Here is a 72,089-nt window from a genome sequence, read left to right as displayed (position 1 = left end):
GAACTGAGTGTTGTAAACTAAAAACAAAAAATCTTAATTAAGAAAAAGGAGGCAGAAAAGCAAAAAAAAAAAAGAAGAATGAAGGACAAACTATCTATCTCTAAATAGATAGAGGGTAGGCCTTTTAATCAGAAAGACCTATGTTCAAATCTTACCTCTGCTCCCTACCTGAAGTACCATGCAGTTATTTAATCTTTCAGGGCCCCAGGCAATTAAGACACTCCATTACAAATAAGATGCTGATGAATTTCTGTGGGGTGGAGAGACTTTCTATACCAGGAATCCCCCTTTGATAATGAAATCACTGATGAAATCATAGGTCTATACCATCTCTACATTCACCACAAAGAAATTTTCTCAGGGATATTATTTTATCAACAATTTCAATCAATCCACAAGCATTTTAACTGTCTACACTGTGCTGAGTACTGAGGATTCAAACAAAAATGAAATTGTCTGAGAAATTTACATTCCACTAGGCAAATTACACTATACTTTATACACATGTATAATACATTTATTAAGTGCATAATAATTGTATTGAATGTCACTGTGCCTTTCCTGGCACGGGCGTATTTCAAAAAATTTATAATCTCTGAAGTGTGGTATTCCATAAGGGCATATCCTTTCCCATCCAAACCATTTCATTTTGGGCACTGTCTAGATCTTCCTATGAATTCTCCATAAAGAGTACATCCAAAATGCTGGAAACCCTCTTGTAAATCTTTTAATATTGAGGAAGAGAGGTTTATCAATTTAGGCTTTAGGTTGTCTTTCTATTAACCTCCCACTCTCACTAACATAGCCCCAATTTTTTATTATCAAGTTATAGCATTTCATAATATATCACATAGTAAATCACTAAATAATATGAAAAGTCTAAAACATAGTAATAACATCAAGCATCTGTGTTGTTTTTAGACAAGACAAGGTTTCATTTGTACAGTTATCCCTTCCACATCTTGGGAGTTGAGGGCTTGGTGTCCCTGTAATCTGGAAAATCTGTGCATAATTTTTTGGCCCTCCCTTCGTACAAGACAAGAAGTCTGAATTTTATGGTATCATATTACACTACTATGCATATAGTTTATGCATTCCTGAGTCTCTAACTTTTTCTGTGTCATTTGCTGGCCTCTATGTGTTATCTGCAGCTTCTGCAAAATTCCCATTTAATTTCTTATGCTGATCCTGTGACATATTGAAACCACGATGGGGAACATCTCAATGTGGAAGGGATAAGTATACAGGGAAGTCCCAATAAGGAAATTCCATCTACTAATGCTAATTCATGCTAGCTCAGAAACTTAGAGTCTCTTAGAGAATTAGCCTGGAGCCCTAAGAGGCTAAATGACTTTCCTAGGGGTCACAAAACCAGTATTTATTAGACATGGGACTTTAACACAGTCCTTCCTAACTCCAAGGTTTGCTTGATATCCACTAAAGCATGATGCCATTTTGATCTAAAAGACATGCAACAAATTGACTGCACTCATTTGGTCTACCAGAAGACAAAAAGTGATAGGGATTGTAATTAATTTATGGATTCTGTTAGTTTCACACTTGACCATTGACAACCTCTGTTCTCTAAGCTAAGAATAAACAATAGTTAAAAAGAAATTCAAGTTCTGATGCCAACATTAAATAAAATATTACCACAAACACCAATTGCTTTAGTCCAATAATTTTTTCTAACTTCTGCCTGACAGAGTGGTACCATGCATGATGACCGTACCAGTGGACCAGCTCTTTCAATTAATTTTTAATAGGACTTTTATGAGTTTTTTTTCAGTATTAACCACAATGCAGGTGGGGGAGTAGGGGGGAAGAGACAGAGAGACAGACAGAGACAGACAGAGAGAGACAGATGTACAGAAACAGAGATGAGAGAGAGAGAGAGAGAGAGAGAGAGAGAGAGAGAGAGAGAGAGTCAGTCTTTTAGGAATGAAAAATAAATGCAATTTGAGATCAATATTTATGAAGTTGTGATTAATTGACTGATGACCAAATGATTACAAAATGTCTGTCTGAAACATCTACTCAAATTTATTAGCTTTGACCAAAAAATTAAAAACAATCTGAACTCGGTCAATGAAAGAATAATGCATTCCTAATCAATTTTTAATAGCACTTAAGATTTTATATTTTTTAACTTGCTTTTAAATAATTTATCATAAAAATGAATCTGATTTAAACAAGGGGTAAGAGGTGTTCCATGGTTACTCGATAGGTTTTTTAGCAAAGGAATTCAATTAAGACTGACTTTTTATTATAAAACTATTTTATTAATAATAATACATTTTGCACTTACAAGAAGGCTTTGAGCCAACCATATCAAAGTACTTGTCAAGACCCAAGTTCTCACCCAGGCTCTGCCATCAATTAATTCTTTTTTCACATCATTTCTCTGGGCCTTATTTGCTGGATGTGAGAAGTAAAGACGGTAGACTAGGTGATTTCTGAGGTCCCTAAAAAAATCTCAGATTCTAAGTGAATCAGGAATACCTGTTTTCCTCATTCTGTGGCAGAGACCATATAGAAAATGAGCTGTATAATCCTCATGTTTTCCAATGCAAATACCATTTCTTAATTATGATCAGAGTACCTGTTGAGCACTCTTGTGTGCAAAATTCTGTACTTTGATTTTGCAGAAAAGGATACAGGTTGGACTTTTTAGATAGGACTGCTGAGGCCTCTTCCAGCTCCAAATCTCTCTGAATTTGTAATCTGTAAATGGTGATAGTAATATCTGTGCTACTTATCTATAAGGTTGCTTTTGGAAAATTTTATAAATGCCAAATCACTATATGACTAGTTTTAAGTAGCAGAGCCCAAATTTAAACTCATATCCTCTGGTTCCAAATCGATTCATTCATTCATGTAACAACCATTCATTAAGGACCTGCCAAGAACAAAATACTGGTTAGGTACTGGGAGAAATACAGAGACTACATGATCCAGCAGGGATGGAGTTTAAAATCCTGCCATCATACATGAACTATGTAATACCTAATGCAGAATAAAATAGGATGGGATGGGATAAGATGAAATAGAACAGAATAGAATGGAATGGAATAGGATAGGATGGAAGGGATGGGATGGGATGGATGGGATGGGATGGGATGGGATGGGATGGGATGGGATAGAATAGAATAGGAGAATAGGATAGAATAGAATAGAATAGAATAGAATAGAATAGGTGCTATGTGAGATTTGAGGCAGAAGAAATCATATGAGTTGAGAGAAAGGAAAAAGGGAGATTAGTGGATATTCCATGAGGAAAGTTGCTTTGGGGCAGGATTTCAACAGGCAGAGATTTGTATAGGGCCAGCTCTGAGATAGTCCGTAGTGGGAAAGGTACATGCCAGGTTTTCTTTTGAGCCTGAGCCTGCTCTTCTCTGGGCTGTGTACTCAGGATGTGGGCTCTCCATCTCCCTTTTAGCTGCCCCTGAGAACATGCAGAATGGCATGTGGAGATCCAGCTATGTCCTGATTAAGCCTCCTAGGCCTCTGCAAGGCAAGACCGTCAAAAGATAAGAGGAGGCTGCAAGGAACCGCCCTCATAGCTGTTATCCGCATGGGGAAGAACAGTAATGTTTCAATATGGTTAGCATCTATGGAACTAAGTAACAACATGTCCCAGGGCTACATGGGCTACAATGGGCTACGTGAGCTACGTGACAGAATGTTACAGGGCAACAAAGTAAAGTAACAAAGCAATGCAACTCTTGGTCCACTTATCTGATTCCACAGAGTATATAAACTCACCGCCTCTGCTTAATAAACAGAGTTGTACTATACTCTTCTGCCTGGCCTGTATCTTTCTTTCACTCTCTGGAAATCTTTTAGCACAGTGCCACCTCTGCAAGCAGCAGAGATTGGGTAGGAAGGGGGCCACGCAAAGCAAATAGCAGAAATAAAGGTGAGGTGGTAGCAAAGCAATGGGATGTACAAAAGTTAGGGAATGGCATAGTTTGGCTGTGGAAAGGATAATTAATGCAGCTAGGAACGAGTAGTTTGAAATAGGTCTGGGAAGATAGTGAAGGGTTTTGAATACCAGCATAAGAGTGGGGTGGGGTGGGGGGCGGAGAAGAAGAGTTTGAATGTCATTGTAATCTAGGCCAGTGGTGTCAAACTCAAATAGAAATGGGGGTCAATAATCCATACGTAAGGCTCCCTGTAGGCCACAAACTGACTTAATTTTAAAAAGTAATGTTATCTATGTTTTATTATATTTTCATTTATTTTGTTAAATATTTCCCAATTACATTTTAATCATGCAGGAAGCAGCACTCAGGAGTACATGTGGTCCCTTACCCTTTGACACCTCTGATCTAGGCAGGGAGTAAAGAGAACTTGTACTAGGGTAGTAACAAGGAGAATAGAGACAAAAGGGGATTGATACTAGTGATTTTAAGAATGTGGAATCCAGAAGATCCATTTGTCAATACAGTATAGTATAACGCAGAATGGAGAATGTGGCCTGGAACAGATTGCAAAGGGAGAAGAAATCACCTTGCATGATGTACGGAAGATTAACTTGAGAGGCAGAATAGTATAGTGGATTTGGAATGAGGATGAGAGTTCAAATGCCAGCTCTATAATTTCTATAAGGGCCCTTGCCAATACTCTGACTTCTGACATCCACCTTTCACTTCATTGTAAAGGGATGGAAGTCAGCCCTGGAGAAAGACTAGAAATGTTGAGGCAACAAGGGGTAGGTTAACAGTACAGATACACTGGTACTTCTATTTCTAGTTCCTGGGACCCTTCAAGCAGCATGCATTCCAAAGAAGGGCTGCCTTGGATCAGCCAGACTGATCCAAAGCAGAGTCCGTTCCCTGGAGTGGAGCTCCTGTGTCTAAAGTCTGGTGCAGTCTCCTGGATCCAGGGAGGCTTCATCTGCCCTTCTGGGATTACTCTGAAGGTCTTGGAGTCTCTTCACTACTACCTTTGGTTTGGGGCCTCACTGGCTCTATTTCCTTCCCTGTTCCCACTTAAGGGCCAGTAATTAGCACCTCAGTACAATTTAACCATCTATTGTCAATTAGCTTGTATAAAAGGATATTTACTTTGAAGATATAGCAAGAATAATGCACAAACATTTCCCTCAGTATCTCCCCTTAATCTCTTTAGGGAAGAGGCTCAAAACTTAGCTCAGTTCCTACATGGCATTAGTTCCACTAAGTTCATGGCCCAAAGTGGTATCTCTGCCAGATTAGTCCTTGTCTCGGGTTTCTGAAAGTCACTCCCAAAGGTCACCCCTTGCTCCTTGGGGCATTGATGTCTTGCTTGCCAAGGAAGTAAAAAGAATAGAGAAACTTTTAACAACTATCAATATTTTCAACTGTTAGAGAAAAGCACTTGTTTTGTCTACTGTAATTCATATAGAGTTGATGTTCAACTAGGCTTTCTTTATTTGGTAAAATGTAAAAAGGTTTTTTAATTTTTCCATTTCAGTATTCTGGACCATATTAAAATTTTCAAACTTTTATGAAACATTAAAAAAGATTCCAAAGATCCCACTGACAGTAGAATATAGTTATATTATCTATGTTTTATATATATCTACATAATTATATAATAATATATTAGATATTACCATATAATATAATAATATCTAATATATTATTATATAATTACATGATACATATATTTATATTATTCATTTATTTTGTTAAATATTTCCCAATTACATTTTAATCTGGTCCAGGCAATACTCAGGAGTGCATGTGGTCCCGTCCAGTTTGACACCTCTGATGTAAGCAGGGAGTAAAGAGAACCTGTACTGGGGTAGTAACAAGGAGAATAGGGACAAAAAGGGATTGATACTAGTGATTTTAAGGATGTGAAATCTAGAAGATCCATTTGTCAATACCTTTTGAACTCACAAGGTCAGAAGATCCAATCTCCTTCACCTAAAAGGGAAGAGAACAAATGCAGAAGCCAACTTCTGAGGCCTATTCATAGGGTCAAATGGTCTCCCTTCAAAAGGGAGATGGTCCCGTGACTTCTCCTATTATAGCATTGTCTCACTGGAAGTCAAAGAGCAGAGTCACCAAATGAAGCAGAGAAGAGGTGACTGAGGTTACTAAGTCTTTCTGAATGCCCTCTGTCTCCAGTCAAAGAACCTCTTCTTCAGTATGTGGCTAACCAACCAGAACCAGTTACAGAATGTCCATGTGTGCTCCCTAATCTCTCCAAGGTCCTTCCATTCCCCATAGTCATAACTCTCCTGAAGGCAAGCTTCCTAACTTCTTTCACAGGAGAGATATCCTGTGCTCATGCTAGACCCCCATTACGTTTGTCCATGAAGATCACCCGATGCTTCTATACTGTTCTCCAAGACTTGTTTAAGCATGTAGTGATTATCTGCCTGTAGCCTGATTCTGCTTTAAGAGGAAATAGGAGGTCTAGTACAACACACAGTGTTGGAGCTTTCTCTTTTCCAGTCCCACGTGCAGCTAACAGGAACCAGATCCCATACATGAAAGATGTTTTTTTTAATGTTTTTATTATGTTTTTACTAAAACAGCTATTTGCTCAACTATGCCCTGTAATAAACTGACTATTGAAATAAGACTGAGTCTAGAAAGGAAAGGGTCAGAGTCAGTAGGTGGAAGTGGAGCAATATCAGTTAATAGTTCCATGATCAAAGGGGCGGGGGGGGGGGACAACTAGCAGAATACTGTGTGATTGACAGCCACCTGCCTTAGGCTCCTGACTATTAAACAACACTGATACATGTCTAACTTGTGTGACATCAGGCATGATTTCTCTGATTATGTCTTTCTCAGTAGAATATAAGCTACTTGAGGACAGGAACTGTTTGAATGTGTGTATTTGTATGCCCAATAGCTAGTTGGTGAAGCAGATGCAGTGCTGAGCTTGGACCTGAGTACAAATCCAGCCTCCAGCACCTTTTTAGTTGTACAACCCTGAGCAAGAGACTTAAGCTCTCTACCTCAGTCTCCTCAACTGTGAGGGCTGGTCTCAGTGGTGTCAAACTGCAATAGATGTGGGCACTATACATAAGAATCCCTGCAGGCCATATATTGACTTAGTTTTTAAATATAATTTCATCTATGTTTCATTGTATTTTCATCTATTTTGCTAAATATTCCCCAATTACATTTTAATCAAGTTTGGAGAGAATGTTGTGGGTCATATAAGGCCACATGTTGGACACCTCTGGACCAGACGATCTCTGTGATTCCTACGGCACTTGGGCTTCTGTGCCACTCCTCTTTCCTGACTTGGAGACCGGAAGACAAAAGTTGAACTATTGCCTGGGATACTTCCTGGCTTTGTGCCCCTGTCTCTCAGTCTGTTTCCTCATTTGCAAAATGAGGGTCATGATAGCACCTACCTTACAGAGTATTGTGAGGACCAAATGAGATAATCCATGCAAAGTGCTTTACAAACCTTAAAGCAATTTACAAATACCAGCTATTATTATCATTGTTAGTACTTGTCTGATTGTTCATTCTCTGTATCTTTGGTTGGCTCACTGTTTTTCTCCATTCGATTAGTGTGGGTTTCCCCCAAGCCTCTACTGAAGGCCCCTTTTTCCTGTCCTTTTGAACTCTCTTCCTCAGTGAACCGATCTGCTCCCATGTGTCTAATTATCTCTCTCCAGATAACTTTGGGCCCTACGTCCTCTGGCAGGCCCTACCAACCAGAGAGCAGCATGGCATGCTGACTCTGGAGTCAGAGGTCTTGATTCAAATCCTACACCTAGTTAATTGAAGGATCAGGACTATAACCTAGGGCTGGCTCATACTCTTTCTGCTACACCAGCCCCAGGAAAATTCCTTCATTTAGGAGACACACAAACCCTGCAGAAAAGAGAAGCAGAGGGAGGGAATCTCAGAAACCAAAAGGGAATTTGTTGGTGTAAGCATTTCCAGTTGTGATATCACACAAAGCTCCAGTTTTACTATAAGACCTCTTAGAAATGAAGGGCTGAAATTGAGAGATGAAACTGGTCACATCACCAGCATCCTAGGAGTCTATGATGCTGAATATTATGGTGCCAGGCTGGCTACTGGCATGATCCCAAGGGCAGCTGATAAAAGTTCCAGCTTCATTGCTTGAGAGGATTGCCTTGTTCCTGCTTTGTGGAACAACTCTCTCCCATTGGCCACTACAATGGCAAAGCCTGGCAAATATAATTGCTTGGCAGGTGTGACTTTAGTCAAGTTTTTTTTTTTCATTTGGAGCTCCAGAGTTTCCCTCTTGTCAACTGCAGTGAAGTTTTTGACAGAAAAGACTTAAGCATGACTGGTTATTATAGAATCACTGGGTCCATATAACCACACTGTGTAATTCTCCAAATTAAAACATACAAGTGATAAAATAGTCCATGAAATACAAGATCGAGTGTAAACACAGTTGGAATTATAGGTAAAATACTAGAAATGTCACCCAAATGACCCCAAATTGTATTCATATAGCCCAGGCATAAACTTCATACTAAATATATTTTCTTTTTTTTTTTCAACCTGCATTTGCAAGGCTGTTGCACAAACTTGGACGGCTAAATAAAACTGAACAAGGTTCAAAAATCTCATTCCAGTATGTTAAACTTATTGTTTAATAACAGGTGGGCCCTTCCCACCTACTTGGGCTTCCATGCCAGCATGATTCAGTAGCTCACCATAAAAGAAAAACCTCCAGTCCCAAAGTGAACAACCCATGTCAAAGCTACTACGCAACTTCAATACATCCAGGCCGACTGTACTGCTTCTGCTGACCCAATCTGATAGTGCCATTTCACATCTCTGATGGTCATAATACCCCCACTGTATTAGCTCAGCATTTCCCTAAGACTTTGATTGATACATTGGTGCATTTGTCTCCCCCTGCTGTCACCTTGATTTTGGATTATCTTTGGTGAATTGGAGGAAATCAACAAATGGCCATTAAGCCCTGACATCAGGTAGCCTAGGATTTTTAAACTTCATAGATATAGGATGAAGCAATTAACCACGGAATATATGCAAGTGACTAAACTATAAATCATAGAGGGGAGGGAAAAACAAAACAAACAAACAAAACCCAAGAGATTTGAACCCCCTGATTTAAAAAAAAATGTCTTTCCCAGGAATTTTTAGCAGAGTGCCTATTTCCTATTTCCTCTATCTCCACTTATTTCGGAACAAATTGTTAACACCAGCTTATGAACCAATTAATTTCCACAATCCTTGGGGACAACGTTTTCACATCCTGCCTCAAACATTTGACTAAACTTAATTCTAAAACTAAGCTTAATTCGAGGAATGAGTAGTTCAACTTCATTAGAATTGCCCCTTTTTGTACTGGACTCCCAGCTCCACTCCCAAACCCAACTTCTACCACTGGACATATATATTTTCACTATTCTCCACAAATTTTCTCACCTTACTTCTGTGACTGTCTTCTTCTATTATAAAATTAATTTATCATATGTTTTTATCACAGTAACTTCTCAATTCAATTCAACCAGCCTTTATTAAGCTATGATTAAGGTCACTATACTAGACACGTTATACAAAGGCAAAACTTAAATAATGCCTGCCCTCGGGAACCTTGTATTTTATTGAGGAAAATGTAACATTTAAACAGATAAATGAATGCAATATAAATTGAGGAGGGAGTTTTTTAAGTTTTCATGAGCTCTCTGTTTTCTTTCCCTCTGCCTCTTCAATCTGATACACAAAACCATTTCTGAGTAGAAGGTTAAAGTAAACATCTTTAAAGATCTAACTTTCTATTTTCCTGTCCTAACATGACTATTCAGGTCACTTGGTTTTTATTTTTCACTAAATTCCACTTTTGCAGTGTCTAAATTGTCCACAGCCTTTGACTCAGAGATTCCATTGCTAGGCCTAGGAGGTCATTGACAAAAAGAAAAATTCTACCTAAGCCAAAATATTTATAGCAACATTTTTTTTGGTAATAGCAAAGAACTAGAAACAAAAATGTATACTTGTCCATTGGGGAATGGCTAAATAAATCCTGTTATGTGAATGTATTGGAGCATTACAGCACTGTTAAGAAATGACAAATACAGAGAAGAATGGAGAGACATGTGGACTGATGCAAAGCCAAATAAGTTGAACTGGGAAAGTAACATATACAATAACAACACTGTAACTGGAAGAACAACAAAATCAGTGAAACTAAACACTGCAAAAATTACAAACAAGCTTGGCCCCAAAGAAAAAATATATGGAGTTAAAGGAGCGGGTTGTTGATAGGAAACGATGAATATTGTGTTACAAAGACTAAAATAATGCAAAGGAAAAGAATAATATAAGGAAGTTAATACTATAGATGAGGTATAACTGATGAAAAAGTAATATTGTATCCAGGTTCCACAACCTTCTATCAGGCTCACTCATTCATTCAATGATGGTGATATTGATAATATTAATTACAACTCATTTCTATAGTGCTTTAAATGAGGCAGCTAGGTGGTGAAGTGGAACTGGGTTGGAACCAGTCATCTTCATGAGTTCAAATCCAGCCTCAGACACTTATTAGCTGTGTGACTCTGGACAAGTCACTTAACCCTATTTGCCTCATTTTCTTCATCTATAAAACGAGCTGGAGAAGTGAATAGGACACTCCAGTATCTCTGCCAAGAAAATCCCAAATGCGGTCACACAGAGTAGGACATGACTGAAAAAATACTTAACAATATAATGCTTTAAAGTATACAAAGGTGATAGTTACCGAGGGACTTTCTATAAGAGGCCGAGTCCCAGTTAATACAAAGGTGAATAATGCTTTGCCCTTGGCCTCCAGGTGTTTACAATCTAATAACCACATCCCTAGTAACTGCCAAGCGGCCTGAACACTGTTTTTGTTAGTTGTCGTTTCCTTGTTTGCCAAGTGTTGCATCCTATTAACAAATAAACTGATTGTTAACTCTGATACAAAAACTTTCGATTGTTTATTCAACATTAGCATCTGTTCAGGTATTCAGCCGAGTATTTAGTTTTTAAAGCTGATTTAGCTAAATTTCCTTTTCTTTTCACTTTCCTTTAGCCAATGCCCTATTCTTTGCTGTTTTTTTTTTTTCTTAGTCAACTAGTTATATCAGACTCTTCGCTAAGCACTTGGGATACAAAAAATGTTGTTTGTCCTTTGTTTTTTGAAGAGGACCAATGGCAGCAGGGTGATGTTTTGGTTCCTGAGTGAATTGGATTTAAGTGAGGCAGAGTTGCACAAAGTTGTCAGCTTCACTCTCTTCCAGAGTCATTGAAATCCAGTGGCAAGACAAAAGTCATTATGACTGGCAATGGCAGGGGGTGTAGTGAATGACCTTGGCGTATTCAGGGCCTGCACCCTTCAAGGCCCTTGGAATAAAATACTCACATCCACCCATTCTTCGAGGGAAGTCTTTACATGCTTGTGGCAAACATACCCCTATCTCACCCACGGGTTTGAGGCCTGTTGGTTACTCTCAAATTGGTTTAGCCCATCTGCCTAGACTGTTTGCCTCATGCTACAGATTTTTGAATCCACAGGTGGGAACTGAGTGTCAGGTAGACACCAAAGGTAAGCCGTTACACAAGAGGTGTTAGTCCTCTTTGCACACCCCGTACAGAAGAGTCAGACATGACTGAACAACAACATGGCTTTCCTCTATAGACAAAGGGGAAACTACAAACAGTCGCAATCCACAAAGAGCTTACACTCTAATTGGGGGAGATAACACATACTGAAATCTGTTATCTATGATATAAATACAGAGTACATGGAAGATAGTCTTCCTCTTAAAGGAAGTCTGGTATTGTAGAGGGTGGAGATTAAGAGAGTATTCTGGTGGGGGGGGAGCTGTGTGAGGAGGTGCTAGAAAGCCCTCATGGCTTGACAATAATGTGGGTGAATAGAACAGACCCATTTGTTAAACAGAAGGGCTACCCCTTCATCAGGCATCAGAGGGAAGGCAGTAATAGTGGCTGGGTGGGGAAGTGTCCAGAGTGGGTGACGAGGGAGGGGAGAGGAGGAGTGTCAGAAGGATGGGAGATGAAGAGAAGTGAAGGTGATGGAGCTCTTCTCCAAGGTGTTATCAGTGAGAGGGTGGGAGGCTTGAAGAGAAAAGGGATTTGGGACAGTGGTGAGTGAGATAGACAGACAAGCAATTAAGGTTGAATTTGTAGGATTGTCTGTCATGAGGGCCTAGGTGAGATAAGCTAGTATAAATCTATAGTGGATCAAGTCAGCCTAGCTTCATGATTTCCTCCTGTAAATGAAAAATTCTTTCCCCCAAAGCTACTCATGGAATAAATAAAACAAAACAAACAAAAATCCTATATGAAATTAAGGAAAATATAACATAAAAAATTGCTAACGATGATTCATGCAACCATATATGACTGTTTTTTTGCCGACTGATAAAAGGGAAGACCAAGTCCATTGATCTTAACAAGGCAGCACCAATGCTGATCATCATATTTATTGTTTATTTTGCCTATGTAGAATGTTATCTTCTTTTATAGAGCTGAAATCTGTGTGTATATTGTTATTTAGTTCTGCTTTTTTCAGTCTGAATTGCTTTTTATCTCCCCATATTTCTTTGTACTCTTCATATTTGTCAGACCTTATGACTCAATAATATTCCATTAGTTCAGACAACACAAGTAATTTAGCCATTTTCAATATCTAAAAATCTAAATATTAAAAGAAATGACAATCAAAGAATTAGATGAAAATGGAAGGTTATAGTTTTCATAAGTGTGGATGAAGGCAGGGAGAAGCAGCATTTCAACTAGCCACTGTTATCGATGAATTAAGAAAAGGTAAAATTGAAAGCCCTATGTAAATAACAATTAAAAGTTTTCACACAAATAAAAGTGATACATATAGACCAGGAAGGAACAATATAGATTGGAAAAATCTTTCATTAAACAACTCTCATAAAAAGTTGATATCCCAGATCTATAGATAATTGACACACATCAGAACTATTCTCCTTTCCTGAGAGGCAGCTTCTCAGAGTGATGGGAGAGCAGGTCTCTAAGCCATGAAGACCAAGGGACCTCTGACCCCAGGAAAGTCATTTTATTTCTCATTGCTTCAGGCAAGTCTCTAGAACAACTCCCTAAATTGCAAAACAACTGGCAATCTTCTCCGGTAAGTAAGCATTATCTCAGAGGGGGTTCCCTCCACCAGTAAAAATCACAGGTTTCAATCAAATACCACTCTTCCCACCACCCCAAAAAGAACTATTCTGAAACTCAGGCCTTCCCAACTCCAGATCTGGCACTCAAAGTCCACCCTGTTAATTATAATCATACTCATATCACTTGAAGGTTACAAAGCACTTTTACGAATAGTATCTCATTAGATCCCCTAAACAATCCTGAGAGGTAGATTCTCACAGATGAAGAAGTTGAGACTGAGATTAAATGACTTGGCCAGGGTCATGCAGCAAGTAAAATGTTGGAGACCGTATTTGAAATCAGGTCTTTCATATTATCATGGATTGATTTTGGGTAGGCAGGTGCTAGGAAAATCTGAAGTCATTAAAGTTATGATTGACATTTATTGGATCAATTTAACAGTCTGTAGGATTTCTTTCAGATGGGCGTTGGAATCAGAATGTGTAGCTTCACAGATCATCTTGGTAACAGCTCAAAGCACAGAAGAAGTTTTTGATTTTTGCACATTTCTTACAATAATCTCTCCTGCTACTGAGAACAGCATTGACTGGTCATGTAATTGATTTGAGGGTCTGTGAATCTCCCACCCTGACCTCTCACTCACTGCTAATTAATTGCGTTTTCACACTTCGACGTGTATGGAGATGGCATTAAGCATCAGATAGCCCTTAGACTCTGGACGCTACAGGTAGTAAACAGGAGCCATGAGGACAGATGCAAAAACAAAACTAAAAAAAAAAAAAGACAACAACCCTGATCTCCAAGAAACCACGGCTGTAAGAACTCTCTAGATTCCTCTAGATCACCATGCATTAAGCCTTTGGACTTTGGCCACTCCAAGTAGTAACTAGGATCTGCAAAGAACCTCATCTCCAAAGAACGACTCTTGGAAGCGCTCTTAAATCACCATACAAGTGAAGATGCTTACTATTTAAGCTTTGGGGAGGGGGGCGGGGAAGCAAGTTTCAACCTTCTTCTCTCTTGCCCCACTTCAAATCAATTCAATAAACATTTATTAAGTGCCTACTACATGCCAGGCACTCCCAAAGAATGGAGAGGGGGCAGGCATATGAAAGGGCTTGATTCAGATTAAAATAGCAAGATGCGTTTTCTCATCACCTTCTGACCGCTCTCAAGTATTTGGTTCCCGCAGGCAGGACGATGCTAAAGCTCCAGCTTCTTTTTAGGCGGTTAAAATCCCTTCACTCACTTTCTCTATTCACTTCTCTCTTTTGTGCCATCTCCCCCACGTTCCTTACTACCTTAGTCCCCTCCCCTCACTCCCCTGGATCTTTTTAGCCTTTACATTGTCCCGGGGTGGGGGGAAGGGTAGGGCGGGAAATTTCCCTCTCCTCCCTCGTCTTCCCCCCACCCCTCCTCCCGCCGGCTCCACGTTTCAAAAGCGCGTTTCGGTTCCTCGCTAGGAGAAGGCATTGGCCCCGAAGAGCCGCCGTAGCCCGAACCTTCCAGCGCTCGGGAGCCGCGGCGGCCGGAGCTGGCGGCTCGCCGCGGGCGGTGGGACTTCCGTGTTGGCGGGATTCTAAACGCGGCCATGGCTCAGAACGTTCAGAACGTTACATTGTCTCTCACGCTGCCCATCACGTGCCACATTTGCTTGGGGAAGGTAATGGAACGGAGGCTGTGCGGCCCGCGGAGGCGCCGCAGGGGAGGGATCCGTGCCGGCGCCGGCCGAGATGCTCGCGTAGGGCAGCGGAGCCGGGGGTAAATGGGGAGCCGAGCCCATGCCTATCAGCGGCGGATCTTCCGTAAGGGGGGGGTGGTGTTTGGTGGGCGTGAAGAAGAAAAGGGAGTGTGTGTGTTTGGGGGAGGGAGGACTGTGGGGGCTCTGGAATATGGGGGTCCCCGGGATTGCGGGCGCTGATGGAGGGATACAGCGGGGGAGCCGGTGGCGTGGTCTGCATCCTCCCGGCCCGGATCGCGTGGGCGACAGCTCGTGGAGAGCCACCGAGTGCGCGGAGTTGGGGGGAATGCGGGGGGGGGGGAGGGGGCTGCCTCAAGATGTGATTCCCCCTCCCCCCCAGCCATACCCGGCCTGGGCGCACGCCCTGACCTGGATTGGAGCTCTGGTTGCTCAAAATGCTAATGAACGTCCGAGTGCGCGAGATAACAATGGTCAGTTGACTTCCTCCCTGGCCTTTTTTTTTCTCCTGAACTGGAGGCATTGGTTTTTAACTTCTTTTTTTTTTCCATTTTTTTTTTAATTAAGGATGACTTTTGGTTCAAACCGTCCGTCCGAAATAAATAAAATGAACCCCCTAAGTGGTGTACAAATAATGACAAGCCTTCCCTAAAATGTGAGGGAGGCTCTCTCCACCCTAGACTCCGATGTAAAAGGTTCAGTAAATGCACTTGTGAAACAAGGTAGAGAAAAGCAGTTGTGATCGGTAAATTTTAATTTTTTTCCTCAAATAAAAAAGCCATCTCCTTTTCATATTTCTTTTCCCTTCTGTGTTCCCTCTTAAACAATTTAAAGGCCCGTTTAGCCAGATATTTATTGAATGCTTAATATGTGCAAGGCACTACTTCATGTCAGTGATTTGCAAGTCTGTCTTTTCCCCACTCCCCAAAACCAAATACAGACTTTACGAAACTACAGCTTCAACCACAGGCCATGCAAGCTCAGTGTCAAATTTTTAAAGGCCATTTAAGTCATATATTTATCGAGTACTTACTGTGTACCAAGCACCAGTTCACGTCAGTGCTTCGCACATCTGTCTTTTTACCCTACTTCTCACCCCCAAATACAGACTGTGAAACTACAGTTTAAACCAGAAAGTTAGACCATGCAAGCCCATTGTCAAATTTTTAAAGGCCATTTAAGTCATATTTATTGAGTGCTTACTATGTGTAAAGTACCAGTTCATGTCGGTGGTTTGCACATCTCTTTTCCCCTCCCACTCCCATATTCAGTTTTTGAAACTACAGTGTAAACCACAGGCCATGCAAGCTCATTGTCAAATTTTTAAGTGCCATTTAAGCCATATATTTATAGAGTGCTTATTGTGTGTAAGGCACCGGTTCATGTCATCAGTTTTGTAGGTCCCTTGCATATCATTTCAGCCCACCACCTCCTTCCCCCCAGATAGACTTAGTGAAACTTCAGAACTCAAAGTTAGGCCATGCAGGCTCACTGTCAGCCCAGCTTATGGTGCTCCCCTCCTCCCCTAAATCAGTGTTTTGAGAAAATCCGCTTGGGAAGTTCCAACTTCTGGAGTTAAGGATTATCACTCCTCATTAATTATGCTAATTTAGGTCTTTAACTCATTCAGGGAACTATGATGCAAACATGTTTGTAGAGGGCTTTCTGCTTTCACAAAAGTGCATTTATCATCTCATTTGGTCCCTACAAACATCCCTTAAAGTCAGATAGGGCAGATATTTTTATAAACTCATTCTTTAAATGAGGAAACTTTGACCCAGAGAGGTTATATAACTTCCTTAAAGTCACCCAGCTAGTGAGTGAGTGATAGAGCTAAAACTACCACTGACTTGGGTCACCTTGGAATGGGTATGTGAGAAACACATCTAAGGCCTTTGACACTAAAGAGGAAGGCCGCACAACATTTAAAGGTGGTAAAAGTAGTCATGATGCAATTTCCTTACAACGGAAATTCAAGGTTTACTGAAACGGCATGAGAAATACTGTTTCCTTAATTTTGCATCATGTTATATCATTTTTACTCATTAGACTATTTTGCAGATATGCTGAAGAACCTTGCTATGGGTCAGTTAGGCAGGGAACACCAGTGTGGGAGCCAATATGCTAATGATATCTGACTGCTGAAGCCCACACATTGGCTTTTCCATCTTTAGTGAACTCAAAATCCCAGTTACTCTGCTAAGAACCTGTATTTATAGTACAATTTTATATTAGATTCCACTTTCCAAACAATAATAAAGCCATCCCTGGGTCATAGGCATTTTCCTGTTTGTCTTTCTCGAGGAAAGCCAGTCAGTCAATAAGCATTTACTGAGTACCTACTATATGCCAGACACTGTGTTAGGTGCTGGGGATACAAAAAAGGGGCAAAAGACAGTTCTTGCCTTCAAGGAGCTCACAATCTAATGGGGGAAACAAAAAGCTATATGTACAAACATGCTACATGCAAAACAAATTGGAAATAATTAACAGAAGAAGGCACTAGAATTAAGAGGGACTGAGAAAAGCTTTTTGTAGAAGATGGATTTTAGTTGGAAGAAAGCCAGAGAAAAGGCTGGGCAGATGACAAGGTGGTTGGGTTTCCAAGGCAGCACAGCTTAAAACCTAAAAATAGTCCTTCTTCATTCATTGCTCATCTGGACCCTAGTTAATATGTGGGGCTGGACCTACTTTAGTTGAGATCTTGCACTGAAGAGTTGCTTCTGGGTGAATTCACTGGCTTCATTAGAACAGGCAGTCCATCTATCCAGGGTCCTCCTAGCATAGAATCCTGGAGTTGGAAGGTACCTCAAAGGTATTCCAGTCTCATGATAATAATATCGTAATTTATATGAGCACTTGGAGATTTGTGGAAGATTTTACATTATTTTATTTGATTCTCACAGCAGTCTGATGAGGTAGGTGCTTCTATATCCATTTTATAGATGAAGAAACTGAGGCCAAGAGAGGTGACACTGGTCATAAGTAGGAGAGGTGGGATCTGTATCTGAATCTTGATTTCAAAGCCAGCATTCTTTGAAATCAGCATACTATGCTTTAAATAGTTAGGATAGAAGCAACTCCACCCCTTTCTTAATGCTGTGATTTTTCCCACCGTGATTCTACTAATCCGGTGGGTTTTGGACTATGTATCATGGTTTTGCAGCACCAAGCCACTCTGCATTCTACTAATTAATAAACATTTATTAAGTACCAGGTGCTGTGTTAAGCCCTGGAGATACAAAAAGAAGCAAAAGACAGCCCCTAGCATCAGGGAGCTCATGCTCCTGTGATTATCCCATCCCCTTTTTACCTATGTTAAAGTAATCAGGTAAATTGAGGGCCACTCATACAGGCTTGCTCCATGTCAGCAAACTGTGTCCACCACTAGTGACACCCCAGCACTCTTTTTTGAAACATCCCCTGCTATCACATTCTTGATCTATACTTTAAAAGCTGCTATACTGCCTCTGGGTCTCTATTTTTTTTTTAAGGCAAACATTGTTATCTTAAAGGATAGAAATCTAGCATTGTTTCTAGGCCTCTTTTATTACCATAGAACCACTTGTCACTTACAAGGCGCTGACATTGAAAACTTGCCTCTAAAGAGATACCAGATAGGTAATTTCAGTGAAGGAAAAAGAGAAGTCAGAAGCAATTTGTATTGACTTAGCATGTCTTTTGGTTCAAATCTAGAATTTTGTTTGGAAGGCCTGTAAATGCATTTAGACAGTTTATTATGGCGTTGCTATAGTTAGCATTATTAAACATTTAGTAACCATTTTTCATTTTTAAAACACTTGGATGTGTTTGTTACTCTTTTTTGCATAGATGAGGGGAGTATAGCTTCTCAGCCAGATGTTAACTGAAAGAATTCTAATGAATCTCAACCTAGGCTACCAAGGTCAGTGTCTGTTGGTAAAAAATTAGTAACCTCATGGTCCATATTCTGCTGTCAGTGCATTTTCTTCTTTTCCCTTATTGTTACTAGTGCTATTCTACCAAACAGTTGCTAATTACCAGGAATTTTCAGAGTTCTAATGGAGGCAAATGATGTTATCTCTTTGCTTAAGCTTTGGGCTTCCCAAGATAAGAATTAGAGTAGATTTTGAGCTGTGCCCTTTCACTGATTGCTTAAAGTATCAGGATTAGAATCCTAGAGTCTTGTAGATTAGAGTACAATGAAGTGAACACTTCTCCAGATGTGGTCTTACCAGTGAAGAGTACAGTGGGCTGTTATCTCCTTTGACATTACAGTTTTATTAATGCAGTTCACGAATGCATTAATCTTTTGAACATTGTTATTGTTGAAAATAACTTATACTCTTAATTCCAAAAGGTTTGGATAATTTTTATCATGATTATAATCTTGATGATAAAAGGAAGATCACATTAGGAATGTTAGTAAAACAATTAGTAAAACTGGGAAACCGAAACAAAGAAGGCTTAAGTAATTTACTTGATATTACTTGGTTGTGGGTTATATGCCCCCAAGTCTCTGTAACAAGATTCCTACTACTGAATAAAGTGGTTTTTCAAAACAAAAAACATCTCTTATCCAAACTGTACTGGAAGTTTATCTTGAAAAATTAGGCAAATTCATGAGGATAAAGTGTTAGGAACCAGGTAACAGTCATTTTGGAAATGTTGCATCCTTTTTCTTCCTGAAAAGTTCTTCATTTGTCTCTTGGGAAAAGTTAAAATGTAATATTTGATCATAATAAGATGAATATTTTCCAGTGTCAGAGGTCAGCAGAAATACACATAAGAACAGTACATTATAGAATGCAAGAGAGGTACAGTCAAAGTGCTCTGAGAGTTTTGGGAAAGGATCATTTCCAGTGCATAGAAGAGTAAGATAGACAGGGAACCTACATGAAGGAAGTAGCATTTTTAGCCGAGTGCTGAAGGAACAGTAGGGAGGGTATCCTAGGCATAAAAAGAATGACATGAATGGAGTACAGAGATGAGATGGCAAAGGTGAAACTGATTATAGTTTGATGGGAACAGAAAATACCTACTAACAAGATGGGGAGATGTGGGCTAGATGACCATGCAGTTAGTTTCAGAACTGCTTAAACATTCAGACCCAAGGGATAGTTGTTAATGGTTTTCTGTCAGCTGGAAAGGTGGACTTTGGTAGAGTGGCCCAGGGCTCCGAGCTAGTCCTTGTGTTGTTTAACATTTGTTTTTCTTGCCTTGGATAAAGTTATATAGGACATCCTAATCAGATTCGAAGAGGATAAGATGCCAAGGAGGCCTGGCTAATACACTGGATGATTGAGCCAGGATTCAAAAAGATCTTGCCAGGCTAGAACATTGGGCTGAATCTAATAACATGAAATTCAACAGGGATAAATGTAAAGTCTTACAGTTGGGTTTAGATTATTGACTTCATAAATACAAGATGGGGAAAGATAGCAGTTTGCCTAAAAAGAGGAGCAGCTGGGCAGAGTGAATAAGAATGCTAGACTTGGAGTCAGAAAGAACTGAGTTCTGATCCCAGCCCAGGTACTAGTCCTGTGCCCCGGGAGCAAATTACTTAACTTCTCTTATCCTTGGTTTCCCTACCTAAAAGATAGGGATGGTGATAGTAGCACCTACCTCCCAGTCCTTGTGAAGATCAAACTAGATGACGTTTGTAAAGTGCTTTGAAAACCTTAAAGTGCTATATAAATATCAGATGTCGTTATTATTTTTAAAGGGCTGAGATTACAATAGGTTCAGTTTAAGTCACCAGTATTACAGTCAAAAAGTTTAGGTGGTCTTGGGTGACATTAAGAAAGGCATAACTTCTAAGGAAAAAAAAAGTGCAGAGTGCTATTATACTGGGTCTGCTTCATACTACATCTGAGTTCTTAAGCAGTAGAGCTGGAATATTATTATTTTTCATAATAATAATTCTTTAGCAAAACAAATTCCCATAGGCCATTTCTAAAAATGTATGTCTCTGCATTTTAATCAACCCTCTCATTTTACAGATGAAGAACCTGAGGAAGAGTCAGATATGAGCCCAAGTTCCAATTTCTTTATCTCTGATCACCCTAAAGATAATCAGAGCTGTGTATCAGGTACTGCTCTGGAGATTAGATAGGAACCCTGGAAAGGGGTGGGGAGACCAGGCAGGAACTGCTATAGGAGTCTCAGGGAGAGGTAGTAAGGACTTGGGCCTCAGTTTGGTGGGATTCTGAAGAAGGTGACCTATTTGAGAGATTGCAGAGGAATAATAGATTCTGTGGGGGAGAAGTCAAAGATTATCTTGGATGATTAAAAAAATTGTGGCACCATTCAGAGAGACAGGAAAGTCAGAAACAGTAACTGGTTTGAGAGTAAAAATAATTTTGATTAGAGCAGCTAGGTGGCACAGTGAATAGAGCACTGGCTGTGGAGTCAGGAGGACCTGCGTTCAAATGTGACCTCAGACACTTACTAGTTGTCTGATCTTGGGCAAGTCACTTAACCCCAATTGCCTGGCCCTCCTCTAAAAAATAAAAACAAAAGAAAATAATTTTGATTTTGGTGCTGGTGGAATATCAAGGAAGAGATATACAACCGGCAGTTGGAAATTCCCATCCAAAGTTCAGGACTGAAGAAATAAATTCAGGGGTCGGTCGATAAGATTTTGAACCCTTAGGAGTGGATAGCATGCAGACAGTGGCATTGCCTCTCCCTTCAGAATGGCACTGATCTGTGTAAGAGATGATTATGGATTTTTTTTTTTCAGTTTTAGCAGTAGGTGTGCATCATTCCTTCCATCATTCAATATGTAACTATCCCTTCACAACCATAGCAGTTTTTCTGCCTCTCTCTGTGTTATACTGATTTGACAGGCTAAGTGGAGTGACTTAGACTTCATCACTGATTTAGCAGTGCACATATCTTTTTTCAGAGTGCGAATTCTTTTCAGGAAATTATCTCAGGCCTATGCTCAACAGAGGCAGCGAGATTCAGTAGAAAAGAGAATGTGAAATCAAAGAACTTGGGTGCATATCCCAGCACTGCTACTTTGTGACCTTAGTCACTTCCTCTCTCTGGGACTCAGTTTCCTTATCTGTAAAGTAGGGGTATGAGGTTGGGTGGACTAGATGGCCTTTAAGTCCCCTCTCAGAGCACTGAATTTAGAGTCAAAACAAAGCAACCCCTCCAAACCAAAAGCAAAACCAAAACCTATGCTGTATGTATCTTTTTCAAGGGAAATTATCTGTCTGAAGCCATAGAAAAACAGTTCCTTTCTTATCTCATTTTCCCCAGGCCTAGACAATTAGAGGGGCTGCTTTTTTTAGGATTATGATTTTCAGGGGGAAACTCCAGATCTACCATTTGCCAAGTAATTCTCTCTGCTTTCTCTTTCTTTTGTGTTTTATGGACTTGACCAGAACATTGTTACTTGAAGATCAGAACCTCTTAAAGTGGCTGGGCAAAGGGCCCTGAAAGAATTCACATTCCAGTCTTTGGGATGTTTCTCTGCAGTTTGTGTGCCGTCTGTTGGGAGAAAACTTATACCTTTAAGAATGGGTTCACCTGCAAAAGAGCAGGGCATAGCTTTGTGATTTCATTCTAAAATACAGGCGTGTAGCCAAGGGCAGGGTAAATTAATGGAAGCTTCTGATTTTCCTCTGGTGACAAGGAAATGTCCAAAGTGCCAGGTGCTATGGAAAAGAGGAAAGAGGTCTTGTACTTGAAAACTTTGGTCCTGGTCATATAGCTTCCTTTTTTGCTCTTTTCCACTTTCTTTCTTCTACTAATTTCCCATTTATTTAGGTAGTTGTTTTCTTGTTTTCATGAGCTTGCTTTATATATTGTAGATCTGTCTCTCTGTACGTGTATGTAGATCATGAAAATTCTGGGGAAGTTGTTTGTTGAGCAATAATTAAATACTCTGTGTAGGGCACTGTGCTAGGCACTGGGGAGACAAAGACCCAAAAGAAAAAAGAAAAGGAAACCCTGCCCCCTCCCCAGGAGATTTGGGCTGCAGGCCAAACAGAACAAGTCTCAGCCCTTGTCCACAAGACAGCTTTTCAGATACTTGAAGACAGAAATGACCAACCACCTAAGTCTTGTCCTCTCCAAGCTCAATGTGCCTACTTCTTCCAGCTGATCAAATGGGATTCAGATTCAAGTAAAATTCCCCATAGCTTGCAAATCACAGGACTCCTCCTTTTCACTTATCCATTGCATCTTTCTGAGTAAATGAGTTCAGGTGATGGTATTCATGTACTAGAAAGAGCCTCCTGAGGTGATTACTTGTGTGATCATTAATTACCATTACTTCTCTGACTTTGGACAAGTCACTTCCTGGCTGTGGATCTGAATTTCCTCGGCTGTAAAATTAAGACTAGACAGTTTCTAAGGTGCCTTCCTACTCTAGTTCCAAATCCTATGGGCCTATGTTCTTATTAAATCTACGTGTTATAAGAATATAAAGATCACAGGCTTTGGAAGAGACCTTGGAGATCTAGTTTATCACCTCCTTCTTATTCATTTTACAAAATTGAGGCTCAGTTTATTTCCCCAAAGTCATGTAGATAGTAAAAAGCAGAGGTATCAGTCGGTCAATTAGTAAAGATTTATTAAGCACCTATTGTGCACTGAGGATTCAAAGAAAGGCAAAAGACAATCCTTGTTCTCTGGGAACTCACAGGCTAATGGGTGAGATTGCATGCAAACAACTGTATACAAACAAGCTATATAAAGGATATATTGAAAGTAATCAGCAGGAGGAAAGCACTAGTATTTAATGGGGAACCGGAGAAGCGCCTCATGGAAGGTGGATTTTAACTGGGCTTTGAAAGAAACCAGAGAAGTCAGAAGGTAGAGATGAGGCGAGAAAGCATTCCAGGGATGGGGCATCCAGTGAAAATGCCTGCAGTCTGGACATGAGTGCCTTGTTTGAGGAACAAGAAGGAGGCCAGTGACACTGGGTGGAGGAGGATGTGGTGGGGACTGAGGTGTTAGAGGACTAGAATTGGCAAGGCAAGTTAGGAAAGCCTCGGAATTCCTAATAGAAGATTCTCTATTTGATCCTAGAGGCCATGGGAGATCCTAGAGGCAGTGTGTCAGAGAAGGGTGATATAGCTGAAAGATGTTCCGAAGGCAAAATCAACAGGACTTGACTACAGATTGGATATAAGGGGTGAGAGTGAAGAGTTAGGGATGGTGGAGTTGAAGAAGAGTTGAGCTTGTGAGTTTGGGTAACTGGGAAGATTGTGGTGGAAGTTTGGAAAGTGAGGCTTTGGGAAGGAAAGAAAATGAGTTTGGTTTTGGACAGTTTGAGTTGAAGATGTCTATAGAACATCTAGTTTAGAATGTCTAATGGTTAATTTGAAGATGTGAGTCGGGAAGGTTAGGAGAGAGCTTAGGGCTAGTCAAGAAAATGTGAGACTTATCAGCATAGAGTTGGTAATAGAACCATGGGAGCTGATGAGATCACCAAGCAAAATAATATAGACAGGGAAGAGGTATGATTTGAACTCAATTGACACTCAGTCCTAAATTCTTTCCAGTTTATCTCACTAGAGGAGTAAATTGTATCCTTCTAATTTGATCTGTGGCGTTCAAGGTTCAGAGAGGCATTTAATGATTTGGGTATCACTTAGATCATATTAACATTTAGAAAATTGTATTTCTAATTCATATTGTTTCATACTCATTAATTTTGTAGCATATGGTTGGAAATCAGAATTGGAAACAAATTTTACTAAAGAGGAAATGGTTTTAGATAAGTTATTATGTGTCAGTGAACCACGAGCCCCAGGCCTTTAGCCTCAGAACAAAGTTCTACATACTTTTTGCATGGCAGTGATTGCAGGGTATGTATCTGGTGGTTTAAGTCAGTTTCATGTATGTGAAGAACAGCATGGTGGGTAGAAAGAGCTTCTTTATAATTCCTGAGCAGCAGTGGTACCTGCGCTTGGGCAAAAAAAAAATCATTTGAATAGTTCAAAACCAAATGGGGATTTGAACGAATGAATGGAATTTGAATTATGATTGCACGTCTGAACTTAGAAACTAAAGCAATGTAACTTTTTTTTAAAGGTCCGACATCCTGTCATATGCATCAACAATCATGTGTTCTGTTCTATTTGTATCGATGTATGGTTGAAGAACAATAGCCAGTGCCCAGCTTGCCGTGTCCCCATCACCCCTGAAAATCCCTGCAAGGAGATCATTGGTAAGGGCACTAAATACTTGCATATATACACATATACATATACCCATATCTGTGTATGTGCACATGTGTCATTAAATGTTGGTTATATGTATTTTGGCTGGATACTAAAGTGAGTAAATATTTTCTGGATGCTGTCATACCCAAATATGGATCATTTATTCATCATTGTTGAATATCAAATTATCAATAAACATTTGCTGAATATTTCTCACATGTGCTAGGCACTGTGGATGATAATAGGGAATGGATGTGTGACTTTAATAGTATAGGGAACTGCCAGGTGAAGAAACTCCCTCTGCCAATATAGGTCAGCACCTTGTCCGCAACTTACAATGTTAGAGTTGCCTTGAGAACTGAGAAGTTAAGTGACTTTCCCAGAGTCACACAGCAAGTGTGTATCCGAAAGGGGACTTCAATCCAGCTCCTCTGGCTCTGAGGCCAGCTTTCTATTCCCTATACAACATGGCCCTTTATGTGTGATAATAATAGCGAACACTTTAAGGTTTGTAAAGTGTAAAAGATATGTTATCTCATTCGATTCAAAATATTTACAAGACAAAGCCTCTTCCCCCAAGGAGTTTATACTCTGTTGTGGGGAAAAGTGACAAAACTAGTTGTATGTGTTAAGGAAGACCTAAAAAAAGAGCTGTAGCAATTTGATAGGTACAGAAAGTATCTATAGAGGAAGGAGCATTGGGAACTTTTAAAGGTTAGTTAAGATTTTAATATTAATAATTAGCATTTATATGGTGGTTTAAAATTTTCAAAGTGTTTTACAAATATTGTCTCATTTGATCCTCACGACAACTCTGGGAGGTAGGTGCTAATATCCCCATTTTAAAAGATGAGGAAGCCAAGGCAGACAGAGTTAAGTGGTTTGCATGGGGTCACACAGCTAATAAGTGTCTTGAGTCTGAATTTGAACTGGTCTTCGTGACTCCAGGTCCAGTACACCATCCACTCTGCTGCTTTGCTCTTTTAATGGGTGGAAGTATAGCATAGGTTTTTCCAGGAAGAAAAAATGGTATGAACAAACACTAAAATATCAAGGTTGTGTTCAGGGAATTGTAAGTAACACCTTTTAAAGGAAGTATCAGTTAAAACTCTGAAGGTAAGTATTGTCCATGTGGTACAATAAGAAACTTTGACTTTATTAGATTTTAGGTAGTGAGGAGCCATTGGAGCAGAGAAATGACAGTCAGAGTGATAACATAGGAGATTCATCTTTCACTAAAAGAAACACATTTCATTTAAACCAAGAGAAACAGAGACATCATTATTGGGCTCCGTGGTGTTTTGTTTGTTTTTCTTACCTGTGTTGCCTATGATGAACAAACTCTTAATTCTACCTCCTTGAATAAAGTGACCTTTGAAAGGTAAAAGAAATCCAGTGTAGTCTTTCTAGAATTTTGTACAAATTCAGAATATTTTATTTCACCTTTTATGAGTGCATACTATCTCAAGGGAATGTTTAATTAGTACTAATAGGTCTTTGGTTGTAAAAGAACTAGAGGCATCAGGTGTTATGAAATAAAACTTCCATAAATAAAAGAAGTCTTCATTTCCTCTACCATGACATAGCAAATAGCAAGACAGACTAGAATAGAAGCAAGGGGAAGCTAACATCTTTTAGAGAGTATTTATTTTGAGTTTATTTGTAACAAGTCACTCTGGGTTTACAATTAATGTGGTGACTCTTAATCCATTCTAATTGGTTTGTTAGCATGCTCTGTGAAAGCAGGCATTAATCTTTTCAATTGTATTACCAATAGCCAAGCAAGTTTGAGTAGCTAATTGGTTTTGCTCTTATTTAACATCTGATAAGTGCTCAAGAGTGTACTGTATATGATGTGTAATAAAAGCCCACTCCCTGTCCTTGAGACAATTACCCATGTCCATATGATGCTGCTTTTAGTATGATGCCTTTTTAGAGTGATAGAGCCATTCATCTAAATTTTGTTCTTCATAGGTTGGGGTGAAGATGCTTTGGTTGACCTGGGGGAAGGACAGATTTATGCTGGGACCAATAGCATGGGAGAGCCACTGTGTAATAATGGACAGAGTGCTGGACTGGGAGTCAGGAAGACCTGGCTAGGTTCAGTTCTCACGTCTGACACTAGTTGCTACTAGCAACATGATGGAGGCTTAATTTCTCCATCTGTAAACTGGGGGTAATAATACAAAAAAAAATCTGTAGTTAAAGGATCCTGGGTTTAGAGCTAGAAGGATTTTTAGCAATCATCTAAGCCACTTTTCTCATTTTACAGATGAGGAACTAAAGCTCAGAGACGTTAAATGATGGGCCAGAGGTCAGGAAGGTGGTACATAGCAGATCTGGAATTTAAACTCAGATCCTCTGATTCTAAACCCAGCTCTCATCCCATTGCTCCCTGGAGGTATTGGGAAGCTAAAGTGAGATAATGTATGTAACTTTAAAATGTTTTATATAATCCAGTCACTACCGTTATTATTAAGGGTTTTTGAGAAAGGGGAAGGGCAAATATTACTGGAATTCTGCTTTTCGTTGTCATATCTGTTAGATTCCAGAATTTTTTAAATGATTTCTTTTTTTCTAGGAGGAACAAGTGAAAGTGAACCTATGCTTAGCCACACTGTCAGAAAGCACCTCCGGAAAACTCGGCTTGAGTTACTCCATCGAGAATACGAGGTAATTCAATCCAGTCCAACACAAGGCTTCCTTTAAATATCTGCTCTGTACCTATAAATCCTGGGTTCAAATCCTAATTCATCTATTAACTTGCTGGATGACCTTAGTCAAGTCACTTCACTACCTTCCTAAACCCATAGTTCTCGTATTTCTGAAAGAGTTGGACTAAGATGATCTCTAAAAATTTCTGTGATTCTGAGAAACATGACCCTACTTTTGCTAGAAAATAAATAAATGAATGAATGAATGAATGAATGAATGAATAGATATCTGCTCTGTGCCAGGTGCCACTCTAGGCTGTGGGGACACAAAGACAAAACTGGGCATGCTATGGAAAATGGTGGCAACATTGTGTTTGAGACAAAAGATCATGCCTGAAGTGGTACAGAATACCACACATAATGAAATTGTATGTTTCTCTAATTGGATCAATAACTTACTGACTGATTGCAGTACTTTTCCTTTTTAGAAAAGAATTTCTTTTCATCCATCCACGTTAGTCATTTTTTTCCCTCTTTTTTACCACCCATTGTGAAAGAAAGTCCAACAGTGGAGGTTGAAAGACTGAGTGTGGCAGCAGACGAAACCAGTTTTATTTGTTTATTATTATTTTTAGTAGTAGTATGAGTAATAATACTACTCATTTTTTATGTAGAGCAAAACACTTGCCAGAGTAAATTTCTAAAGACTGCTTTTCTTTTTTAAAAATTTTTGAAACATTTTATTTTTTCCCCAGTTGCATGTTGAAACAATTAAAAAAATTTTTTTGGAGTTTTGAGTTCCAAATTCTGTCCTTCTCCTCCACCCTCCGTGAGATGGTAAGCTATCAGATAGATGTTATACATATGTAATCATGTAAAACATTTCCATATTAGTCATTTTGTACAAGAAGACTCAAAAGAACAAGAATGAAAGAAGATGAAAAATAGCATGCTTCAGTCTGTAGTCAAACCGTGTCAGTTCTTTCTCTGGATAGTATGCTTCATCATTAGTCCTTTGGGAATTCAGAGGGTGGTCATTAAATGCCTGGAATGCCTGAGTTGTTCATTTTAAAATGGCATTCAGAAAAAATTGTACCAGAAAAGTTAGTTATTCTATACATGCTATTTCAGAAGTGAAAATTCAGAGGCAATGGTAGAAGATTTTTCCTCCCACTTCTGGGTGGGAGACACAGAGACTTTAGAGGCCAAAATTTCAAAAACGCTAGAATTAAGTGTATAATCTTTACTAGTGAATTTCCACCCTCCTCCACCTACCATGCACCCCTAGGAAATCTATAAAGCCATCTTTTCTGAGACTATTCTTTTGTATTAGAAGTTGTTTCCATGCTGGAGATCAGACTCTATTTTTTTTTAATGCAATTCAGTTCAATTATGGATCTACTATGGGGCAACATCGTGCTAAGTGCTAGGCAAGATACAAAGACAAAAGTGAAAACAGTCCCTTCCATGAAAGAGCTTATTTCCTAATATTTCATGTACAAGGATAAGTAAATACAAACTAGGCACAAATAATTTTGGTTGTGTGGAGGGGAATCATCAGGAAAGGCCCCTGAGCTGAGTTTTGAATGGGAGTTGAGATGTCAGAGGGGCAGAGATGAGGAGGCATGAGGGATGTGTACAGAAGCAGGAGTCATAACCTCATGCCCAGTAGATGGCAGGGAGGACAGTTTGGCTGGGAATACATTTATGTGAGGGTAATGCAAAGTAAGACTAGATTGGTCCCAGATTGTGAAGGACACTAAATGCCAAAGGGAGGAAGCAGAGAGTCAGTGAAGCTTATTGAGAAGAGAGTGCTGTGATTAAATAGGTGCTTCAGGGGCTGAAAGCTGAGTCAGTCAGCTAGCATTTGTTACATGCCTCCTGTGTGCTAGGCACCGGGAATACAAAGAAAGGCAAGAAAGTCTTGCCCTCAAAGGGCTTTCAGTCTAATGGGGGAGACAACAGGCAGATGGATATGTCTCTGCATGCTATGTACAGGATAAACTGGAGGTAATCAACAGAGGAGAGGTACTAACATTAAGGGGGATCCTGAAAGACTTCTTGCCTGTGAGGTGATGAGGGAGAATATCCCAGGCATGGGGGACAGCCCGTGACTGCTCAGAGTCTGGAAAGGAGTATCCTATTCAAGGAATAGCATGGAGGCCAGTGTCACTGTATTGAAGAATAATTGGGGGTGGGGTGTAAACTTGGGCTGGAGTAGCAGGTCAATTATTAATATTACATGTAAGATCAAAGAATTGAAAACTTTATTTGAAATCAAATTCAAAATCAGCTCAGGATAATTTGCTAATTCAAATTTTGAGAAGTTCAACTTAACTTGTAGCTTCTGGCCAGGGAAAAGATTCTGAAATGTCAGGATCCTTTCTCAGCCTTTCTTGGAGTCCTTTGGATCTTGCCATGTTCTCATGGTATTTCAGGATTGCCATGTACATCTGAGCTTATGAAATGTTTTGGCTTGATGAACGGTCTCTCCCTTTTGCCTTTAATTAGGATGAAATAGAATGCCTGCAGAAGGAAGTGGAAGAGCTTCGAGGGAAGAATCTCAGCCTTGAGTCACAGCTGAAGTCCGTTCTGGATCCTGTGACCCTGGGCAACCAAAGTGAGGAAAGGCGGCTGGCTTCGGAGGAGAGAAGCAAGCCTCCCCTCGAAACTGTGTCAGAATGGAAAAAAAAGCTGCGGGCAGCCCATGACATCTATGAAAAAGTCAGAGATGACGTGGACAAGCTCAAGGAGGTAAGCCAATAGAGCTTGAGAAATCCCATGATATGGTAGGTCCATTTCCTGGAAGAGGTGGTCATGGCAAATCTGAAGCCACATCATGTGGAACTATTAAACCATTTTCGAGGGAGAAAAGTTTCTGAAAAAGCACTTAAAACAACCCTAAAAAGAAAAACTGCTGCTCTTTTTCTTCCTTCTTTGTGACCTGTTCCTGTTGTTTTATTGATGTGGTAAGCTTCTAGTGAAGAAAGTTTTTATATGAATGCAGATCACCTGCTCTGGCAAATTAAAGTCTTTATTGCCTGAGATGCTCAGAAGTTAAGTGACTTGCCCAAGGTCACACAACTAGTAGGGGTCAAGGGGGGAACTTGAATCCAGGTCTTTTTCTTTCCAAGGTTAACCTTTCTATTCTCTATTCCATGCTTTCTTTACTAGTACAGTGGACAGAACAGTGACCCCTGGAGTCAGGGTGTGGTCAAACCTGGTCTCTTGATATTTATTACCTGTGTGATCTTTACCTGGTGTCAAGGTCAAAGGATCTCAGTTTTTTCATATATATAAAATGAGGAGGTTAAACTAGAGGACTTCGTGGTTCCCTTCTACTTCTAAATCTGAGCCTATGAAAATCACATTTCTATTGTAGTTACCCTGGAAAAACTTCTAGCTTGTACTAGAACTAGTTCATTTGGGAAAGTGGGATCAGGTGAAAGGGTGCTATCTGGTCCACCACTGTGACTTTAAAAAACAAATCTACTTGGAGCTATGTTATATACACATAAGTTCACAGATCTAAAACTAGAAGAGACCTCAGAAGCATCTAGTTCATTCCCCTAATTTTACAGATGAAGAGTTGAAGGCCCCGGGAAGCTCAGTGACTGCCAAGATCACACAAGTAGGAAGGGTAAGAGGTAGGATTTGAACCGACATCCTCAGACTCCTCTGATTCCTTTCACTCTACTAAGCAGTGTATGTGTATATTTGGGTGCATATATAATTTTAAATATGTAAAATAACATATATTTAAAATTTTATATATAAATATATATCCCTTTGCAAAATAGTCAAGCACCATATATAAGTTTTCTCATCTGATTCTCATGATAATCCCTGTGAGGTAGGTAGCATAAGTGGTGTCATCCCCACTTTGCAAATGAGGCCTGAGGTCACAGAACTATTGAGTTTTGTGGGCCAGGAACTCTAACTCAGAACTTGAACTTGGGTCTCAGTCTAATCCCAGTGCCATTCCATGTGAGTAGTTGCCTCAAGTGTAGCATTATAGTCTCTTGGAACTGGACAGAACCCGAGAAGCCTTCCATGCTTTCCATGAACAATGTGTCTAGGAAGAGACCATCCAGCTTCCTCATTTTTAGATGGACCCCCCCTCCCCCCCCATACACTTCTAATTAGCTTTTGATGGTTAGGTCTTTATTTTGTTTTGTTTTGGGCACAGGATAACATAAGGTAGTGAGTAGAAAGTTTGCCTTGGGGTCAGGAAACCCTGGGTTTGAGTGCTGCCTCTGCCACATGTTGTATGAGTCTGGACAAGTTGCTTAACCTCTCAGCATCCCCCAAACTCTCCTCATACTCTTGATTGCATTGCAGGTGTAGATTTGTATTGGTGGAATAGCTTTCCCCACCAGCAATTCCTTGTATTAGTGAAATCACAGGTATAGTCTTAAAAAAAGTTGTTAAGAAGTTTTCCCAAAATCAAGCTTAATTTCCCCTCCAACTTTTACCTATTTCTTTTTGGTCTGTCTCCTGCAAATAAGCAGAACAAGTTTAATCCCTTCCCATAGGATGACTCTTCATTCTGCTTATATTCCTACTCAGGTCACATCTTCACCTTTTTACTGCAGGATGTTTGTCAGTCAAGTCAATAGGCATATTTATTAAATGTCTGCTATGTGTCAGATATAATACTAGCCACTGGGAGCATAAATACAAGCAAAAAGAAAGACAGTCCCTGCCTTGAGGGAACTTGGAAAGGTGACACATAAAAAAGGAGATTAAAAGTGGGCGGCAGTGTGAGAAGGGCCCTGTGTGGTGGTATAGGGGCAGTGCAGAGTCAGGAGCACTGCTGGGAGAGGCATGGAGGGTGGCCGGCCCGGGCATTTACTCAAAATGGAGGAGTGGGCAAGAAGGTGGAATTTTTCGAGGAGGAAGCTGAGGCATAATGGTGAAGCTCACATTGTCAGGAGAGAAGTTAGTATTCTGTTATAGATTCAGACTTTCCCCAGGAGAGCTGGACATTGTGGCCATTCCAAAATCTGCAGTACATATGAAATGAGGCTGAACCTCAGAGCTGACCTCTCTTCTGCTTCTTCCACAGAGGCCTGCTCCACTCTGATGAGTTGAAATAGTTGTGTTGGCACAAATTAGACATGTTCAATACTCAGCCATTGTTCTCTATGTTGGCTTTCTGAATCAGCTTCCTTGCCCTAAAATCACCAAAGAGCTCCGGATGAACTTTAAAGATGAAACCTTGGATTTGTCTCAGAGAGCAGAAAAGAAACTACATCCATTAGCCTGCTTGGCCTTGGGCTGTTGTAATTAAGTTATCACCATATACCCAGATGCAGAATATATGCTTTATTGGGGTGTTGGTGCCCAAGATGAAAGAAAGGGAATTTACTGCTTCTAGAGAAAAGGGCCTGCAGACATAATCACGCTGAGTGTGCATCAGCTTTAAGAGGGAGAAGCATGTGTTTTTAAAACTCTGTATTGACTGCACAGTTGACATCTTGGGTTTTGGGTTTTTTGTTTTTTGTGAGGAGAGAACAAAAAAAGATGAGGAAATGGCAGCTGTGGTTTTATAATCCACTGATTCGCTGACTGACCATTCCCCATTGGTGATAACAAGTAATAAAACTACATCTAGGCTCTCTTAACTTTTCTTACTTTTCATTGTATTTCCTGCACTAAATATTTTTGTATAAAGGATATATTCAGGAAAACAGATCTATTATTTGTACTTTTTAATTTAAAAAAGCCATGCATAACATATTTGGCCCTTTTGTTTGTTTAATGTTCAGGCATTAAACTGTTACAGACCTAAAGCTTTCTTAAATATGGGAAAGACCTCAAAACTGTTTTAGGCAGTTACTGAAGATCTAAGAGACATGCAATGTAACGTAGTTGTTAGAGCTCTGGCTGGCATCAAGGCCCTTTTCTGACCCATGCTGGCTGGGTTACTTTGTTCAAGTCATTTACCTTTCAGAGCTCCAGCCAGAGGTATCGAACACTCAGACACAACATTCCCAAGTGTGGCCTGAACAGATTACAATAAGCTCCTATGTGATTTTAATATGTTTATGTATTCATGAAAAAAAGAAACAAAAAAGCACGTGTGGCTAAGTCAATATTCGTCCCACAGGGATCCTCATGTAGGGTTTAGTGGCCCCCAGTTTCTGTTTGAGCTTGACACCACTGCTCCAGGCAAGACCATAAGTTACTGAGAAGGTGCTGAGTTGCTGAGGGTTCTTCTGCATCAATGAAATCACAGGCCTGTTCCCTACCCCTGTCCTAATAAAGATCCAGAGGCTATACCCTATGCAAGTTACTAAGCCCTTGGGGGAAGAGGGGAGGTAGACAGGAGGAAATAGAAAACTAGAAAATGCAATCTCTGCCTTTTTATCAAGGTGTTTACAATCAAATAAGTACAGAGGGAGAAAATGGTTATGAATTGCAAAATAATATACATGAAGATATGAGCATTCAGAGTAAGGGAACAGAGTGTTGGGTGGGTGGGTGACCTTAAACTTAGATGGTATTATGATTGAGGCAGGTTTGGGTCCAAGAGGGAGAAGAACAGCCCATTCTGAGAATTAACTGATGCCAAGCCAGTGATAATTCCCAGTCACAGTATATAGGGCTATGTAGTGAGGGGGTGGGAGAAAGAAATTAAACGAGTTAGTTTCTAATTTAAGCTTGTCAGCATCATCAAAAAGCATTTGCTAAGTGCTTCTCTCCGTGGTGCTATGCTTGAGAACTTAATTCATTGTCTGTGCATATGAGGAAGTAAATGGCTTTCTCTGTATCTTTGGAGGGGCAGTAATGGTGTTTATCAGTCACTTAATGAATTAACCCTCAGTGGTCCTGATTGGTTTATAGCAGGCAATAAACAGGTGTCCAGTGCTCCAAAGAAACAAGGATAAGTCTAAGGAAAATCAGTCTTTAAGCCTAAAAGAACTGCCCGTTACTCTGTCTCCCCTTCTTATCTTTGCTCATTTCTTTGATCATTTAAGGGATTTGTACTCCTTGAGTGGGGGAGGGAAGGAGGAAAGAGGCAAGAAAGAAACCATATTAGTAGGAGATAGGGACTGATTAGGAGAATTAGCAATATTAGGTACAGAAGAGGACAGCATAACTTTTGTGAGCCTACTGTAATTTTTAACAAATAGCTTTGGAATACTTTAAGGCTTTTGCTGGTGGTAGAGCTATTTTCACAAATTTTGACCATATATAATCAAAGAGAGGAATGGGGAGGGGGAGACATGAGAAGCATCTGTTAAGTATTTGAGAAGATTTCATGTGTAAGAGCAGTGGGAGGAAGTTCAGAGGTTCATAGAATCTAAGTTTAGAGTTAGAATGACCTCTGAAGTCCAAGGAGGTTCAGTGACTTGTCCAAGGTAGAGGCAGTCTATATAGTCTCATTTAAGCTTTAGGTAAGAAAAAAAATTGCTAATAGAACTATAGAAAGTGCAGGGTCCTGCCTCCTGCCTTAGTGGGCTGCTCACTAAAAGTTTTCAAGCAAATACTAGGTGGTCATTTGCTGGGGTTGTTGTAGAGAGAGCCTTGTTGAGGTACAGTTCTATGTAGAGCAAAGGTCTGAGAACTTGTTATTTTTAATAATTTAATAACTATGTCAAAATAATAGGTTTCCTTTATGATTCTATATATTTTATTTTATGCATTTAAAAAACATCATTCTGAGACAGAGGTCATAAGCTTTGCCAGATTGCCAGAGCGGGGAGTCCAGAACACAAAAAAAGGTTGAAGTCCAACACCTGGTCTAGATGGCCTCTGAGGGTCCTTCCAACTCCGAGATTCAGTGAATGTGTAACTCTACCAGGGTCCAGAACTTAGTTTTCAGCTTAACATAGGATTAGACCCCAGAAAGTCAGCTTATAGATGTTACAAATGTCTCATTTGTTTAAAGGAAAACGTCCCTATTCTTTTCTCCCTCCCTCCCCCCACCATCATGATTTCATTGATGCACGGAGCAACTATTAAAAACCTTCATCTTTCATTGCAGATCAATACCTTCTTTGTAATTTATAGGTTTAGAGAATTTCATGGGGTTAGCAAGAGATTGACTTAACTAACTAGCTCATGGTCACACAACCAGGGCCTATCAGAGGAAGAATTTGAACCTTGGTCTTCTGCCTCAAGGGGACAATTCTCTTTTTTCTAGGCCATGCTGACTATCACACTTGGGGGGGGTGGAAGAAAAAAAGTAAAATTTGGAAAGTTATCTTTTTGTTTATTTAAAACCATACCGTTGGAAATAAGTACTCCAAATCTTGAATTTCTCCTCTTGCTAAGAGTGTTTTGTTTGGTATTTAAAGAACTTCATAAGATCGAAAGAGGAAAGCATATTAATTGAATGTTTTGTGTCACAGGATCTTAGATTTAGAGTTGAAAAGAATCTCCGTGGTGATCTAATCTAACTCTTCTTAAACTGGAGGTCATGACCTTATATGGGGTTGAAAAAAGTTTGGCAACAGTAAAAGGTTTCTGAATATGCAATGACCAAAAGTTGATTGAAAATCAAATGTGTAATGAATCCAAGGTGTTTCTGGCAGCACTTGCCTGCATTGCATCATGCGACTTCATTGCAGCCTTGGTTCCGAACAATGCATGTGAACTTTGCACTGAGCATGTCCTCAGGCCACACAACACCAAGGAATGCTGCAGAAAATCGAAAGGTGGGGTGGAAAAAGTTTAAGAAGCCCTGAATCCAACCTCTTCACTTCAATTTTGAGGAAATTGAGGCCCAAGGAGGCTTCAGTTTGTCCAACTGTCAGATTCAAGATTTGAATATAGGTCCAGTCACTCTAGATCAGATGTTCTTCCTGAGTCCAACATCTTCATTTTACAGACAAGGCAACTGAGACACAGAAAAATGTGAAGAGTCACTCAGGCAGAGTCACATCCCTGTTGACAGTTTCATAGGTGGTAGATCTTCTGATGCAAAATCCAGTCCTCTTTATGCTCTGCCTTGCCTCCTGAAGACTTTGATTGCAGTTCATTGGGGCAATCATAGGGTTTTAGATGGAGAGCTAAAAAGGTACCTAGAGGTCATCTAGACCAAGGGCAGAGAACCTGCAACTTCGGGGCCACGTGCAGCCTTCTAGGTACTCAAGTGTGGCCCTTTGACTGAGTCTAAGTTTACAGAACAAATTCTTTTATTAAGGGGATTTGTTCTGTGAAGTTTGGATTCAGTCAAAGGGCTGCACTTGAGGACCTAGAGGCCCACATGTGGTCTCAAGGCTGCAGATTCCCTGCCCCTGATCTAGACCAACCCCCTTCCTTTTACAGGAGAGGGGGAGTGATTTACCTAATATCATACAGCTAGTTGGGCAGCAAGGAATATTGTCTATTGGATAGATCTCTGGAAAACTTTTTCTGTAAACAAATGAAAAAAAAGAGCTAATCTTGTTGCTTAAAGGAAAAAGAACAATTCAGTACTAATTTTGCTGATATATGCACATGGTTAATATTGTGACGCTTTAAGTCACATTGAAAAACAAGAAAACAAACAAACATGGCTTTGCCATTATGACATTCCCTTAATAACCCTGTGCTAATGAACATCACGTCGCAGTTTTCTTCTCCCTCAGTAGGAGATGTGCTCTGTATTTTGGGAATATGAATAAAATATGTCCTGTTAAATCTCCAAAAGCAATTCTCAGTGGTGATTTTACATTGATGGCTTCGTTTGTGAGGACCCGATTCTCACAGGTAGTTTTCTGATGTCTCAAAAACATCACTTACTCTGGCTATTTCAAGAGCACTTAGTCATCACTTGTGCTTTATTATGTTTCACTTTCTTTCCTTAGGCAAATAAGAAACTAAAATTGGAAAATGGTGGCCTTATGAGGGAGAATTTGCGGTTGAAGGCTGAAGTTGATAACAGATCACCCCAAAAGTATGTATTTTATTTACAAAACATGTTTCAGCATTTGCTGAAGCCAGGAATAATGTTGCCACTAGGAGCTTTAGGTTATATAAGGTGGTTTGCCCATTTTCTTACTTGATCCTCACAACAGCAAGAGGCATAAGCATGACTTGAAAGGACCCGTTGAGTGACCCCAATTCATCTTAGTCCATCTCATACTCTGTTTTGTCTTAGGAGATGGTCGTTTTGAATTGCTGTGAGAAAATTCATCACCTGATTGGCTAACTTTGTGGTGATAAAGGTCCAAGTCACCTTTTTGGATACTGAGTCTCAGGGAGATTAAATGGTTTGCCCCAGGTATCCGAGCTAAAAGGAGTCTCACGCAGGTCTTCATCCTGCAAATCTAGAACTCTTTTTCACTCAGCTCATGGCCATTCTGGCATATTTGCAAGCGTGTTTGACTCTTGATTTTTAATTAGAACATGCATGTTTATCGTAATATTACTGTCTAATATCCAAATGCATGCACTCTGATTAGTAAAATCCTACTCTTAGCCAAAAACTTTTGGCTGGCCTATTGCCACTACTTATATTTTTTAACAAGTATAATTAACTAAAATAAACCTCCTACCAATAGGTGATATCTGAATATACTGCCATCAAGGGGGTAAACTTTTTCTGTTTTATATTTTAAGTATATAATACCAGAGCACAGGCAAGCACCTGCAATACTTTCTGAGACAGGATGTAGAGAACAACTCATCAGATTTGGGACTGATTTTACACTCTAGATTTAGCTGCTCTTCCTTCATAACATACTGCCCCATGTATCATATAGCTAGATGACATAAAATATGGTAAATAACAGAAGAATTCCTTACCTGGCCCTTAATTTTCTATTTTAAATGGTGATGGGGAAATCAGGACTGAAAAGTTTAAGGAGGAGAGAAAGAATAGAGACAGGAGAGCACTTTCTGCTACTTGTTTTCATGAGGGTCTCTTAGTGCTTTTAGGAAGGAAGTTTCAAGGGAGAGGCTACTGAGCTCCCAGAAATCAGGTGCCATCTCTGAGGTTAGCAGGCCAGGACTCCTGACGCTCTGCTAACCACCAGCATTCACTTCTCCCCATTAGGAAAAAAGACAAGGCAGTAGACGGGAGACAAAGCAAATTTATCCCGCCAGAAATAGCCCAGCTTGTCAGCTGGAGAAGAGAAAGTGTTGCCTCCAGGAAAGCCAAGTGTGGTATCAGGAAATGGCAGAAGGGAGCCGTAATTATCCACGGCCAAGCTCAATTATCAGTAGAGACAGGAGGAGAGCTTTTACTTTTAAATAGTTCCTTCCCTTCCACTCCCCATCTCCATTTTTCTTCCACTCAGTTGGGATAACGTCCCACTTTGACAAATGAGTGAAATAAGCTTAGGAAATGTTGTTGTTGTGTGGTGGCTTGGATCTCAGTGATGATCATTGATTGGCAGTGCTCTCCTTCAGTCAAAGTAATGGCTGTCCATTAGCTACTTCCCACAGCACGCTGAATGGAACTCAAGCTATTTTGCAGCTTTCATTCCTTGAAAAGTTGCCCACCAAATATTTAAGATCTAATGCCAGCCATGAGAACTGTGTCTTTTAAATACCTATGGCTTTAACTTGATAAATTACTAAGAATCAGAAGAATCTCACCTGAAGGAAATCTGGCCATGCCTTTTAAATAGCCAAGTAGTCATTGAACCAAACACAACAGAAGTACTTTGAATTTCCTTTCTCCCTCCCTTCCTCTTAATGTGACATGTCTCACTAGAAACGTGACTTGAACTCAACAGTATTGCAGATCAATTTGCAATGCATTGAGGTATTAAATGCATTGCATTTGATTTATAGCCTTGTTTACTCTGCATCTCCAAACCTACTGGGATTCGGAGAAGCAGCTGACCACAGCTGAAAATACCCAGGTCTGGTTCATTTGAGGAGAGAATTCTCTTTTTGTATGGTCAAGAACAACAAGATAAAAATGCCATTCCTTCCTTGGGATGTCTAAGAGGGTCTTTTTTTAAACTGAACAAAAAATACTCAAATTGTTCCTTTTATGTGTCTATGCAATGAGTGTCTCCTAAGCCATCATCTGGGCCTCTTTTCTCTTGGTTATGGGTCTGGGTGTGAAGTTTTGGTTTTGATTGCTGATTTTGCAACATCTTACCTGTTGAACCTTAAATGTTCTTCCATTTCCAGAAGAGGAAGCTTAAGAAAATTAAAATTAGAGATGATAAATTTAAAAGGAGGATATGACCTTGAAAGATTTAAGTACAAACATTCCTTTAAAGTAGAGGTTCTTAACCTAGGACCCATACACCCCAACGGGGTCTGTAAACTTGGATGGGAAAAAAACTCTGCATCTTTAGTTCTGCTTTCATTTAATTTCTTTTGTAATTCTATGTATTTTATATATTTCAAAACATTAGTCTGAGGAGGCGTCAGTAGACTTCACAAGACTACCAAAAAATAGATTAAAACACAAAAAACATTAAGAATCCTTGCTTTAAAGAAACCAAAGTTAATACTATATCACAAAAAAGAGACTGGATCCTCCTCCACTTTGGATGCTGCTATATGAAGAGAAATTAAAGCTTTAATACACATAAATTTACTTTATTCAGGGATATGCTTTCAGTAAAGCAGTTTTCTTAGACACATCTTAAATGAGTAGAGTGATCTTACCATTTCCTCTAGAGGAAGAATGTCTTAAGAGGAAAGAGAGTGAATGAATTCCATCCAGTGATGGAAATAGAACCAGCCTTTGTTTATCTGAATAGATTAAGCTGGGCAGAGGTATAGGTCATTAAAGGCAGCAGGTGATTATTCCCAAATTACTGTTTTCAAGCTTTCATACATACACACACACACACACACACACACATACATAAGATAGATTGACTTGTGATCAAGAGGTTGTTTCATGTGCCTATTCATGGTTCAGATTCAAGTTCTTCTCTGAAGCTTATTAAGAGAAGCTCTTAAGGGTCAGGGAACATGCTTTAACTTTTGAGATAGATGTCCAGGAAGAAAACACTGCCCTTCTAAATAAGGCACCATGTTTTGGGTGCCTGTCACTGTACAGTGCTATACACTATGTGGGGAATGGGTAAAACAAAGTATAAGACTTGATTCTTGATCTCAAGGAACTTAGATTCAGATGATGAGAGAAGTATATGTTGTTTATCTCCAATGGAATACAAACTCCTTGAGGTCAGGGATTGTTTCATTTTTTGTCTTTGTATCCCAAACACTTAGGTGTCAGGCATGTAGGAAGCACAGATAAGTGCTTGTTGATTGTTAAAATACATGAAATAACATCCCTGAGAAAATTTCTTTGGGTGGACTAAAAGTGGTCTATAGAGACTTTTGATTTCATAAGTCTATGTGGATTCCTAGAAAGTGCGTATTGAATTTCATTCATAATTGACAATAAATAAGTGCTAAATTATATAATGTCAACTACAGTAGAAGGTCAGAGAAAGGAAAATACGGAATGAAAGAGTCTGAAAAGGTTTCATGGAGGAAGTAAGAATTGACCTGAACTTCAAAGGTTGAGTAAGATTTAGATAAGTAGAAAAGGACAGAATCAATGTCCCAGAGCCTCAGTTTCTTTATCTGTAAAATAAGGGGGTGTAAGGGACTTCAGAAAAAGACATATTTAGCCCCACACCCTTATTTTACAGGCAGAGAAACTGAGGCCCAGGGGCATTGAGTGACTTGCCCAAAAGTTACGTATTTATTAAGCATCAGAAGTGGTATTTGAACTCAGGCCTTCTGATTACAGAATCAGAGTTCTTTCTATTTTAACATGATCCCCTACCCTAATAGCAAACTGTTGGTGAAACCTATGTAGCTTATTCATCATATTTCTTCTTTTTTTGTTTGTTTTATGCCCATTCCATGCTGGAATTCAGTAATACTACTTCCTTTTTAAAAAATAATTTTAAAAATTATTATTTGGGTTTAACATTCTTTTTAAATTTTGAATTCCAAATTCTCTACCTCTCTCCCACTGCTCTCTCATCCATTGAAAAGGCAAGCAATATGATATCAATTAGCCATATTTTAAAAAAAGAAAAACAAAGAAAGTGAGAAAATTATACTGCAGTTTACACTCAGTTAATCAGTTCTCTCTCCCGATAGCATTTTTTTCATCACGAGTCCTTTGGAATTATCTTAGATCATTGTATTGATCAGAGTAGCCAAGACTTTCACAGTTGATCATCATTTCATCATTACAACAGTGCTGTTACTGTGTACAGTGATATCCTGGTTCTTCTCACTTCACTTTGCGTCAGTTCATGTAGGTCTCGCCATGCTTTTCTGAAACTGCCCCCCCTCATCATTTCTTATAGCACAGTAGTACACCATTACAATCATGTCACAAGTTGTTATCTTCTCAGTTTTCTATTCTTTGCCACCAAAAAAAGAGCTGCTATAAATGTTTTTGTACATATAGATGCTTTTCCTTTTTCTTTGATCTCTTCGGGATACAAACTTAGTGTTATTGCTGGGTCAAAGGGTGTACCTATTTGCCCTCATCTCTTCTAGCATTTGTCATTTCTGATAGCTGTGAGATAGTGCCTCAGGGTTGGTTTAATTTGCATTTCTCTAATCAGTAGTGATTTAGAGAATTTTTTCATATGACTATAGATAGTTTTGATTTCTTCTGGAAATGGCTTATTTATATCATTTAACCATTTATCAATTGAGGATTGGCTGTTATTCTTAGAAATTTGACTCAGTTACCTATATATTTAAGAAATGAAGCCTTTATCAGAAAATTCACTGTACAATTTTTTTTATATTACTTCATCACTTGTCTATGGTACATTTTTAGCAAAATGTAGTTTCCGTGATTATCTCTTTTAATTAAGTCTATTTTTGCTTTTTGCTTTGTCTGAGATCATGATTGTTACTCTGGTCTTTTTTACTTTATCTGAAACATAATAAAATCAGTTCCAGCCCTTTACTTTAAACTGTATATGTGTCTTTCCACTTCAAGTGTGATCATTGCTAACAACACGTTCTGGTTTCTAATCCATTCTGCTATTCACTTCCATTTTTCAGGTGACCTCATCCAATTCACATACAGTTATGATAACTGACTGTTTTTCCTTCCATCCTATTATCTTCTGTTTATCATTTTCTCTCTCTCTTTTTAGCCTGTTCATCCTCAAAAGTCTGTTTTTCTTCTGACCACTGCCTCCCTTAATCTGTCCCCCTTAATTCCCCCAATTTCTCTTATCCCCTTTCCCTATTGGTTTTTAAATTTCCATACCCCACTGATGAGAGTAGGGTTCAAACATTGCCCCCCTGCTGCCCATTTTCCTCTTCACTAAAAAAGCTCTTCATTGTGGGCCTCTTTTATGTGAGAAAATTTTCCCTGTTCTCCCTCTCCTTTTCCTCTTCTACCCCTTCCCCCCCTTTTTTTTTTTTGAGATCATCCCAGCATAAGTGACTCATGCATATGCCCTTTGTCTATGTGGATTCTCTTTAATTATCATAATACTGATACAGTTCTTAGGAATTACATGTACCATCTTGCATATAGGAACTTAAACAGTTTAATTTTATTGAGTCCCTTATGATTACTCTTTCATGTTTCCCATTTTATACTTCTCTTCAGTCTTGTATCTGGACGTCACATTTTCTATTCAGCTCTGGTCTTTTCACCAAGAATGCTTGGAAGTCTTCTGTTTCATTAATTGTCCTTTTTTTTACCCTGAAGGACTATACTTTGTTTTGCTGGATAGGTTATTCTTGGTTGTAATCCTAGTTCCTTTGCCTTCCAGAATATCATATTCCAAGCCTTCCACTCTTTTAATGTGGGAGCTGCTAAATCTTATGTGTTTCTGACTGTGGCTTCATGGTATTTGGATGTAGCTTCATTGGTATTTTCTTTCTGGCTGCTTGTAATATTTTCTCTTTCACCTGGAAGCTCTGCAATTGGTCTATGATATTCCTGGAAGTTTTCATTTTGAGATCTTTCAGAAGGTGATGGGTGAATTCTTTGAATTTCCATTTTACCCTCTGGATCTAAGATCTTAGGGCAGTTTTCCTTTATAATTTTTTAAAATAGGATGTCTAGGCTCTTTTTTCGATCAGGCTTTCCTACAGTCTAATAATTCCTAAATTATTTCTCCTCAATTTATTTTCTGGGTCAGTTGCTTTTCTGATAATATAGTTGACATTTTTTTCTAGTTTTTTATTCTTTTGACTATGTTTTATTGTTTCTTGATGTCTTGTGGAGTCATTAGCTTCCACTTGCCCGTTTCTAATTTAAGGAATTATTTTCTTCAGTGAGCTTTTGTATCTCCTTTTCCAATTGGCCTAGTCTTCTTTTTAAGTTTACTTCAGTGAATTTTTGTGCCTCTTTTTACCAAGTTGTTAATTCTCTTTTCATGATTTTCTTGCATCACTCTCATTTCTTTCCCAATTTTTTTCTCCACTGTTCTGACCTCTTTTTTTTAACTCTTCCAGAAATGCTTGTTGGCTTTGAGTCCAGTTAGCCTTTGTCTTTGAGACTTTACTTGTAGCTGTTTTCATATTAGTGTCTTCTCCTGAGTTTGTCTTCCTTGTCACTGTAGTAGCTTTTTATGGTAAAATTCTTTTTGTTGTTGTCGTTTGCTCGTTTTTCCAACCTATTTCTTGGCTTTGAACTTTTTGTTAAAGTTGAGCTTGGCTTGCCCAGGGGTAGAGAAGCACTGTCTCAAACTTCAGGCTTTTTCATGCTGCTGTTTTCAGAGCTAGTTCTGGGAAGTCTGCAAATTTTGGGTGCTTCCAAAGTGCTTCTGTCTAGGGAGAGGTGTGGTCACTGGTTTCCTGGTCTTCACCCAGGATCAGCCTCTGTAGTAACAAGTACTGTTACTTCTCTTGACTCTGGAAATGTGACCTTGTGCCTTGCTCTGTTGTGACCCCAAGTGCTAGCCATGTTCCCAGCCTTCAGCTGGGTCCCCTGCTCCCTTGTGAATGACCAGAACTGTGACCCAGGACTTAGAGGCAATAGAGTTGCCATTCAGCTCCATCTATACCCAATGCCCACAAAGATTCCCCTATCATCTCTTTCTGACTAGTTGTCCAACTCCCTTACTTTCTCTGGGCTGAGAGCTCCAGAAACTTGCTGCTGCTGCCGCTGCGACTGCTGTCGTAGGTATCTCCAGGGCTGGCATCATGCTCCAACCGGCCCCCAGCCAGATGTCACAGTCCTCTCGGGCCAACCTCCTAAGTTGTCTTAGGCTGGGAAAGTGTCCCACTCTGCCCTTTTGTTGGCTCTGCCACTCCCAAATTTGAGGTGTTATTTTGAAGTTGTTCAGAGGGGAATGTTGGGAGAGTTCACCTGGGTTGCTGCCTCTAATTTGCCATCTTGGTTCCATCACCACTTCATTTTTAAAGTGCAGTTTTTGAAATACTTTATTTTGACATAACAGATACTTCCCAATAAACACTTAAATCAACTCTACAGAAACTACATTACCTGAAAACAGTTACACAAACCTGCCTAATAGAGCAACACTGCTCCTCCATTTGACCCTTGCTTTGACCAAGCCCCTCACACTTTGGCTGTCTGGCTCTTACCTGGGGAGGTTGGAACATTTATGTAGCTCTGCTTCACCACATCATCTCCAGCTTAATTATTCTGGGCTTTACTTAGTTATGTGTATGGCCAGCAATCTTGCATATTCAGATAGTGTCTTGTCTTTGAAATATCTCTTTTTTTAAACTTTTTTTTATTTAGTTTTCAGCATTGATTTTCACAAGAGTTTGAATTACAAATTTTCTCCACATTTCTACTCTCCCCCCCCCCCACTCCAAGATGGTGTGTATTCTGGTTGCCCTGTTCCCTAGTCAGCCCTCCCTTCTGTTACCCCACTCCCCTTCCATGCCCTTTTCCCTTCCTTTATTGTAGGGCAAGATAAATTTCTATGCCCCATTGCCTGTGTATCTTATTTTCTAGTTGCATGCAAAAACTTTTTTTTTGTTTTTGAACATCTGTTTTTAAAACGTTGAGTTCCAAATTCTCTCCCCTCTTCCCTTCCCACCCACCCTCCCTAAGAAGTCAAGCAATTCAACATAGGCCACACGCGTATCATTATGTATAACCCTTCCACAATACTCATGTTGTGAAAGACTCACTATATTTTGCTCCTTCCTAACCTATCCCCCTTTATTGAATTTTCTCCCTCGGCCCTGTCCCCTTTTGAAAGTGTTTGGTTTTGATTACCTCCACCCCCATCTGCCCTCCCTTCTATCATCCCCCCTTATTTTTTTAAATTCTTCCTCCTTTTTCCTGTGGGGTAAGATACCCAAATGAGTATGTATGGTATTCCCTCCTCAGGTCAGATTTGATGAGAGCAAGATTCACTCATTCCCCCTCACCTGCCTTCTCTTCTCTTCCTACAGAACTGCTTTTTCTTGCCACTTTTATGTGAGATAATTTACCCCATTCTATCTCTCCCTATCTCCCTCTCTAAATATATTCCTCTCTCATCCCTTAATTTGATTTTATTTCTTTTAGATATCTTCCCTTCATCTTCAACTCACCCTGTGCCCGCTCTCTCTCTCTCTCTCTCTCTCTCTCTCTCTCTCTCTCTCTCTCTCTCTGTATATATATATACACATACATACATATATACATACATACACACTCACATATACATAAACATATATATATACGTATATATATATATATACACACACACATATATATGTGTATATATATGCATATTCCCTTCAGCTACCCTAATACTGAGGTCTCATGAACCATCCACATCATATTTCCATGTGGGAATGTAAACAAAACAGTTCAACTTTAGTAAGTCCCTTGCAATTTCCGTTTCTTGATTACCTTTTCATGCTTCTCTTGATTCTTGTGTTTGAAAGTCAAATTTTCTATTCAGTTCTGGTCTTTTCACTGAGAAAGCTTGAAAGTCCTCTATTTTATTGAAAGTCTATATTTTGCCTTGGGTCATGATACTCAGTTTTGCTAGGTAGGTGATTCTTGGTTTTAGTCCTAGCTCCATTGATCTCCGGAATGTCATATTCCAAGCCCTTCGACCTCTTAATGTAGAAGCTGCTAGATCTGGGGTTATTCTGATTGTGTTTCCACAATACTCAAATTGTTTCTTTCTGGCTGCTTGTAGTATTTTCTCCTTGATCTGGGAGCTCTGGAATTTGGTGACAATATTCCTAGGAGATTTCTATTTGAGGAGGCAATCGATAGATTCTTTCAATTTCTATTTTGCCCTGTGGCTCTAGAATATCAGGGCAGTTCTCCTTGATAATTTCTTGAAAGATGATATCTAGGCTCTTTTTTTGATGATGGCTTTCAGGTAGTCCAATAATTTTTAAATTATCTCTCCTGGATCTGTTTTCCAGGTCAGTGGTTTTTCCAATGAGATATTTCACATTGTCTTCCATTTTTTCATTCCTTCGGTTCTGTTTCATAATATCTTGATTTCTCATCAAGTCACTAACTTCCACTTGCCCTAGTCTAATTTTTAAAGTAGTATTTTCTTCAGTGGTCTTTTGGACCTCCTTTTCCATTTGGCTAATTCTGCCTTTCAAGGCATTCTTCTCCTCATTAGCTTTTTGGAGCTCTTTTGCCATTTGAGTTAGTCTATTTTTTAAGGTGTTGTTTTCTTCAGTATATTTTTCAGTATTTTTTTGGGTCTCCTTTAGCAAGTCATTGACTTGTTTTTCATGGTTTTCTCGCATCCTTCTCATTTCTCTTCCCAATTTTTTCTCTACTTCTCTAACTTGCTTTTCCAAATCCTTTTGGAGCTCTTCCATGGCCTGAGCCCAGTTCATGTTTTTCTTGGAGGCTTTTGTTGTAGGCTCTTTGATTTTGTTGACTTCTTCTGGCTGTATGTTTTGGTCTTTGTCACCAAAGAAAGATTCCAAAGTCTGAGACTGAATCTGGGGGCATTTTCACTGCCTGGCCATATTCCCAGCCAACTACCTTGACCCTTGAGTTTTTCAGCGGGGTATGACTGCTTGTAGACTAAAGAGTTCTATGTTCCACGCTTGGGGGGATGCGCCAGCTCTGCCACACCAGCACTCCTCCTTCCCCAAGAACCCCCAACCCGGACTGGACTTAGGTCTTCAGCAGGCTCTTCACTCCTGCTCTGATCCGCCACTTAATTCCTCCTACCAGGTGGGCCTGGGGCCAGAAGCAACTGCAGCTGTAGTTCTGTAGCTGCCACACCTCCTCTGCCCCCAGGGCGGTGGCCGAACCACGAACTCCTTCTTAAACTCTGTCCCCAGCAGCTTTTCCCACTGACCTTCTCTGTTGTCTTTGGTGTTTGTGGGTTGAGAAGTCTGGTAACTAATGCAGCTCACTGATTCAGGGCACTAGGGCCCGCTCCGCCCGGCTCCTGGTCTGGTTGGTCCCTGCCCCCCATGCTGGGCTCTGCTCTGCTCCGCTCCCAGCTCTTTGCGGGATAGACCTCACCCAGAGACCATCCAGGCTGTCCTGGGCTGGAGACCTGCCTCCTCCTGCTATTTTGTGGGTTCTGCAGTTCTAGAATTGGTTCAGAGCCATTTTTATAGGTTTTTGGAGGGGCTCGGTGGGGAGCTCACGCTAGTCCCTGCTTTCCAGCCGCCATCTTGGCTCCGCCCCCTGAAATATCTCTTAATGCCAATATCCCTGGATATGCCTTGATGAGGACTAAGGGACCTTGAATACATATACAGATCACTTTACTGCTCAGCACTCCCAAGGCTTGAAGAGGCCAAAGCGCAGTCCCAAACTAATACTTCCTTAATACCCATGCCTCATTCTGGGGTGGTTGATGGTAACAGAGGCTCCAGAAATTCCCACTGGTCAGTCTTTTTCTCTGATTAGTGGATTAAATAGGCCTCTCAGAAGAGCATTTGAAGAAAATAGCAAGTCTTCCATCTCCTCCATGGAGACCACAGGACATTTCTCTCTGCTCTTTAGTGGTAGATTAGATGATATCTAAGCCCTTCTCCACTTCTAAAATAGTTTTTCTTTTTTTAATTCATAGATTCATTTTGGTTTTAACACAAAAGCTTCCCAAAAAAAACCCTTTACAAAACATATTCCCCATAAACCTTGACTGTAAATAGGAAGGAGGAATGTGCTCTCTACCTTTGATATTATGGTGCTAACCATTGTATCTGACCAGAGCTTTATGGTCCATGTTATAGTAATAATAATAATAAACGTTTATATAGCGCTTTAAGATTGGCAAAGCATATGTATCTTATTTGATCTTTACAACAACCCTGTGGTGGGTGCTGTTGTCATTCTCATTTTATAAGTAAGAAAACTGAGTCTGAAGGGGTTTGGTAATTTGCCCAGGGTCACACTGCTAAATAAGTGTGTGAGGCAGGATTCAGACTTTGGCCTCCTTGCTCCAAGCCTGACACTTCATCCATTACATCAACATTTGTGATGATTGTGTGTATTCTTTTGGCTCTGCTTTCTTTATTCTGCATAAGTTCATTCAGGTCGCCTGTTATATCTCTTACTTTTCTGATTCCATCCATCTTTATAACGTGGTAATATTTGATTACACTTCTACATCATAATTTGTTCAGCGATATCCTAATCAATAAGCAGATATTGTATTTCTTTCCTTTTGTTGTCACAAGTAATACGTTTGTAATATTCTTTGAAGTGTCTCCTTTCTACATTTGAACTCTGACGGGGTAAGAGCTGAGTGGATCTCCAAGTATAGTTAGGGACTATAAAAGCAAGTTAACAGATCTTCTTGGTACCCTTCAGCAGTGTAGAGAATTGGACCAGACAGCTTGTACTTTAAGCTGTAAAGATACAAATGCTAAGACCTGCCTGATGCTTGACCTTAATTTTCCTGAGCTGTTTGGAATCTCATCAGCAATTGTCTTTCTACTCTGCCTGATGGCCAGTGTTCCTGACCCATGCTTGTCTGTAGGATTATAGCTGTGGAGCTGGAAGGAACCTTAAAGACAGTGAAGTCCAATCCGAGACGTAGAGAAGTTAAGGGACTTGACTAAGGTCTTATAGTGAATGGTGTTTTATGGGCCCATGATTTTGACCTGCTCCACAGTTCACTGCCCTCAGGAAGTTCTTCCTGACATCCTCCTGAGTCTGTTCCAGCTCCATAATTCCTGGCATTTGACCCTGGCCTGAGAAGATGACTGATTTTTGTTATGCCCTATGGTTTCCCTGGAAGGGGATCTTGTAGACTGTCAGGGGAACCTGATGCTGCCCTGGGGCCAAGCTGTGACAGCAAGGTACTAAAGTGAGTTGTTTGTACAGGCCCCTCAGCTGCCTAAGGGGCCCAAATCTGAAGGTACAACTAATTGGGAATGGGCAGAATGACCACATGTTTCCTCCTTTGCTTGTCCTCATTGTAATGATATAATAGTAATATAGTCTGTAGATATAATAGTAGTATAGCCTATGGATGTAATAGTAGTAATAGTCAGTAACATGCTAATGACCAAATATATTAGATTGTCAAAGAGACTTGAAACTCTCAGAGTTGGAACTGTATGGCTTAAAAATGGCTTTAAAAAAATCCCTCGTTTGTCCACTGTCCCCTGCCCAGCATAGAGTGGGTGCTCAAAAAAAAGTTAAGGATATCTAATCAATTATAATGGATTTTAATTTTAAGTTTTTGGCAAATATATTAATCTTCCATGTGGCCTATTGCAGTATACAGTGTAAAAACATCTAGACAGTTGTTAGTTTCTCCAAACTTAAATTTTAGGTGTGCCTTTCTCCCTTTCCCCAACATATATGACAGATATTGTGTTATTGCTGGGGTGTATGGGATAATTGTACAAGAGGATCCTTTATCTGGTATTGACATAGGACAAAGAAGAGGAATTGATTTCTGAGCATTTCATTGCAGTCTGTACTAGTTTGCTGAGAGTAAATTTGGTCCACAATTAAAGGTTAGGATCTCCAGAGGACATTGGTGTACTGATCTATGAAAATGGTAAGAATATTATTGGAATTTTCCTGGGCAGTTTGGGTCTAAGAATTGGGGCTCAAGATTTCAGGATTATGACCCAAACTTTGCTTTCCTCATTTTGCACATCAGGATTACCAGACAGGTGACTGTAGTTCTGAGTGCCATCAGCTTTTGTGTTTCTGGTTGGAGTTGAAGTAAAATAAATATAATTTAAAAGCAGAAAAGATGCCATTACAAAGTAAGCAAAATACTCCTTCCTTACCTGCAGTGCAGAGAAGAGCTGGTTACATGAGGTCAGGCTGCTATGGTTGGAGAACATCACTTTAGGAACAGGGCCAAGAATAAGAGCAGATTGGAAATTGGAAGCTTCCTGAGAGACTCTTCCTTCATCAGTTCCAGAGAACATTTGAAGAAGAGAGCCAATATTGAATCTAGGCTCCATTGTTACCCCTTCCGCAAGGCAACCCTATTATACCTCCCTAATTGACTCACTGTCCTACTCACCACAGCAGTGCTTCCCGACTGTTTCATCCGTCCTCAAACCTTCCTTGGGCCCCATCCTCCTGCCCTCTCAGCTAAAAACCATATCTCATTTTACTGGAAAAATTTAGGCCATTCATTAGGAGCTTTCTCTTTTGCCATCTTCAACTTGAATTTCCCAAATGTTTTCTGCCAACGTTTCTACCTAAACCCCATCTCACATGAAGAGGTGGCCCTTCTTGCCAAGACTGACTGCTCTGCGTGCATAAATGATCCCATTCCATCCCATCTTCTCCAGATTACTTTCTCTACCACTCCATTTACAATCTCTCCTTGTCTACTGAGTGCCCCCTGCTGCCTGTAAACATGCCCCTGTCCCTCCCATCACCACTTGATCCTCCCACTCCTGCCAGCTGTTATCTCATGCCTTTTCTCCAGTTTGCCGCTAAAATCTTTGAGAAGGCTATCTATGGTAGGTTCCCTTTATTTCCTTCTCTCTCTCTCTCTCTCTCTTAATTCTCTCCAATCTGGCTTCCAGCCTCATCATTCAACCAGAATATCTATTTCTAAAGTTAATGATCTCTTAATTGTAGAATCTAATGTCTTTTCTCAGTCTTCATCTTTCTTGAATTTTCTGCAGCCTTTAACACTGTCAATTACCCTCTTATCCTTGATACTCTCTGGGTTTTTGTGACACTATTCTCCCCTGGTTGTCCTTTGCTAGATTTTCTTTTTTTGTTTGTTTTTCTTTTGGAAGAGGGAAGACAAGGCAATTGGTGTTAAATGACTTGCCCAAGGTCACACAGCTAGTAAGTGTGTCAGGTGTCTGAGGCCAGATTTGAACTCAGGTTGTCCTGACTCCAGGCCCGGTGCTCTACTCGCTGCGCCACTTAGCTGCCCCCTTTGCTAGATTTTCTTTTTTTTTTTCCTTTGCTAGATTTTCATCCAGATCATACTTAATAACCATGAATGACCCACAGAGCTCTGTCCTGGGACTTTTTTTCTTATCCCTCTATAATGTTTCATTTGGTGAGCTCATCAGCTCCTATGGATTCAGTTATCATCTCTGCACTGATGATTTTCATATCTGTACAGCCCTAACCTCCCTCATAACTTCCAGTCTAACATTAAATGCCTATTGGACATCTCAAATTGAATATATCATAAACATCTCAAATTTAGCATGTCCAAAACAACTCATTATCTTTCCTCTCAAATCCTCCCTCTTCTTGCAGCCTCAGTGTTTTCCTCAACTCCTTACTTACCTTCACCCCCACACATCCCATCTATTGCCAAGTCTTAAGATTTCTACCTTCACAGCATCTCTTCCCCTTCTCTTCACTTGCATAGTTAGCACCATCTCAGTCCAGATCCTCAGTGCCTCGTGCCTGCACTGTTACAATAGCCAGATGGTTGGTCTCCCTGCTCCAAGTCACTCCCTTCTCCCATCTCTATTCTCCACTCAGTTGTCAGTTTGAGCTTCCTAAAATATAAATCTGACCATGTAACTGCCCTGCTTAATTAGAGTGGCTTGCTGTTATCTCCAGGATCAAATATAAACTCGTTTATGTTTTAAAACCCTTTACAACCTGGTCTCTTCCTACCTTTCCAGTCTTTTTACACCTGTCTCACCCGTATGTACTCAGTGTTTCAAGACCAGCAATACTGGCTTTCTTGCTGCTCCTTTTTTTTTTTCCCCCCACGGAAGTCCTCACAGCCTTTTTTATATGGCTAGCTCTCAAACTTGAAATGCTGTCTCTCCTTGTTTCTGGTTCCTGACTTTTCTGTCTTTCTTCAGGACTCAGCTTAAAGCCCATCTTCTGAAGAGGCCTTTTCCAGTTGCCTTACTTTCTGATACCTTTCCACTGAAATTACCTCCCATTTAGATCGTATGTATGTTCTTTGTACAAGAATGTTGGAGGAGTAAGGACCATAGCAGTGTAACGTATTTTCTGTTGAAGTCTATCTTTAACTTTGTCAATAAAGTAAAAAAAAAAATGTCATTCTAGTAGGTATAATGAAAGACATGATAAAATGCAAATTGAGATTGGTTCTAATAAGATAATTGTTTTTTGTACATCTCTAAATTAGATCCTGAGTCTAGGAACTTTATGATGGCTTTGTTTGGTTGTTTTATATTTTTGGTCTAGACTTGGAATTTCATGGTGTAGAGAGCTCTCAGTTAGGAAGCATCCTGTACTAATACAGATCACTTGCTGGGGTGGCGGATAGGAGCATGCTGCATGATTACATTCCCAGGTTCTCACAATCAAGATGTCACAAGGACAGTACTTCAATCCACGTCTTTCTTCATTCCGATGTCTGTATTCTTCAACTATGCCAAGCTGGCACTCTTTGATCAATGAATGCTGAAAATATTCTGCCTTAAAAAAAATCTGGCAATGTCACAAGCACAATATCTTTTTTTCCTACAATTAGAGATGAGACTGTTGAAGCTGATTACCATCCAAGTCTGATACATGTGGCTGAAAAGACCAACGTATATCTTTCATGCTTAGTTGGAGGCAGCAACACATCCTAGATTCATATTCATCCTACACATAGTCTCCAAAGAGTTATCACTCTGAGGGAATGACATCAGGGGTATGTGTAGCAGGGTTGACCTTGTCAAGAAGAAAGGGTGACCTCATCATCAGAGACTGGAAAAAAGGGAGAGAATGTAAGATGATATCATTCCTCTAGCTCCAGCTTTATGATCTCCAAGGAAGGGAAACCCATTACCTCTCATGACAGCCCCTTGCCCTTTTGGACAGTCAAATTGTTAGGAAGTTTTTCCTGACATAATGTCCACCCATGGATCCTGACTCTGCAGATAATATGTAACAGAGTTAAGATTTGAACTTAAGTCATTTGACATCAAATACATTGGTTTTCCCATTGTACAATATTGCACTTTGCTAATACTTCTATAGCATTTTGAGATTTACAGATTGCTCTTTTCACAAGAACTATTTAAGGTTAAGGAATACATAATAATAATATCTCTTGTTTTACTGCTTAGTGAACTTTGGTTCAGAGGGGTTAAAATTGTCCAGCATCACATAGCTAGTAAGTATCAGAATTAGGTTCTGGACCCAGGTCTTCTGACTTCATGAACAGTGCATTTTTTTTATTATCCATACCAAGACCCAGCTCTGCCACTTACCAGCCAGTGTATTTTCCCATCTATAAAATGGAGGTGATATTGCTTGTACTACCAAGCTTACGTGGTTATTGGAAGAAGATAATGTAGGTGACTATTCTTTCTATCAGTAAAAAGTGGTATAACTATGGTGAGTAGCAGTTGTACTATTGCTAATATTACTTGAATCAAAGTATTGAGGATGAACCCAGAGTCCCCTTATAGTTGGTATGGCACAAGATTTTTTTTTTTGGTTTAAATTTTTATTTTTATGTAGGGAAAAATCAAACATACATTTAACCCAATTTGGTTGCAAGTTCCTTAGCTTTTGCCTTTTCCAGCTTGGCAATACAAGCCAACGATTTTGGGTCCGGAACATTGCCACCCCAGTGACAACGGATCTCATCGCATCTGTCATTGTAATTGGTTTTGATGGCTTCTACCAGCTTAGCCAGGGCTCCCTTATCTTCTGGATTAACCTGTGTGAAGGCAATGCTTGGGCAGGTCTTTCTGTGAAGTAAGCGACCCAGTCTGGCTTTACCTTTGATAATACAGTAAGGAAGCCCCATTTTTCAGCACAAGGCAGGTAGGAAGACCACTAGCTCAATGGGGTCCACGTCATGTGCAATCACTACCAACTGTGCTTTCTTTGTTTTCTACCAGGGTAGTAACAGTGTTAATACCTGCTCTCAGGATAGGTGGTTTCTTAGCGGGGACATCTCCTTTGCCTGCATTCTTTTGTTCAGCCCAAGCAAGAAGCCTTTGCTTCTTATCTTGCTTTGTCTTACGAGCCAGTTTCAGCAGTTGAGTAGCTGTCTGACGATCCAAAGCCTGGGTGAACTGGTTAATTGCTGGTAGAACTTTCAAACGCTTAGAAAGGATAGACCTTTGACACTGCAGTCTGATGTACCGAGGCCATTTGACAAATCGAGTAAGGTCCCTTTTGGGCTGGATGTCCTGACCAGTGCCAAAGTTCTTGGGCCGCTTCTCAAACAAAGGATTGACTGCTTTCTTGGCCTCCTGTTTCTTTACCACAGCAGGGGCCGGAGCTACCTTCTTCCCTTTTGGCATCTTGCCCACCTGAATGAGATGGTATGGCACAAGATTTGAAGTGAAAGAATCTGCGTTCAAATTCTGGCTCTGCCATACTTATTATCTGATGACCTTGTTCAAGTTACTTGTCTGTTCAGTTTCCTTGTCTGTCAGATGACACATATGTCTTTCCCATAAATCCTAAATCCTGTTATTTTGACCTATGTCAAAATAGGCTTTATGATTTTTTATGAAGTTGAAAATAATACATATTTTTGATGGAAAAAGTATTTTGTGATACCAGAATTCTTAATATCTAGGGAAGCAATCAGGAGCAGAAGAATATTTTTCTTCTTCTAAATCTCATATATCAATGTAGGGATGGACCGATTTTAATAAAGTTATTCAGGATTTGCTTTTTTAAAAACATTCATGTCTTATATAGTCATTTCTGAGAGTTTCTTTTGTTTGAATATGCATATTATAAATATTTGCTATAAGATTTTTTTCTTTAATTAGTGGCAGTGGAATGGGAGGAAGAGAACATATTTTTACTACTTGAAAAAATAAAAAAAAATCCACCAAACTCGTGTCACCACTAGTTGACCACTTGTATAGTCACCACCCTAATATGGTGGATAGTTGAGATAATGCATGGATTATTATAGTAGCTTACTGATTGGTCTTCCTGCCTTATGTCTTTCCCATTGCCAATTTATCCTTCACATAGCTGCAAACGTGCTTTCCCTAAAGCACAGGTATTGTGATGTTACTTTCCTATTCAGTAAATTCCACTGGCTCCCTATTAACTCTATAATAATACTAACAGTAGTGGTAGTAGCAGCAGCAGTGCACATTTACATAGCTCTTTAAGTTTGCAAAGTGCCTTACAAATATCCTTACTAACAATCCCAGGAGATAGGTGCTATCCTTATCCAAATTTTACAGAAGAAGAAACTGAGGTAGATGTTAAGTGATTTATCCAGAGTCAGTCACATAGCTAGTTAGTATCTGAATTCAGATTTGAACTTGGGTCTTCCCAATTCCAACTCCAGTACTCTACTCACTGTACCACCTAACTGTCTCAATACAAATCCTCTTTTTGGCGTTTAAAGCCATTCATAACCAGACTCCAACTTGCCTTTCCAACTTTAACATACATAACTCGCCTTTATTTACTATCTGTTCCGGGTAGAATGGCCTTTTTGCCCTTCCCAATACATAGCATAACCTCTACTATATCCATCCCTTTGTACATGCAGGCTGTTCCCCATCCCTTTCTTTATCTCTGCCTCTTAGAAACCTGGGTTTCCTTCAAGACTCAGCTCAAACTCTGTTAACTGCATGAGACCTTGACTCAGCCCAGCCCAAGAATTGTTGGTTCCACTCCCCCCAAATTGCCTTGTCTGTGTTTATATGTATACATGTTGGGTCTCCTTTGAGATGAAAGTTCCTTGTGGGGAAGGACTGTTTTCATTTTTGTCTTTGTATTTCCAGCGTCCAGAACATAGTAGGTGTTTAATAGATAATTGTTCCTTGACTGATGCTATTGACCTTGTAATAATCCAGGTATTGATCCAGAGGCTTGATGATCTTTTGAGCGTGTTAGACTAGAACCATGAATCCTAGAGGGAGGAGTGAAATAGAATCAGACTTAGAGGTGGAGGACAGCTTCTCGTTCATCCGGTCGGACCTCTTCCATTTACAGACAAGGAAACTGAGGCACAGAGATGCTAGTAACCTGCCGAAAGGCACACCTTTATTAGCAGAGCTGGAGTTTGAACCTAGGATGTGTAACTTGCCTAACCTAGCCTTGACTGGCATTCAGGTCCACTCTACCATGATACCATGATGTCTTTCTTGGCAGAGACATCCAAGAGGTGTTTCTTGCTTTGTTTTCATTCTTTGGCTTTCTTCTCACAACGTGTCATCTTTCTGTCTTAGGATGGAAAGAGTTACTGTAGGTTTCAGTTAAGATGTTGGCATTGTGACTTCCCTTCAGTGAATCTGTTGATGAGCATTAAAAAAATAACCTGAAGCATTAGAATAAATAAATGGAGAATCATAAAATTATATCTGACCTTAAATCTGATTCTGTCATGGAAGTTTATATTTATAGTTTGCTTTACTGTTACAGAGCACTTTCACATTCTTGTTCTCGTTTGATCCTGGCAAGTGCCCATCGAGGCATGGTGTAAGCATTGTTCCCATTTTACAGATGAGGAAACACATTCTAAGAGGTGGAATTCCAAAGTCATAATTTGAGCTCATGTCTTTTGCCTACAGCTGTACCACACAGCCTCTCATGAGGTAAAATATTCTGAGATTGGGGTGGGGGTGGGGGGTTTGTAATATTTCATTATAAAAGCCTCTGCTGCCTTCCCAAACATCCTTCTGCAGCACTTCACATATACCTACTAGTATTGCTCAGTTTTAAGCAATCTGATTTTTCACCTGAGAACCCTCCTTATAAAAATTACACTTGAGAATACAAAGCTTTCTCATAATAAACAAATTGGATGTTGTCACTTTTCATCTTTGCATTAAATAAACATTTTACATAGTTCTACCATTTAAAAAAACGTGTCAGGTATGTATGTAAATGTGGAAGCTTTTACAAAAAAAAAATCCACTCTTGAAGTAGTAAAATTAGTAGAAAATGTATTGTTAAGTTGCCCCCCAAAACTTTGTGCACATTGATCAAGGATTGACTTTTAAATATGAGGGTTTGGTGTTTTGAAGTATCTATTAAGGGAACCACAACATATATTGGCATTACTTTTAAATATTCCAACTAGCAAACTTTACCTTCCATAACCTTCCCACCCCCAAAATATACCCTCTTTGTCAAAAAGGACAGATTGTTGCTATTCGTTTTTTAGAAGCTAAAGGGAGTATACTTTCCCTTGGAAATATAGTTAATTTCAGAGAGCAAATTAATATTAGGAGATCATATGTATCTCAAACCTCTCCTTTTAGGACAACACAGATTGCAGCTTCTTTAACTCTTCCAGAATCAGAGTCAATAGGAACAGCAGGACACAGGGCCCTTGGTGACCTGGATGGCTAATGGTTGCCTCTAAATTAGAATGCAACTTAGCGCAAGAGAAAAAGGAAGACTTGTTTGTTTTAAATAAAAGTGGGGTAGAAAGTAACACAGATGTGTATGGTTGCACCAGCAACTAAGCAAGCATGTATTAGCTGTCTCTTGTATATAAGGTGCTAGAGGCACAAGGGGGTGTGTGTGTGTGTGTGTGTGTGTGTGTGTGTGTGTGTGTGTGTGTGTATGTGTATGTAATGATAGTCCTATCATTTCACCTGCCCACCAGGAACTAACGTTTTGTTTAGGCACCTTTTTTGTGTCATGGATACATTTGGCAGTCTGGTGAAGCCTGTGGATAAATCCCTTCTCGGAATAATGGTTTGTTGCCCAGGACATGATAAATTTCAGTTAGAGAGTTAGTGAAAAGGTCATTTTTTCCATCCTAGTTCACAGACGCCCTAAAACTCATAAACTCCGGTTTATGAACCTTTGTATTAAGGGGGTTCTAATCTTCACACAGATAAGTAGCAGGGAGTGATGGGTACAAAGGACAGGACCAGAAAAAGCACTCAAGCAATGTGAGGACATCAATTTTGGATCTGTTTGAGGGGAGTGGGAGAGGCAGAGGGGTTAGGGAATGAGGAAAAGGCGTATATCAGCTATGGAAGATGGCCTTCAAAAATATGTCAAGGTTAGAGATGTCATATCAAGTTATGGGAACATCTAGTTGTTGGTCTCGTGTCTCTTACAATTTGCCATCATAAATAGTGTATAATAGCTACTCAGTTGATAGTTGTTAATAGTTCTGATACAGGGTTAGATTCATATCAGAGTAACATAGGAAGTAGGGTAGATATGAGTGTAGAGTTAGCATAGAAGTAAGTTACGGTCGAAGAAAATTATATCATAGATTCAGAGTTATAAGAAATTCTGAGAAGTCACCTAAGGAGTTCATCCCCTTGCCACTAGGCAAGGGTACTAATGAAATGTCCCAGACAAATAAATGGGCATTGAAGGCTTGGAAAGTATTTTAAGTGAAAGGAAGTATCTTTTAATTGAAAGTAGGGGAGGTTAGAAGAGGGAAAGTAGAGTGGGGGGGAAGCAGGTAACCTTTTGATTCCTACAGGGTGTATATGGATTTTCCTGGTTCCTTTCTTAGTGTACTAGTGCATGCAGCTGATCAGTACCTGCTCTTTGGGGGAAAGGTCAGTGAAAACAAAGTGATAAAGGGATGATTCTCTGATGTGTTCTTTTTGACCTCAATTTTAAATTCTTATTCTCAGGAACATTATGAAAATGTTTTTACGTGGAATGTATCTGAGCCACAAGCACAGATTTTGTATTTCAAAGTTGGAAGAAATGAGATTGATGTCCCATACAATAGTAAAATGCCAAAAATAAGTAGCTCTGGAATGAGTTAAAGCACAGGACTCGGGAAGGCTGAGTAAAAAGCTGTAGATCTAGGATGGCTGTAATTGAAAGGGACCAAATAAGTATTTAAAACCACCTCTCTCAGGACTGTTAAGATTTCTGAATTTCAAATTGGCATTTTATATTTGACAAGGTGACATTGTGTAAGAAATGTATTGTAAAACACGGCTGTACGATAGGAAAATGATTGAATGTAAATATTTCAAGATGTGGACTACTGTTCAAATGTTATCATAAATCTTTGCCATTGTTTTAGGGGATAACTCTTCATGCATATTTGAAGTGAATTGATAGGTCTAGCTTTTGGAAGGGTAATCTTCAGATAGTTTCCTCGTCAGTGCTACTAATGGTCTGATTTGATTAGTAAAGATTACTGTTAGCTGTTCACCATTGTTATTTTCTACGTGTTAGTATATAGAAGTCAATATTAAGTAAGGAAAAACACCTAATGATGGAGTCTGTTTATGTCCCCTGAATTCACTGAGGGGAATGAAATTTCAATGTTATGTATATGGAATCAGAAGATGCAGTTATTTGGGATCTTAAACTTTTCAAAAGAAAAAAAGTATAAAAACCTTACTTCAGTTGGAAGATTAATTGTCCTTCCATTTCTTGCAGGTTTGGCAGGTTTACAGTTGCTGCTCTTCAGTCCAAGGTAGAACAGTACGAGCGAGAAACAAGTCGCCTCAAGAAAGCCCTGGAACGAAGTGATAAATATATAGAAGAATTAGAATCTCAAATCTCACTGCTAAAAAGCTCAAGTGAAGAAACTGAAACTACAAACTCCATTAGCCAAAGAGTACTTTCCACAGAAGGCCAAGGAAACAGTCACCCTGAGGAAAGTACCACAGCTTTAACAAGTCAGGTAGACGGTGTCGGAAAGCAGCCTGTCCCAGCCAACCCGAGTTCTACACACCTTACGCCATCTTCAAGTAGTAGACTCTCAGATGTTAACACTGCTAGTCAAGAAAGCTCAAGTGAGAGAGAGACAGAGTGTTGTAAGAACAAAGAACTCTTCCCAGAACAGTTGAAAATCCTGTTAGATGTTACTGATACAAGGATGGATGCCTGTTTGGAAAGACAGTGGAATAATAAAACTGGAAATTGTGACCCTTACAAAGATGAGGAACTTTATGATCTCCCAGGTCCCTGTACCCCTTCTTTGTCTCTTAGTTGTCTTCAGCTCAATACCCCAGATAACAAAGAAAGTACTCTGGTCAAAACAGAGGGTATCAGAAAGCACTCACACCATCTAAGAAAACTGGTGTTTGATGATTTTTGTGGCACCCCAAACAGTTGTGACAAAGATTCCCTCCAGGATAACACAAATAGTTGTGAAAACGGAAAGAAATCGGAATGTTTCACTTCCCCAAAGTCAGTGTTTTGGGATTGTTGCCCTACCAATTTTGTCCAGAACTTAGATTTTGAAAGTTCAGAGCAAAACACAGTCGCAAGTTCTTCTGGAGATCTGTCATTGAAATCCAGTGAGAAAGCAGGCTCCTGTTTATCTAAAAGATTAAATTCTATCCGATCCTTTGAAATGAATCGGACTAGAACATCCAGCGAAGCATCAATGGATGCAGCTTACCTTGATAAGATCTCAGAGCTGGACTCCATGATGTCTGAATCAGACAACAGTAAGAGTCCCTATAACAATTTTAAATCTGCCGACATGGAAACCCCAACGAAGTTAGCACAAACTAGTGAGTTTTTGGATGATTCTGATAAACTAGAAGAAAGAACTAAGCCAAATCTTACAAAATGTTCTCAGCTGCTTGATCAGCCAGGAAGTAGAAATGAGTGGAAACCTACTTCTTTTTTCATCCTTTCGCCATCTGACCAAGAGATGAATGAACACTTTCCACTCCTTTCCTCTCCCAATTCAGGAACTAGTGAAATCAAACCCCAAAACTGTTTGTTTCAGAGGGAGTTTTCCCAGAGTTTTTTGTTTAGTAACTCACATAAGCTGTTTGATGATCAAAGGTTTGGACCGTCTTTTTTTAAGATGTCCTCAGAGATGCACAATGTTCACAATCACCTTCAGTCCCCATGGTCTGCCTCCTTCGTGCCTGAAAAGAGAAATAAGAGTGTGAATCAGTCAGCAAAAAGAAAAATCCAGAGTAGCCTTTCTAGTGCCAGCCCATCCAAAGCAACTAAAAGTTGATTCGGTTCTATTGAAAAGGTACTTTGTCCTGAGAGGAAAATGGAAGTTTCTGAACTGTTGATTCCTCCTCCCCCACCCCTCTCCCACCCAGAATCCAGCTAGTTTATATTTATCCTTTTAACCAAAAAATAAGTCAAAAATGAATGGGCTAGTCTTTACTTCCATAATCCTGAGAACCCCCTCTTGAATAATGCCAGGAGTTTGGCTGTCGTTTTTTTTTTTTTTAATCATCATCATCATCATTATTTTTGTGATGTATCAAGTTGGTTATATTTTGTATTCTTACATCTTATTTGTCAAGTGCAGTAGCCTGCTGGTAAGAAGCAGCTTGTAGATCTTAAATAAAATTCTTAGAGCTGTCTGCATTATCCATAAAACATTTTGTTTTCATAAATGCTTCTCTCAGAATGTAACTTTCTTTTACCTGCCACTTTATTTTATTACAATGATGACCTGACTTTAAGCAAGGCCACACATTGTGAATTAGCACTGTGGAATTGAGTTCAATGGAGGTATCCTATATGATTTTTGAGTTTGGGTCTTTTTTTTTAAATCGTTCTTTGACTAGCCAGTTTTGATATGACCTCAAAATTTGAGAAGAAGGAACCATGGTTTTTAACTTCATAGTGGTTAGTTTGGGTTATTGTTTTCCTTCCTTATGGCTGAGAGTCTGATTACCTACCTCTTTGTAGAAAACCAGAAATTCAGCCTACTCTGAATGGGGAAATCTGGTAACTTCATGGCTTGGATGTAGAGCACTCTTATGTTCCCAGTCCCAAATTCTAGCTCTGATAATCCCCAGGGCTACTTATTAAAGTGCTGGACTTGCTGTTTGCATGGCACTGTGCTTTATCGAAACCACAGCTTTGTGCATGCTAGCATTCTTGCTTGCTCTGTTTTCCATGCTAAAGAAAGTTAAGTTTTGGTTAGTAATAGAATGTCTCTCTTATGTAAGATACAAGTGCTTTTTTCTTTTGTGGGGAATAAGTAGGGGGTGGGGGAGGGGAAGAATGAAGCACAATTTTTAATTTAGGTTTGGAAAAGCATTTGTTATTCCAAGCATTCAGTCCCCCTATACAGGCCTTTAAAAATGGGTTTGTATGCTAATGACTTGTTTACCTAATGTGCACTGAACATTTTACATTAATACTGTACTGTTTTACATTAATACTGCATGCTTTTCTATGTGAATTGAATAAAAGATGCCATAAGCACTGTAATCCTTGATGTCTCAGATATTGAAATAACATACTAAGAGCAGGAAAACTGCCCTTATCACTTTTAATTAATCTGGAAGTCCGAAATAAGCTGTCATAAATCTTTTCCCTAAAATTGAAAAGTTCTCAGTTTCCTTATGAGCAGTGAGTGCGTTTTGATTGGTCATTATGGACCTGGGTAAGATAAAACATAATTTTCATATTGGCAGGCATTTTTCCTGTAAGTGTTCTTGATCATTTTGCCTTATCACTATGTCGATAGAGCATCTAGGTGGTGCAGTGGGTAGCACATTGGGCTTGGAATCATCTTCCTGAGTTCAGATCGGGCCTCAGATACTAGTTGTGGGACCCTGGATAAGTCACTTAACCCTGTTTGCCTCATTTCCTCATCTGTAAAATGAGTTGGAGAAGGAAGTTGCAAACTGTTCCAGTATCTCTACACACACACACCCCAACAACAACAAAACAAAAGCCCCCAAAACTAGGATAACTCTGAAATGACTGAACAATCATCACCATGTTGATGAGTCTGAGCTCTAGGTAAAGCATTCGAAATTGTAGTGACAAACCTGGAACGGTATTTCTAAAGCTGTCACTCAAAGGGCAAAAACATTTTCCTGATTCTGTCCATGGTTAAAAGGAACAACATTTTATTTACTAAGGACATGTCTGTTTTTCATGTGGGCACTGAAATTGTCTCTAAAATGTTATAACATCTACATAGTGAATTAAAGTATGCCCTTTCACTTCCTTTATATGTGGTGAGGTTCTGTCATCTGAATTACCATTCTCTTCTTCCCCTTCCTACCTGCCTCCCAAAAGTACTTCACAAGCATTAATTAAAACTAATACATTCACAGTCCTAGGGAATTGCAGGACATAATTTAATATGCTATTCTTATTTTGACTATTGGCTTTTTTAAATTAGCAAGATCACCATACTCTGATTTGATTTTTTTAAATACATAACCATGCTTACAAAAAGAGACAAAATGGTTGAATAATTACATAATGGAAAGATATGATATTCCTCAAAAAAAATTTTTTAAAGCAACATTGATTTATTTGAGCTTTCTTCCCAAATGGTTCAGATTAGAGTGCATTTGAAATGCAGAATATACTTCTAGAAGAAAACCATTTAAATCACAAAATCTGCATGCTAGTACATATAGGTACTAGAACTTGGTCTATGGTCGAAGTTTCTGCATTAATAGACTGGCCCTTGCATGTCAAAAGCTAAATTGATTTAGTTACATTACAGCATTTGTTGGTTTTTACTTTGTGACCTCTATAGTAGATGACACAAGTTCTTGCACACACAGGTTCCTATATTGTCAAGCCACTAGAAATAAAAATAGAGTGCAATTTTTGAAAGTCCTATTATTGGTTAAGTAATGCTTTTTAACTAATGCTATTTTTCAAGTAGCACCTAGTTCATGCTGCTTTCCTGCTCCTTTACACCCAGCTTCTCTGTTGGCTTTATGTGATACAGTAAGGTTGCACAAATATTCTTTAAAAAAAACAAACTTTAGATCAAGGTTGTCAGGAGTATTACATTCCTTCTTTGCTATTAATTTTTCAAGGACAAATAACTAGTAATCAAATAAAGAACTTTCACACCAGGAACTAAAAACATACTACTAACTGAATTTTTAAAATACCATTACAAATCCTCAATAGGTAATTTGTCTTCAGATAGGAAGTGAGGAAATAATAGGACTTGATTTGTTTGATTTTTTTGGCCTTGGTAGAGGACATCAACCTTCATTCAGTTTAAATATATCCATAGTGTTTTCTTTCCATTTCTAGAAACCAACTAAGAACAAAGTTGAAAAATGTCTTTCAAAGTTTAGAGCTGCTTCATTTTCTCAGAAACTCTGAGTTGCAGCTTCTTGAATGGGCTTTTTTGAATGTTACCTTCATTAACTGAAGTTAGCTTCTTTAGTAGAAACTGGTCTGTGGTTTCATGGCTGCATAGAAATGCCATTCATCTGACTCAGTTTAGCAACTTAACTCCAACTTAGTCAACTAGTCTTAGAGGGATCCCTCACAAAATGAAAAAAAAAAAGTGACTTGCCCACAAGCATGTAGATAGCATGAGCCATGGCAGAACTTGAACCTGTCTCCCATACTAAATGTGCCCTTGTCTATTATGCCATGTTCCCTTTCTGTTTCTCCTCCAAACACTATTAGGCTTATTGCTTTACCATCTTCTATTTCATTGTTCAGTCCTGTCTGACTTTGTGACCTCAGGCACCATAGCATGCCAGTACTGTCCATGGGGTTTTCTTGGCAAAGAAACTGCAGTGGTTTACCACTTTCTTCTCTGGTGGATTAAGGCAAACAGGTTAAGTGACTTGCCCAGGGTCACACAGCTGGCAAATGTCTGAGGTTATATTTGAACTCAGTGCTTCCTGATTCCAGGCCCAACACTCCACTGAGCTACCCAGCTGCCCCATCTTCATAGTCCTATAACACAATTACTGAGTGTCTGCTGTTATGTGTGCTACTATTTAAAGTGTTACAAGTTCTAAAGAGAAAGTTGGTTCATGACCATAATAAAACGTTTCAAGAGTGATCGCTTTTTTTTTTTTGTTAATGTCAGTAGTTGTGATAACAGGATATTAGGTTCTGTGGAAAGAGGTTATTAGGTGAAAAGTGAGAGGGAGAAGGGGACTGGGGGATAACAGAAAGAGGCAGGTAGTACCAACGGGCCCAGTTTTATAAATGGATAATTTATTGAACTATGATTCCTGGGGCTTCAAGGGGACTTTGGGTAAAATGTATTAACAACTATTGTACAACGACATTGGCCAAGGTACAGTTATGCAGCCTATCCATCTATATATGTTCTCCACCCCTAAATGGGTCAGGACCCTGAAACATGCATCAGAGCTTTCAAAAAATCCTTCACTTTGGTTGGTACTTTAGGATGATGCCTGAAATCAGTCTCAAACTATGGCCTATGAGTTGTGCAGCGTAACTTAGTCCTTTGGTTAGAAGGGTTTTCTAAAGCCGCCTATGAATGTCTTCTATTCCTATTTGTGGGAGTTCCACAACTCAACCTTTGTCCATCATGTTGAAACTCTATCCCCTTAATAATACTTGGCAGATGGAATGCCTTTTAAGCAGTGATCTCAAAGTGCATTGTGAACATTTATTGCCTAATTCTCGGAACCCCACTCTGAGCTAGGAAGCATCTATCATCCAGATTTTTTAAAGAATCCATCTATCTTGGAGAAGAGGTGCTCCGAAGCTGTTCTGGGCCTCTGTTTAATAATATGACTGGATCATTCTAGAATGCTGTGTACTGTATTTGCTTTACTTTCTATCCTAGTCCTTGGTCTTTTGGATGCACTTTACAACCCAACACCCACTGCTGAGGAAGAATGCCTCCCTGTTTGTCCCCTTCCCCCTCCTTCTCTCTCCTTCCCTCCAGCCTCTTACTACTTCCAATCTTTTTATAACAATGAATATAAGTTGCCAATTGCCCCCCTAACATCTTCCCCGCCCCCCCTCCCTGAAAAGGTAATAAAAGAAGAGACCCCTTTTCAAGCTATCCTCGGCTTGGCACTATTCAGGCCTTTATCTCCCCTTTCAAGTAGTTGCCCAAGGGATTTACTCCTTGTGGGGGCAGGAGAGAGAGATTGGTAAGGAATGTTTTGGGGATGGTAATGTCACCGAGGTATAAAGTCTTCCCAGAGGCCCTGACAAGGAAGAAAACTCGCTCTATTTCTCTTACAATTGAGTGTAATTTTTTTTGTTTGTTTCTCTTCCTCCTCCCTTCTAATGGTCCCTTGTTCACTGCCTGGGGCAGGCGGCCTGGTGGCTAGACAGCTGTTCCCTGGGCTCTGGAAGGGGTCAGGCGGTGGCCATGCTTGCAAATCACTTTCTCCATTAAGCAAAAGCCTGCTCTCCCAGGGAGTGGAAGGGGCGCCCCGCCTCGAATACGTTTATTAGCTTCGGAGGTTCTATGCGCCTTCGCCTGAACCAATCTGGGCCATCTCTGGGGTCAACGGTTGGGACCTTGGGTTCCAACGTCCTTTCCGGAAGTACTTTCGTCCACCTCGAGTTCCACTGAGATCTTCCCCTCTCCTTTAGAGCACCTTCAAACTTTATTCCAAGTATTGCAGAGAAGCTCGCTCGCTGTCCCGCATCCTCGCTGCCCGCTTTCCGCAGACAACCCCCTTGGCCACTGGGTCCCGGGATGGACCGATCTTGCACTTGGTTGTGCACCTTCCATACCGTGCGTTCGCAAAAACTCCCAGTGTCCTGCCAATACCGCACCCCCACCCCCACCCCAGCCCACAGGCCGGGAGAAATCCCTTCTGCGATTTACTAGTATTATTTTTACTGCTAACCAAACCTGGCGATTAAGACGAGGAACTAACAAAGAGTTTTCCTTCCACCTTAACCTTGCACACAATCCTTTAACAAATTAATTAATCCTAATGAATTAACACTTCATTTATTTAAACGCGCTACAGTCCATGAATTAAATTTTCATGCAGTGATTAAAGGCTGTTAAAATATGCATGATTTCGTTAAAATTTTATAATAAATCAGGGCAATGTGTTACATGACAAGGCAACTATTTCCCAGCCCCTCGGAACGAGCTTTGATTCGTGCGGGGAGGAAGGAGGGGGTTGCTAGGGGAGCGCGCAGTTGCTGGCTCTTCTGGCGACGGAACTCTGCTCAGATCTCTCTTCCTCTTAACTTGCGGCGTCATTGTTCCTTCTTCGGTTTCCAGACCCTTTCCCGAGTCTTACGGAAGGAGAGAGCATCGTCTGCTTCAGGGTGCTAAGCAGCGTGGGTGGGGGAGGAAGAGGTGGGAGGGGAGGAGGTTTGCCCGGAGGGGGGCACAAGGCAGAGGACTCTACCAAGCGCAACTCCCTGGTTAGGTGTGCTCAGTTGGTGTTTAACTAAACCAGCTGCCTATTTACCTAAGCAGCTAAGAGGCTCCACTTCAGGATCCTGGGCGCTGGCGCTTAGGGGCTCTTCCCTGTTGTTCTTTTAATTAGTCCGTATTTGTGTCAGACCCGTAGTTTATTTGGGGGCCGCGGAGAAAAAGGTGAAACTTTCACAAAGATGTACAGAATCACGGTATCGTGGGTTTTCTTTATACCCCGGGATCTCTAAGTAGGTCCTCCAGGCAACTTGCTCTTCCAGCCTTGTGAGGGGGAGGGATTTCGAGGGGGAACTTCTTCCCTACCCGGGGACCTAAATCACCAATCAAGCTTTTCCATTTTTAATAGGACACCATTCTACACTTTGGCTGCAAAAGCAATTATGGCAGCGTGTACACCGGTAATTAGCAGGCCTTTGCTGTTGTAAGGAAAGTCCTCATTAGAACATGGAAATAGTATTTTATGTGTTCACCCATAGGGCTTTCTGAAGGTAGGTTGGTTTTGTTATACGCTGGGGAAAAGGTTTTTATATATGTATACATTTAATAGCTAAAAAGGATACAGTGATTGTTAGTGAACTTTACTTTTTAAAAAATCCCTACACGTATATTGTAGTTTGTTTTGTTTTGTTTTGTTTTTCAATGGTGCGACCGCTAGTAATACTTTGGGAAAGCTCAGGATATGCTTAACCGCACTGGGTGGTGTTGGGAAGTGGGAAGCACCTAATGGAAGTTGAATTTGAATAAAATGGGAACTGGAAAGAGAAAACAGCGGCGGCTTATTCCTATAGATTACTCACGAATCCCCAAATCACTCCTTTTTCCTGAGTCTTGTATGAGGTGTTAGTATTTAATATTCTAATCTGTAGTATATTCGTCTTTAGGGAACTTTAAAAGAGGAAATCAAATACAATGGGTTACAATAACATATAAATCCTTATGCTTTGGGAATAGAGGGTGAGTGGAATGGTTACTGGTGACAGGCAGGTAGGGTACAATAGGGAAATTCGCCTCTTTGAAATTTGGAGCAGAACAAAACTAGTGGAAAAGTAGATGCTTTCTCGGTGCCTGCCTCACCCTCTTTTTACTAAAACTGCTGGGACATTAAAATAGAGTTACTGCCCAGGCGCTTCCCTAATGAACAAGACCCTCAAAGCTTCCGATTTACTGCGAGGAGTAGGCTGGCGCTTCTCTCCATGAATGCGAATGTTCCCGGTAGGAATACGATGAACAGCGAGTTTTGAGGAGGCATTAAAAATGCACAACCAGAATTGTGAGCCGGCCAGAATGCTGCAAACTTGGGAGCCAGCCTCGGAAAAGGAAGGAACTACGTAGGAGAGGAGTTGAAAGGGCAGTAGAAATAAAGGGAATTAGGGGTGGGAGGGAGGGCAAGGGGAAATAAAAAAGGCTGGATCAGTCTGCAAAGGAAACCTGAGAGTAGGGAGCAGAAAAGAAAAATCTTTTAGTAGAGAAAGAGACAGAGACAGAGAGAGAGAGAGAGAGAGAGAGAGAGAGAGAGAGAGAGAGAGAGAGAGAAATTTGAATTAGTCTCCTTTAGCCTGTCCTTCTCTAACCAAGAGAAAAGTGTCCAAGTAAGGGAGTGTTCCAAAATTTAATCTCCCTCAGGGGAGTTGACCAAGACAAGAACTTCCTCCGCCTCCTTCCCCTTATTCCCTTACTGTATTGTGTGTGTGTGTGTGTGTGTGTGTGTTTGTGGGTTGCTTAAGCCTGGGATTAAAAGGAGAAATTTCTTGAGTTTCAAAGAAATGTAAGATGTCCCTTTAACTTTTTCCATCTTCTGAGGACTCAAGTTTTGTATCAGAAAGTGATTGCATTGAAATAAAGTGTGTTGACAAGACTAGCACCTTCAAACAAACCTGAGAAACTACTAAAAGGAAATAGTCTAAGATAACCACCCTAAATCAACTCTGCAGCATTTGCAGGATTCCATATAATTAGCAAGAGTTCTAGTCAGACTTACTATGGTTTCTGTTACCATAGAAGAAACCAAGTTATCTGATTGAGTTCTGTGAGCTTTTTGAATGACAGGGAAACTGTCTAGAAAGGCAGCTTCTGAAGCTTCAAGGCTGAGGGGCCATCCTTTTAAGCTATTCCTTGCCCCTACCCCACATAATACTGTATGGATACTAGAAAATGAGAAAAAGCCAGTTAATAACTCCTGTGGTCATATATTTTAGATCCGTCCCCTTTCAGAAACTAAACTTTATATTCATATCCTTATATTTGTTAGGTAAGAAACTTCCAAACTCTCATGAAACCTTAGAAGGGAGAGCATTTTTTTTTAATCTGAGCTGGCCAAGAACTGAATGTAATCCATGTCCCTTTACTAGAGAAAAAATCAGCACTGGAGAGTGGACAGCAGCTGTCACTCCAACTGATGACTGAGAAGATGGGGGGGAGGGGAGAAAGGAGCGAACTACTACAGACAGGGTGACAATTTGGACCCCCCACCCAATCTGACGAGGATTTTTTCCCCTCTGAGAATGAAAAAGAGGCTGCCAGAGGAAATGTGGCATTTGGCCTGCCACAGGAGGAGGAGAAAATTAATTAATGAGGGAAAGAAATGTGTCTCCGATCCAGCTGATAGACTCCCTGCCCCTAGAGGCGGAAATTCCTTAGAAATCAATAGCTGGTGTTCTTGTTATCCCCCTATTGATAAGATACAAGGCCATGAGATTGTGGGTTATTTTGGTGGTGTTCATTAAAAGGGGATGTTCATTAAAAGGGGTTTGGGAGGGGGCTGGAATCTGTGCCCAGTCTGAGACCCCATGCTAGCATAATTAGCACAAGCAGGGGCTATCTGAAGCAGTGCATCAATGTAGCTTGCCTGCGATTGCCAAACCAGTGGAAACAAAGCAATAAAATATTACTAAGTCATGCCCAGGCCTACAGTCCTTTCCTTTCCGTCACCTTCCCACCCCCACGTACACATATCCCACTTCTCCACACAACTGGAAAAACCTGAGAAGGGTGAGGTAGGGGGAATGAAAAGGTTGGCATACAAAAGCAGATTTTTGAACCATAACTTAGCAGTTGGGTGAATCTAGTTTCCATTAAAGATATACCACTCACCCTGAGCCCAGCTTCCAAATCAGAGGACAGCAATCCACATACTTAGGGAAAGAAGGAAAAATCTTATCTGCATTCCAATACCTTCCCCTCTGCTCCTTCTCTTTGTATCAACCAACCAGCAAATATTTATTGAGTGCCTGCTACATACTCAACAATGTACTAAGTGCTATGGATGAATAAAAAGAAGTATAAGCTTGAGTTCTTGTACTTGAAGGGCTTACAATCTAGTTCAGACAAGTGACAAACACACAGTGCCTATTAGTCACAACAAATATTAAAGTTAATTAATAATTAATTGACATTTCCATTCAAGGGCTTGCCTCCTTATTGAAGAGAATCCCTACACTCCCCCCATACCTTGTTCACCCCTCCCTCCTGGAGTTTATGAGATTTTCTGGTTAGCCAAACAGAAGTGAAATGGGAGAAAATGAAAGGGAGTGGGACAAGTGGGAAACAAAGTCACAGTCTTCTCATCCTAACTGTAGCCACTCTTTTCTCAAAAATGTTCCTCATCAGTATATGGTGATTTCCAGATGTAACTTTCTTGCCTGTGTTGTGGTTGACCAAAGAAGTTCGTTGGAACCCCAAGTCTTTGCTTTCTCCACAGAAGGCTATTTCATCTCAGTTGTCCAGCCCCTCTTCAGCTTCTCAAGCTTGAAATGACATCTGAAGTGTTTGCATAGTCCATATCAGGTTGGAGAAGAGTTAGTATCCCCAAATTCCAGATTCCTCCATTTGGAACAACCCTTCTTTTCATCAATTGGTATAGTTCAGATGAAATGAGAGTGGATTTCAATTAAGATTTGGTTGATCTTGTACACTCATAATGACGAATACCATGGAACTTGCTCTCCTCAGCCAGAAATGTTCTGTTTCTATTCCATTCCCCATCGAGATAAAGTTGCATTCAGTGATCCCAGGGGGCACCATAATGGATGAAAACACAGCTCCCTCTTGCCCAAGTAATTGAACATGCTTCTCAATTCCCTCTTAGGCTGGAAGGGGAACGGAGAAAAAAGCATGATAACCAAAGTGGACTTTAAAAAATGCTAGCATATGAATGAGCACACATTAATGATACAAGTGTTCATGGGTTATAAGGCAAAGGGCACAAAAGCCTGTGAAAGGATATTTGG

At 40.0% G+C, this 72,089-nt stretch overlaps 1 protein-coding gene across 1 annotated transcript; it reads left to right on the top strand.

The window, feature by feature from the left end:
- The first annotated feature begins 14,408 nt into the window (after positions 1 to 14,408).
- On the top strand, positions 14,409 to 62,995 carry OBI1 (ORC ubiquitin ligase 1). Its single transcript, XM_036758322.1, has 6 exons — positions 14,409 to 14,775; positions 24,847 to 24,982; positions 27,559 to 27,650; positions 30,143 to 30,385; positions 37,432 to 37,520; positions 60,192 to 62,995. The coding sequence occupies exons 1-6, from the start codon at positions 14,704 to 14,706 to the stop codon at positions 61,735 to 61,737; spliced, it is 2,178 nt and encodes a 725-aa protein (XP_036614217.1). The 5' UTR covers positions 14,409 to 14,703; the 3' UTR covers positions 61,738 to 62,995.
- The last annotated feature ends 9,094 nt before the right edge of the window (positions 62,996 to 72,089 follow it).

The sequence above is a fragment of the Trichosurus vulpecula genome, chromosome 4 (genome assembly GCF_011100635.1).
Source record: "Trichosurus vulpecula isolate mTriVul1 chromosome 4, mTriVul1.pri, whole genome shotgun sequence".
In the NCBI taxonomy this organism is placed as follows: Eukaryota; Metazoa; Chordata; class Mammalia; order Diprotodontia; family Phalangeridae; genus Trichosurus; species Trichosurus vulpecula.
Note: the sequence above shows the minus strand (reverse complement) of the source record. Positions and strands in the feature narration are given on the sequence as shown.

Coding starts and splice junctions, on each gene's coding strand:
- OBI1 (XM_036758322.1), top strand. CDS start 14,704: ATGGCTCAGAACGTTCAGAACGTTACATTGTCTCTCACGCTGCCCATC. Junction 24,983..27,558: donor TCCCTGCAAGGAGATCATTG/GTAAGGGCACTA, acceptor CTTTTTTTCTAG/GAGGAACAAGTGAAAGTGAA. Junction 37,521..60,191: donor GATAACAGATCACCCCAAAA/GTATGTATTTTA, acceptor CATTTCTTGCAG/GTTTGGCAGGTTTACAGTTG.